Source organism: Oncorhynchus mykiss, chromosome 10 (assembly GCF_057628025.1).
Source record: "Oncorhynchus mykiss isolate SJ-2025 chromosome 10, ASM5762802v1, whole genome shotgun sequence".
NCBI classification, from domain to species: domain Eukaryota; kingdom Metazoa; phylum Chordata; class Actinopteri; order Salmoniformes; family Salmonidae; genus Oncorhynchus; species Oncorhynchus mykiss.
In genome coordinates, this window is record NC_143031.1 from 46,817,919 (window position 1) to 46,888,971 (window position 71,053).

Genomic DNA, 71,053 nt, shown 5'->3' on the forward strand with positions numbered 1-71,053 from the left:
GATGATAATGCTGAGGTGTTAAAAAGACCAACAAACAGCCCTGATAATCTACACTGTTGAGTGGGGGTTAGTGGGGGAGCCAGACAGATGATATGCAGTCACCCAAGAGGAGGGAGTGGGAAGATCTGTGGTACAGCCCCACCCTTCGGCATCATATTTCCTTCAGCCAGCAATATGACCTCCCCCCCTCCACTCACAGAGAAGACTCTAGAAGAGTCAAGCGGTTGCCTGATGGGAAGCAGGAGTCCAACTCTATGTTTATCTATGCCCTGTGCATGTTTGTATAGGTAGAGTAATAAAGCAGTGCTTTCTAATATAAATGGTCTGATACAGAGAGGGTGTGTGAGCTGAACGTTATACTCAAACTAAATAAAATGATAGTTGACTTTTGACAAATAAAAATGTGCATATTCAGAGGTGACTAATTATAACTCAAACCTAAATGGGGTGTCTGGGTGAACCAAGCCCCAGGCGTGTGTATCGCAACAATCAGCAGCCAACAACCAAAACAGTCATTGTATACCGACAGACAATTGTGAGTGCAACTATGTAATTTGTACCAGTTTACATGGATTTTGATTATAGGGTTATGAAAAAACATTATAATCATTGACGTGAAATAAAATGTTGGAAGTGTGCTTATTTAGATTTCACTATTATAGGCTGCTATAGATTTCATTTGTGAAAGAAATTCCCAATTATCACACAATATCCATGCACACACACACACACACACACACACACACACACACACACACACACACACACACATTACAGGTTAATTTGGATATTGGGAGACAGCTGAATCTTGTCTTTACAGTAATGTCCACTCTGATGATGCTGTGTAGACGGACTGAATCAATACACAGGATGGAGCTCCCTCTGCCCTATGCGGTATGCTCCCATTAGTCAAGCTGTAGTCCAGAACCAAGCAGCAGTTCAAATGCCTGGACCATCAGCTCAATCAGATACAGACTCTCTAATCTATTTTGTTAGGGTTAATGCAGTCAGTCGCAGACAATAACAAAGGCAACGTCTGACTATTGTTTACAACTGTTGTCAGCAAAAGTAGAATGAACTAGTGTCGGCCTATGTGTAGAGTCATAATAGAGTTACGGAGGGTATTGTATGGCGTCTGCCTTTGTGTGAGGACTTAAAGCTACCACTGGAGGGCCCCAGATCCATGTGACATTTGAAATGTCATCAAAACATCTTCTTCTTCGTACAAACACGGGACAATACACGTTTTAAAAATCTGTATATGTGTGTGCTTGTGTCTTTCGGTGGGTTGGGTTAAACGCGGAAGACACATTTCGGTTGGACCTTGCGTGCAATTGACCAATAAAGTCATCATCTTAATGCAGTTCTTCCATTCCGTTTCAGTAAAGCAGCTTGATGTTAACCTTTCCTTTGATATCCCATCAAAATGTGAAGATAGATAAGGTATTGCTTATGCAAATCATTTCGATATGCAGCACACACTGTGGATCTGTTGTAAGTCCAGGTTTTATTTTTATTTTGACACTGTTAGATTGGCTGTGACGTCTCTAGGCTGTCTATTCTCAGATTATTTCGGTGTAAATCCTTAGTGTCCATGTTGTCTTTACTAGCAGAGTTGCATGCCAAGTGAAAGTGAACTGTTGGAAGGGCAATATCTGTGTAGAGGGTGTGTGTGTATGAGGGTATGTTAGTGGGTGAGGGTGTTAGGTTCTATGTGAGTGTGTTGGGTTGTCAGAGGGTCACCAGAGGGCGGGGGTCTGATTTAGAGGCACTCCTCTTCAACATATCTGTCAGTGCTGCTGAGATCTGAGAGGATTACGGGCCTCTTGTCTTTCTCCCGACCCCCGCTCATCCTCGCTCACCTTCTGGTCGCCACACTTGCAGGTAAGAACTTCTGCTCACCCGTCATCTCACTCACACACATCATCACACGTATGTCCACACACTCAGACATGCACAAACATGTACACATAAGTATACATACCAACCAGTGGAGGCTGGTGAGGGGAGGACGGCTCATAATAATGGCTGGAACGGAGCAAATGGAATGGCATCAAACACATGGAAACCATGTGTTTGATGTATTTAATACTATTCCACCTTTTCCGCTCCAGCCATTACCACGAGCCCGTCCTCCCCAATTCAGGTGCCACCAACCTCCTGTGATACAAATACACATACACATACATACACATGCACACAGGTGGACATACTAGTACCAACACAAACCGCAATCTCAACACATACTGTAGCAATGCAGGCCCACAGATGAGAGACAGAGGCACTACCATAAAACCCACACCACGCCATACACACATGCTTTATTCTTACACTGATGGCATTGTTAATAATCAGTTATATCACTGTTATAGGCTACTCTATTAAATGTTCACTGTATGTTCACAATATGTTCACTGTATAGTATACTGTAGAATATACTGCAGGCCTAAGCAGCCTTAACAAACACTAGCAACCTTACATCAAATCAATAGAGTATGTTTGATGATTCAGGTGTTTTGTGTTTATCTGATGTGTTTGTCTAATGCCCCACAAACTTCTCTGAATTAATTTTGAATTTGCTTGGTTTCTGCCTGAATCACTCGTGTTGTGATGGAAAGTTTGTGCTGGGCCCTGTACCTCAGCACAGCAGCACAGTGATACTTTAATCCATGTGATTTTTGGATCTCTAATTTTAGAGAAGATTTAGTGTCACTACTCTACTCAGAATATTTTGAGCTGCCAGACTGGAGCTGTGTGTGTGTGTTTGTGTGTGTGTGTGTCTAAATTGTGCCTCTCTGTTTGACAGGGGGGGTTCTCTCTCTCTGTTTAGTCTGCGATGGTGCTACTCTGCCTAACCCCACTCAAGATGCTGCCCATACCAAAGGCCCTATAACAGACACAGTGACAGTGTCAGCACTATCAGAGCCTGGCTCTGAGACAGAAAACACCTCACTGTCTACTGATGTCCCGGTGGAGGAAGAGGGCCTTGTGGTGGAGGAGGGAGTTGTGGAGGAAGGGGGCCTTGTGGTGCAACAGCAGCCCGAGAAATAGAAGGCAATGTCGGGAGACGATGTGGTCTTCTCCTGTCTGCCGTCTGGATGTGACCCAGAGGGGATGGGGGTGCAGTGGGTGGTCCATGGGCACAAGGAGAGGCACACCATACTGGAGGGCAACCAGACTGGACAGGCACACCATACTGGAGGGCAACCAGACTGGAAAGGCACACCATACTGGAGGGAAACCAGACTGGAAAGGCACATGATACTGGAGGGCAACCAGACGTCTGACGATGCGTTTGCAGGCCGGGCATTCCTCTCCGGGAACCCCACTGCTGGGGACTCATCCATGATGCTGAGGAACGTATCGAGAGTGGACTGCGGCTTTTACCACCGTCTCCTCATTCCCCATATATGGCACCACTGTGGATGGGAATGGGACCAAGCTCGGCATCCATGAGGTCCTGGGACAGTACTGAATGCTAGTGTGCTGCTTGAGGATACAAACTCAGCAGTGTAAAAACACATGTAGCCAGACGAAACAGAGTAACTGGGTCAGTTCTGTAAACTATCTGGATATGTATAAATAAAACTGTCTTGACACAAACCAGTTCAAAGCACATTGATATGAGTACCATATATGGCATTTGGCACAATTCTAGAGTAGTCTTTGTTGTTGTTCAGTTTGATTCTCACCAGGTCTCCCTCCATAGGTCAGAATGGTGGGCGTCATCACGGCAGTAGTTGGTGTGGTGGAGGGGCTTTGCTCTGGGACATTGACGCATTTCAAAGAGAAGCTGCCATGCCTGAAGAAGTGAGAAGGTGCTCTTGTCAGGTGAGAGAGTGAACTGTGGGTATGTATCCATGTGAGGGGAGGAAACCCCCCAAAAGAACGCGTCAAGTAGAATGAGATAATATACTGTATGATATTTAGCAGACACTTTTATCCAAAGCAACAAACAGTCATATATGTTTTACTTATGGGTGGCCCCAGCAGGAATCGGACCCCCGGCCCTTGGCATTGCTAGCACCGTGCGCTACTGGCAGCATACCACCCTGCATACCACTGCTGGCTTGCTTCTGAAGCTAAGCAGGGTTGGTCCTGGTCAGTCCCTGGATGGGAGACCAGATGCTGCTGGAAGTGGTGTTGGAGGGCCAGTAGGACGCACTCTTTCCTCTGGTCTAAAAAAATAAATATCCCAATGCCCCAGGGCAGTGATTGGGGACACTACCCTGTGTAGGGTGCCATCTTTCGGATGGGAAGTTAAATGGGTGTCCTGACTCTCTGAGGTCATTTATTGTAAGAGTAGGGGTGTTAACCCCGGTGTCCTGGCTAAATTCCCAATCTGGCCCTCAAACCATCAAGGTCAACCAATAATCCCCAGTTTACAATTGGCTCATTCATCCCCCTCCTCTCCCCTGTAACTATTCCCCAGGTCGTTGCTGTAAATGAGAACGTGTTCTCAGTCAACTTACCTGGTAATAAATAAAATAAACTGACTAAACCACACAGATAGCGCTGCCACTGGGACAGTTTGTTCATTTGGCAGCTTAGATGGAGAGGAACCGTAATTTATACACACAGCGTCAGACTAATATTGGCACACAGAACCAAATCTCTATGCTACTCAGTCTGTCACGAGAAAGACTATTGCCAGATAGACTCCAGGACCATGGACATGAACAGGCAACAGAAATAAAGAGAGAGTGATTGGGAATTATGTTTGATTCATTGGTTTAATCTGTCCTGTGCACTTCTCTTCACAGGTGGAGACAAAGATAAAATCGCGCCTCATCAGCTCATTGTTATAGATGTTTCCAAATAAATGTCACTAGAAAACAGCTTATGCAAATGAAGCTACTTTGCTGTTTTTCTGGCTGCACTTTTTGACGTGATTAAGTTAGCCATAGTTGGCTAGCTAGCAAGTAAGGGATAAGAACGTTGCAAGCAATATGGCAATGAAACATTTAGAACGAACGACTGGGTCGCGTCTATAGATACAGGTCAAAAAGACTGAACGACTGGGTCGAGTCTCTTGCAACCAAACCAATAGAACCCTAGATTTGTGACGGGACTATATATTGTGGAAGGATGAAATTGTATGAATAAATTCATAAAAAATGCTTTTACTTAAAATATGTCAATCATTATTTGAACATGATGGTAACCCGTTGTATAAAAGTGATAATCCTCTCGAAACTGGTGTTTGGAGAATATATTGGCAGTTTGCCGGACCTTGACTTCGTCTCGGGCCTAACAACACCGGTTTCTCGGGCATTATCACTTAAATTGGACCAACATCTAAAACCAAGTCAGCGGGTGGATGGTCTCTAGGTATGAGCATCAACCCCAATATAACTAATAGGACCCCTTGTCTTGAATTTGGTGAAACAGTTCCCCTTTATTTCCCGGCTTGTTCACGTATCAAAATAATTCACCTTCTCAGTGGTAGAAGACAGATTTACTAACTTGCTACGGTTTCTGCCTGACTGCTTCTGGGCATATTTCTTCCAATCAAAAGTCAACCTCATCTTTGAGTGACCAACTCCATATCAGGACAATTATTTATGATGTCCTGTGTGTTCCTTTTCAAAACAACATCTTAAACCGTGGGAAACTGATGCCTAATATAATTACATTGCACGTTTGTTTAGGATTTATATAAACTGATTGATACAATTTCGAAAATACTTATTCTTGTTTTCCAACTATTTTCAATTATTTACGTATTTTGGCTTCGCTGTAAAGAAACAATGCATTCTTTCAATATAGGATTCTTTTTTGGGGAAACAGCTATGATGATTGACTGCCCTCTAGTGGTTCAAATGGTTGCACTAGAAACAGTAACAGTATGAATAAGGAGCTTCTATGCCCATAACTTCTTTCCATTTTGGATTCATGCAAGAAATGGTAATGAAAGAATAAAAACACAAGTACATGAGAAAGATAAATATGGTTTGGGAAATGATTGTCCTTGGTGACATCAAGGTTGCTAGCTGTAATTATATCTTAGACGCATGTCACCAATACATTTAAGTCAATATTATTTCACTATCTCCATCCAGAATAAAACACCAGGCATATTGTTCCCAATTCATTTATTTTCTTTAGACTCCATACAATACATGTGACATAAATATACCTTTGTGGAGACAACCGATTCTAACATACACACCATCTCCGTCACACACATCCACACAACACAAAAACAACATTAACGTCAACAACATCAATATACCCAGAGAGATGGAATAGCAAAAATCACATCTGTGAGGCGGGGAGAGGAAGAGGGCCTCAACCTGAAATAAACAAGGTGCCTCTGTCCCTTTAACCATGTGTACATTCCCATTTTTGTTAACAATCTATTGTTGGTGGTCACACCTGGGAGATGAAAGTGACACTCCACTTGAGAGGCCATGTGTTGCAGCTAGTAGTTAAGTGCAAGTGTAGCACCTGATTGGGGCCCAATGTATATTGGCCTGCAATAACGGCTGTAGTCGTGTGCTCATCATGGATGACGAGGGGGCTGAAGGGAGAGGAGCAGCACATCCATGCGATGTGGTCAGGGATGACGGTATTGTAATGTTAATAGACTAATGATGAGATTTGGTATCAATGAATTCAAGTTACATTTTTTAACCTTTATTTAACTAGGCAAGTCAGTTAAGAACAGATTCTTATTTACAATGACAGCCTACCCCGGACGACGCTGGGCCACAATTGTGCGCCGCCCTATGGGACTCCCAATCACGGCCGGATGTGATTCAGCCTGGATACGAAACAGGGACTGTAGTGACGCCTCTTGCACTGAGATGCAGTGTCTTAGACCGTAGCGCCACTCGGGAGAAAATATTCCAGTAGCCTCGTACAAGACAATATGGTGAAATAAAAAGAGCAAGGGTTGTAAACGGGGTGCTTGAACATAGTGTTGGAATGTAGAGGAATGAACACTTAGGAATGACTGAGGTGTGACGGTCACTGCAGCAAGGTTTCACAAAACAGGGGCCACTGAGATACTGCACGGCACAGCACAGGGACTGGGGGGCCTCAGAGGGGAGGTGAGAGCTCAGTCCTCCAGGGTACGGAAGGCGTTCTGCATGTCCTCCAGTAGCTGGGCGTAGTCTGCTTTGATTTTGACCTCGCCCTCCTTCACTGGGTCCTGAAACAACAGAGGTATACAGAGACACTGGGTTTAGGAGACACAGCGAAATGCAATAACACTCAAAGACAAAGTCCAACATTGGATGTGCAAAGAAGACCAGAGGTGGTAGAGGGATTGGGGAAGTTGGTTAAAGCAAGGGGCGGAACAAGCATGTACCTTGAACTTCATGGAGCTGAGCCTGTAGAGGACCTCTCCCATGTGCTCCCTGATCATGGACCAGGTGATCTTGTTGTCACTCTGAGCCGTGGTCTCGACTGCATGTCGCGCCAAGTCGTAGAACGCAATCGTATTGGAGAGGATGCCCACCGTTTTGTAGAAAGGGCAGAACCTTCAGGAAGGGGCGAAAAAGTCAATCAATTAATCAATACGCGCATAATAACTGACGATTAAGCCAATTTACTATGTCTATGACACACAGATGTGTGTGTATTTACCTGTCGTATGGAGTATAGCCATTCTGCTGCAGGAAGTCATCCTTGAGTAGTTTAGCAACCTCCAATGTGATCTTGTCGGTCTCAGCGAGAGATGCCTGTTGACATGGCAGGGGGCACAGAAATGAGTGCATAGTGCGTGCATACACATGCTCACCATCAACCTAGGCCGTATGTATAAAATCGACCCATAACCTTTATTCACATTGGCCCCTGCCTCACCTTTCCCACAAGCTGCACAATCTCAGCCAGATCCTCCTCCTCCTGCAGGATCTCCTTGGCCTTGGTGCGAAGCGGCACAAACTCAGGGAAGTGCTTGTCGTAGTACTCGTCCAGCGCCCGCGTGTACTTGCTGTAGCTGATCAGCCAGTTCACTGAGGGGAAATGCTTTCTCTGCGCCAGCTTCTTATCCAGACCCCAGAACACCTGTCAGATGGAGATAAAAACAGGAATGAGGAGTAGGAAGGGTACAAGTTTAAATTGTCCAAATTTTAATATATACAATTGAGGCATTACCTGTACAATACCCAGCGTAGCTGAAGTAACAGGATCCGAGAAGTCTCCACCAGGGGGAGACACACTAGGGGAAAATAACAAGGCCAAGTTATTCAGACACTACAGTCTGCCATCACTGTATCATACTGTACGTTCCAATGAGGATTACACTACATGGTCCAGGTATCTGGTGTTGCAGGACTGGTACAGGTCAGAACCCGTCTGACTCTTAGAGTCAGGAGGGAGGGTAATAGAGGTTCTCCCTGCTGGTAGAATGATGAGGTACTCACGCTCCAACAATGCTGACGCTGCCCTCTCTCTCTGGGTTGCCCAGGCACTTCACCCTGCCAGCACGCTCATAGAAGGAGGCCAGTCTGGCTCCCAGGTAGGCAGGGTACCCGCTGTCTGTGGACAAGCAGCACACAGAGCTCTGACAGGCTCAAAATGGCAGACATGTTGCTGTGATAGGTTTAGACAACCATCCTCCATTGCTATTTGCTCAGTGTACTCACCAGCAGGCATCTCAGCTAATCGTCCTGAGATCTCCCTAAGAGCCTCTGCCCATCGGGAGGTGGAGTCGGCCATCATACTGACATTGTAGCCCATGTCTCTGAAGTACTCGGACAGAGTGATTCCTGCAGTGGCACACACAAGTAAGACTCAAAAGCACAGAATCAGAGTCAATACAAGGTTATGAGTGAGTGGTGACTCATCCCCCAACCGTCTAGAACAAAGGAGAGAAATTAGCACAACTACCAACAAAAATGATTTACAACTATAAACTCCAGCAATACTGAACAAAAATATAAACGCAACAAGTGTTGGTCCCATGTTTCATGAGCAGAAATAAAATCACAAAAAGCAAATCTCTCTCATTTTGTGCACACATTTTTTAATATCCCTGTTAGTGAGCATTGTAGGATTTTTTATTAATTTATTTGCAAATTATGGTGGAAAATAAGTATTTGGTCAATAACAAAAGTTTCTCAATAGTTTGTTATATACCCTTTGTTGGCAATGACAGAGGTCAAACGTTTTCTGTAAGTCTTCACAAGGTTTTCACACACTGTTGCTGGTATTTTGGCCCATTCCTCCATGCAGATCTCCTCTAGAGCAGGGATGTTTTGGAGCTGTTGCTGGGCAACACAGACTTTCAACTCCCTCCAAAGATTTTCTATGGGGTTGAGATCTGGATACTGGCTAGGCCACTCCAGGACCTTGAAATGCTTCTTACGAAGCCACTCCTTCGTTGCCCGGGCGGTGTATTTGGGATCATTGTCATGCTGAAAGACCCAGCCACGTTTCATCTTCAATGCCCTTGCTGACGGAAGGAGGTTTTCACTCAAAATCTCACGATACATGGCCCCATTCATTCTTTCCTTTACACGGATCAGTCCTGGTCCCTTTGCAGAAAACAGCCCCAAACCATGATGTTTCCACCCCCATGCTTCACAGTAGGTATGGTGTTATTTGGATGCAACTCAGCATTCTTTGTCCTCCAAACACGACGAGTTGAGTTTTTACCAAAAAGTTATATTTTGGTTTCATCTGACCATATGACATTCTCCCAATCTTCTTCTGGATCATCCAAATGTTCTCTAGCAAACTTCAGACGGGCCTGGACATGTACTGGCTTAAGCAGGGGGATACATCTGGCACTGCAGGATTTGAGTCCCTGGCGGTGTAGTGTGTTACTGATGGTAGGCTTTGTTACTTTGGTCCCAGCTCTCTGCAGGTCATTCACTAGGTCCCACCGTGTGGTTCTGGGATTTTTGCTCACCGTTTTTGTGATCATTTTGACCCCACAGGGTGAGATCTTGTATGGAGCCCCAGATCGAGGGAGATTATCAGTAGTCTTGTATGTCTTTCATTTCCTAATAATTGCTCCCACACTTGATTTCTTCAAACCAAACTGCTTACCTATTGCAAATTCAGTCTTCTCAGCCTGGTGCAGGTCCAAGATTTTGTTTCTGGTGTCCTTTGACAGCTCTTTGGTCTTGGCCATAGTGGAGTTTGGAGTGTGACTGTTTGAGGTTGTGGACAGGTGTCTTTTATACTGATAACAAGTTCAAACAGGTGCCATTAATACAGGTAACGAGTGGAGGACAGAGGAGCCTCTTAAAGAAGAAGTTACAGGTCTGTGAGAGCCAGAAATCTTTCTTGTTTGTAGGTGACCAAATACTTATTTTCCACCATAATTTGCAAATAAATTCATTAAAAATCTTACAATGTGATTTTCTGGATTTTTTTTCATCACCTCTCATCTTTTTAAGTGGGAGAACTTTCACAATTGGTGGCTGACTAAATACTTTTTTGCCCCACTGTGTGTGTGTGTGTGTGTGTGTGTGTGTGTGTGTGTGTGTATGTATGTATGTATATAGTCATATATATGACCGATTTCCTTACATGAACTGTAACTCATATATATATATATATATATAAAACCAAAAGATGCATATCTGTATTCCCAGTCATATGAAATCCATAGATCAGGGCCTAATGAATTTATTTCCATTGACTGATTTCCTTACATGAACTGTAACTCAGAAAAATCTTTGAAATTCTTGCATGTTGCGTGTATATTTTCGTTCAGTGTTGTAATGTGATTGCCTGGTACCTGTGTAAATGGAGGCCTCTCTAGCAGCGACAGGCATGTTGGAAGTGTTGGCCACTAGCGCTGTTCTCTTCATGATACTTTCCACCTTTCCATCCACTTCCATTGTAAGCTATGGAGCAGGGAAGAACACCATTAATCAGACTGAGTACACATCAAACTGGTGATCGGCTATACCAGACATCCTAGTAGTGAAATTCCCTGTAATCTCATGAACCACGTCGTCAATTATTACAATTTGACACGCGTACGGCCACTAACCTCAGGGAAATCTCTCAGCACTTCAGACATCTCATTTCCACGCTCTCCGCAGCCCACATAGATGATGACATCACTGTTGGAATACTTGGACAGGGACTGTGAGATCACAGTCTTGCCACAACCAAAGGCTCCTGGGATAGCGGTGGTGCCTCCCTGGACACACCTGTGAGAACAAGCACAGAGCCAGAAGCAGATGGCTTGTTAGAGGGTTCACTCCAAGGAAGTGTCAGGAGGAAAGGACATAAAATGGAGTGAGTAGAAAAAAAGGAAAATAAAGTAGAGATAGGTATAACTCACGGGAAGAGAGCATCCAACACTCTCTGGCCAGTAAGCAGGGGGTGATTGGCAGGCAGCTTCTCTGTGACCGGGCGAATCTGTCGCACTGGCCAGACCTGGATCATGGTAAACTTCTCCTTCAAACCCTCAAACTCCAGTTCCAGCACCACATCCTGCCGATACACAAACACAATTGACCAAAACAGAGACAAGAGAATGGGATTTAAGCCGTTCACATCCATGTTCCATTATTCAACTGCAAAGACATTTAGTAGGCGGAGGGTGACTCACATTGACATCATAGTTTCCAGGAGGGGCCACGTAGGTGACAGTGCCTCTGCTCCGGGGTGGGAGCATCAACTTGTGCTTGATCAGGGAGTTCTCAAACACCGTGCCATAGATATCCCCACCTGTTATGTGACTGCCAGTCTGAGGTAGAGATGGACAGGGGGAGGAAGAGGACATAATATGTAGATTTAGGAGTTGGATCATATTTCAGTGGGGACACACCTTACACACACACTCACAATGAAAATACATTGTTTTCTTACTCGAAGACTCTGGCCAGGTGTAAACTCCCACTTGAGGTCACGGTTGAGGGCCCCAATGTTGACTCCTCTAGGGATATATATGCTTTGAGTGAGGTCATTGATGTCTTTGAGGGGACGCTGGATACCATCAAAGATGGACCCCATGATACCCGGCCCCAACTCTACAGACAGGGGCTTTCCTGTCCGAAGGACAGGGTCTCCGACAGACACACCAGCTGTGGCGTACATTCAGGAAACCTAACCACATAGCCTATATGCCCAATAAGAGGAACACATCGGAATAGAAGTACACAAGAGTAAGTGAACCATCAACATTAAGTGAAGGTGGATGTAACTCTGTTTAGCAGTGAGCAGGTATGACTGAAAAGGATACAGGTCTCTTCGTAGACCTGAATGGTTGCCATGTCTCCCTCCAGCCTGATGATCTCTCCCACCAGCTCACTGTGGCCCACACGCACAAGCTCGTACATGGCCGCTCCTGCCATGGCGGTAGCTGTCACCACTGTTGGTTAAAACATGTTAGACAAAGAACAGAGGACAGAAAACATGTTATTTGCATGTAGCACTGAGTTTGGATACATGATCATGTGTAAATAGATCATATTTTTGCCATATTGGAACAGAGCAGGCCTAATTGACCAGGGGGAATAATCATGTGCTTAAAACTTTGTTAGCCCACTGAACTAACTCTTAGGTTAGGCATTGGCCTGGGATCCTTGATTGGAAATTTAGACACTGACCTGGACCTAGCCTCTACTCACCCGAGAGTGGAAGACTCCTCGCTCATCTCTAACATGTAGGCTCACTTTTTGTGAACGGTCTCATCACAAGTCAGACTGTTGAATAAATGTCATTTGTATGTACTTTACCTGTTGTCAGCCGACTTTGTCCTTATGTAGGAGGTAATCTGATAATAAATATCCAGAATAGTGTTATTAACCCGGCTTTAAGTACACTGGTGTGTATGTCAGTTTGTATTTTCAATGCCGACGCAATTCACACACGACTTGTACAATATGTAAACAATGGCTGAGTTTAGCCGAAGCACAGACCAAACGTTGTCCCACGCAATCAGCTGGCAAATTTCACAAGCACTTCCAGCTGATTACGAGGGAACGCCGTTCGGTAGAAAACGGTCAGTTACATTCGGTTAATGTTTACATATTGTGCACCGCGTGAAATGCGACAGGAGATGGAAAATACAAGCAACAGAACATTCCAGCGCCGCAAAATGTCAGGGTAACCACGGGAAAGTGTTGTTTACCCATCTCCACTTCCTACCACCAAAAGGACCAACAGCATGGACAACCGTTAAAGTAAGTTTACATATCATTGTATTCAACATTCTGGCTTGTAGAGACTATCACGTATTTTTACGGGACACTTATTTCAGACTGATATCCATGGAGTAACCATAGTAAAAGTCTAATGTTTAGACAAACCTGGCCCAGAAACTCCATGTACATATCCAAACTCGCTTTCCCTCTCCTCATCACGGATTTTAGGAAGCTTGGAAGTGTCCATCTGCAAAGTGTACAGAGGAAAATCAGAGAGATCAATCATGTGACACTTCACTATAATCATGGTGCATGACACTTAGCTATATTACTTAACTTTTTCAACAAACCAAATTACTTAATGGATTTAAAATAATTCACCATGAACACACAGAATCAAAACACATTTCATTCATTGGTAGAGACATGCATGTAGCTAGGTAAACTAGCTTGCTCAGGTCCTAATACCTGACCCGAGAGCTTTTCTACCATCTGCTTCGCAAAAGCAGGAAACAAACCAGCTAGGATTCAGGAAGCTAGTTAATTAACTAGCCTCTACATACCATATTACAAAGCACCAAAAAAAAAAAGTATGAAACGCAGTTTGTTGTTTATCACAAACAAGCAAACCATATAACGTTAGTTACTAGCTAGCTAACCTAGTCGTAGAGTCAGTCAGGTGACACTGACAGACCAGAAAGGTAACAGCTAACGTTAGCTAGCTAAGGTTAGCTAATCTGCGTGGTCTATCATCATTTACTAGCCAGTTGCAATGAATTGACATTCATGTTAGCAAAATAAGTTCGGATAATACGATTCGGTTTGATTACCTTTTCTTACTGTGCAATGTTCCAGGACCCTTAAGAAAATGTATTTTCGAAGGGGATGAGCCGTGATCAGCTGACCAACGCAAGACTATCTTGGGAAACAATTACCATTTTGGCTCAAAGCCCTGTTTTACATTAGGATAGACGGGCTATGGGAGTCAAAATGGCGTAACAGCGCCACAGTTTCAATCCCTTAGCTCGAACGCGGCTGTGGCTGCGTTCTAATATCCTTGAGATTATTTCCTCAATGACATGGTTTACAAGGATACAGTCAGAGTCTAACTATTTCTTTGCATAGCATCTTAGTCAAATTAGATACTCTATTTTTACCCGGTAAATTGACTGAGAACACATTCTCATTTACACCAACAACCTGGGGGATGAATGAGCCAATTGTAAATTATTAGGTAGCCATGATGTTATGAAGGCCAGGACACCGGGGTAAACACCCCTACTCTTACGATACATGCTCATTATCACTGCCCTGGGCAGTGTTGCCAACTCCTCAGTAAGGAAAGTAGCTATTGGCTGTCCTAAAAGTCGCTAAATGACGATATTGCCTAATTTGCATAATTGGCCATGTGCATGTAATTGTGATGGACGCTGTAGGACAGAGGAGTAACATCGTGGGAGAGACAGAAAGTGAGTAACAAAACACCCTAAATATGTTTAGAACTACAAATGAAAACTTGAAAATAAGAGAGCCGCACACTCTTTGAGCTCAGATGCAAAAATGTAATACCAACGTTTCGACAGCCAAGCTGTCTCCATCAGGGTATAATCACAAACACTGCGGGATGACTCGTTTATATAGTGTCAAAAGACACAGGTGTCTGTAATCATGGCCAGGAGTGGCCTAATATCATTGGTTAATAATCAAATATTAAAATGTCATACAAAGAACAGCATACAAACAAATGGATAGCATACGATCATAGATTAATTTGACTATACAAGTTTACACACAATTACAATGGCAAAGTCACAATAATCACAAGAATGGCTTCAGATCAAAGTCTACGTTGAGACCGAAGGGCGCAAGGGTCTTTAAATTAAAGATCCAGGCAGCCTCTCGTTTTAACAATAAATTATCAAGGTCACTCCCTCTCCTAGGGAGGGTGACATGTTCGATGCCAATATAACGCAGAGACGAAATCGAGTGGCCTGCCTCCAAGAAGTGGGCCGCAACTGGATAAGTAAAGTTTTTACACCTAATGGTGCTACGACGCTCTGAAATACGTACTTTTAATTCGCGCTTTGTTTTACCTACATAATTTTTACCACAAGGACAAGTTATAAGATAAATAACTGCATTAGTGGAGCACGTAATAACACTACAAATGAACCTTCTGTCATTCTTTTTTTTTTTTTTTTTTTTTTTTATGTCACAATTCCAACCCTTTATCCGTGTTTGTTTTTTTAGTTTAGTCTTTTACATTTACATCCCGCCCTGAATGTAAACCAGGGCGGGATCAGCCAGCGGTGGCATTCAGCATGTAGGATTAATCTGCAGTCTGGACAAGGAGGGGCGAACATCTCCTGCTCTGACTGCAGCTGGGAGGGACTGCTGCGCACAACATAAGTACTATGGGACGGTGTGGGGCCCACGGCAGCACAACGCTGCTCGTTGAGAAGAGTAAGAACGATATGTGCTTTTACTTCAGTCTCCAAAAGTCTCCAATAACACCAGGAAAAGGCGCTAGATTTGTTGCTTTAAAATAAAATGTGTGCTAGAGGGGTCTGAATACTCACTAAATATAGCGACAAAGTTGCTAAATTGGCAACACTGGCCCATGGGATATTTTTTTTTTTTAGACCAGAGGAAAGGGTGCCTCCTACTGGCCCTCGAACACCACTTCCAGCCGCACCTGGTTTCCCGTCCAGGGACCGACCAGGACCAACCATGGGGCATATGCTGCTGGCATAGCCTTATTGATATACAATCACTAAGCCTATTTTTACTGTGATAGGCCTACATTGGAAAAATACACTTCGTAGACCTACTAGTCTAAAGTGCCCAGCAAAAATTGTAAGATTCAATTGGCCTAGCAATGACAGGCTATTTGATCAGCAAAATGCATTTCTATAGTCGTGTGTGCTCGTGTAGTACGCTAGCATCTATAAGGATTTCCATTAGTGGTCTAAAATTACTGTGTCCCATGATACAAATTATGGAGAGAACAGATCCACAGAGCAGAACGAACTCATGTTTTGATGCATCACACGGCGTGAATCCAAAGGTAAGCCTATGAGTTCATTTTACATACCTTCCCTGTATGATTATTTTTATTAGTCTATTCTGGATATGTCTACTTTATTTTCTTTCAGAATGAATTTTGTAATAACAACATACGGACACGGGATTCCTATCTCCAGTTGGAATGAGGACCGTGCGTTTTGCTGTTGGGACTTTCATCAGTCTGATTCTCCAAGTGGGTATGACGCACCAGAGGACGAATGGTGAATATTGCCATGGTTGGAAGGACGCGCAATCTACTTGGCGAGAGGGTTTCCACTGTCCCGAGCGCAATGATCAAAGAGAAGCGGTGATCTGCTGCGGAGCTTGTGGGCTGCGCTACTGTTGCGCACTCATGAGAGCAAGACTGGATCAGGGAAACTGCAACAACCACGAGCAAGTTCAACAGCCTGGCACTTCTGATGACAAGAAAGTTGCCAAGAGCACAGGTAAGTTGTAGCCTAGGCTATTGAAATAGGACCAAATACTTCGATGTTGATCCTTGCATGGTTATTATTATGCTGGCTATATAAGGCCTAGGCTTTTTCGGCATGTTCTCGCTGGTCACACACGGGTTGAATCAACGTTGTCCGTTTACGTCTGTGCCCAGTGGTTAGGTTATTCCTTGATAACACACACCGTGAGATTCCTTGTAGCCTAAAATGTATTGGTGAATGAGAAAGCCGAATGCAGTGTGCTTGAATCCATCCAACCCACCAAATTGCCTTGAAGTGTGGCCTCATGTCCAAGCATTTATTAAACTCTTCGATGTGCAGTTAGCCTACTCCTGCACATCCCGAGAATCATGTTACGACTTGATCTGCTGCCAAGGAGCTTTTCAATGAACTGTTTGTTTTTAGTGTTGCATGTTTTGCACAGTTTACTGACTTACCCTATTAGAATGTTCTACTCTTGAGCAAATTGGAATATGGACACATCCCTGGCCTTGTGAGAACTGAAGAGCAGGGGAGTCACATGACTGTGCATAGTCTATACAACTACAACATATGTACACAGGAAGGTAATCCTTAAAATGTCTTTCCTTTTCACTCTATCTTCCCTTCCACTTCTCTCCTGCCCCCTGTCCTCTTAATTTGTGTTTTAATTTCACTCTGTAGTACCTGTCTATGTTCCCTTTGTGATTGTGGGCTCTTTGTTTCTGGCCTTTATCTTTCTGGGCTCCATGGTGGCCATGGGTGTCTGTCTGAGTCGTAAACAGGAGATCTCCCAAAGCCCAGAAGGTGCTGCTGGTCCCCAGGGTGGGAGTGGAGAGCAGCAGCAGCAGCAGCAGGAGGCTGTACCCATGACAGGGACGTCCTGTGGTTCCACCTCATCTCTCTACCCTCCCAATGCCAGCCAAGCCTGTCCAACTGGATCCTCATGTGTCCACCAAACCTTACAGAGGCAGGAAACTCCCACCAGCCCACAACCCTCCATGGCTCAACCTTCTACCATGCACCCCTCCATGGTGTTTTCCACCCTGGTTCACCCCTCCATGCTTCACCATTCCATAATGCATCCTTATATGGCTCAAATGCCTACTTTGTATACCTCACAAGAGGAAAGCCGTCTTCTACCATCTCCCTGCCCGCCATCTGGCTATACTAAACCCAGACACACTGAAGTGATCATATAATTTGTGGCTTTGACTTTTACAGACTCCAGTGGGGAGTATTTGGGTATTCAAATATGAGTTAGCCAAATGAATACAAATATTGAGGAGAATAATTGCAATTGGTCAATGACCAATAATTCAAGCTTTCACATTTTATTTTGACTTAATGAATGGTATTTATTTGTAAACATGCTGTATATGTGCTACTTTAAACAAACATCACAAATTGCTGACCTATTTCGGATGTTTTGTCCACAATAGAGTTATATTACTGTTAAGTATTTCTGATGCAGCTGTCTAACTCTGTACATAACCCCATCACATGATATCATGACTCCCTCATTTACCACTCTTTATCTGACACATTCTTCACTGTGATCTCTATACATGAATAGAATTCACTCTGGGGGTTGAATGTCCACCGTGCTGAATGTTTGCGTGTCTAGCTAGACGTCTTTTACCAACTGCGGCTTTTACAATTGAAGTTACATTGTGTTTTTACCTCCCATTTTTAGACTTAATTCCATACTTCCATGTGTCCATCTGAAGCATGCATCTTCAGCATTAGGCTAGGCTATCTTATTAGGGAGACCGTTATAGGCCTAATCATTCAGAATCATGTTTATTGTCCTACAAGAGGAAAATCTTTGCACCGCTTACAAATAACATACACAAAACATAGAAAACGCAGTTGGAAACAAGCTACAAGTCACACACAACTAGTAGCCCCAAACTACATGGAGTTGGTAATGAATCAGGGAACCCTAGGATAATTGTGGGGTAATGGCGTGGTATAGCAGACCTAGCTATAATCATCCCAGGGGAAAACAAAGAGATAAATGTGATAGTGTCTGGGGGCTCAGTGTCATGGATAATAGAGGTATTAGTGGCTGGGGGTGGAAATGGGTGCAGTGATAGTGATGTGTGAAAACATTGAGGTCAACAGTGGCATTGTCATTGAGGGTAAATACTGTATTAGGGTTAATAAGGTTGAGCTGGCCAAAGATTAGGTCTCTGTTTGAATCACAGAAGCCCCAATATGTTACTCTTCAAAAAGCGAACCCATTATGTCATTGAGTTCATATTGAGGCCCCTCCCTGCCATCAGAACATGCATTAGCGCACCGATGATGTCTTTCGTACTGTGATCTACAGACCTCCATTAAAGCCACAGCAGCCAGAATCACTGTGCCTTTAAGCCCCCAGACCTCCATCCCACTCCCATGGTTCATGTGCCATCTGTCAGGATGGGCTCATCTGAAAGGGTGGTGCTTATGCCCAAACAAACCACAAGGTGGTACCTGGCTGGAACCCACTCCTGTGGTTCTCCTGAGAGACAGTATCCAGCTGGACTGAAGAGAAGGAGAGAAAACAAATGGAGAACGGCATCCGTAGGTAATTACTCACCTGTGTGCAATATGGAATTGCACTGGTTATATCAATTTGGTAGAAGAATAAGAGTTTAGGAGGAGTTTCCATAACAACAACGCCGATCATGCATTGAAAAATAAATCTTATAACAATTTGTCATTCAACTGTAAAATGTCATAATCAATTATTACATCTAAATCACAAAGCTCACTAATCGTGACAATTTGAGATGAACTATTTGGAGAGCTGCCAGACAAAAAACGCTTGAATGTACCAAAAAACGAATTCATAGGCCTACAAGTGAGAAAATAGGTCGTCTGACAATGGGGTGTGACCGTCGTGGGGTTGCGATGCCCGCAGTTGGCTGGGGGGTCATGAGCTGTCACCCCCTGGCTGCATCCATTCTCTTCTGAAACTATTCATTGACGGCCCGAAAGTGGTAATATATTCAGACACATTCTTCAGCGTTTATAATACATTTGAGAATAACTGGGCTAAACCAAAGACGCATACGCCTAATAATGCAATTTATGAAATAATGTAAGCTTGTGTTTGCGTCATTATCCCGATAACTCACTCGTCGTGCTGTCAAACTGCCAATGGTTGTCATGATGGATGTTTTTGGCGAACCTGATTGGACGACACAAATAAATCTACTAATTAAATCTCCGAGCCTGGATGCTGATTTGTGCAGGAGATTGCTCCTCACAGAAAGAATCCGGCTCTGGTGAGATGAGGGGACAGGATGGCAACTCGATCGGTGGACCGCAGTTGAATACTCCTAAAAGGACACTTTTGGTGAGCGGTCCGTCTTTATCATGTTGTTCACCATATCCCTATGTCTTCCCTCCCTTATTATGTCTGTTTAAGTATATTATATATATATATATATATATATATATATATATATATATATATATATATATATATATATATATATATATATATATATATATAATTTATATATATATATATATATATATATACTACAATTAGGATGATGCTATTTAAAAACCCTCAGTCACGGGTCACAGACCACCGCTCTTTGATAATAAACCGGTCCACCTGGAGTTGCAGGCACTTAATTATTACTATGTATCAAGATCTGGCATCGCTCTAAAGTGGTTTGAAACATAGTAGGCCTATCAATAATGCCCTCACTGTTCGCACAGTTTAAACTTATTGTCTCTCCTAATCACCACAGAGCTTTTGGTTGGGACAACCTTGCTATGCTTGCTTGTAATTGCGTGCGGAATCTATTGCTCAAGGCTGTTAGATGCTTTGCCCTTTAAGGTTTGTTAATAAATGTGTGCTCAAGCTTGCCATCGATGTCATTCTGTTTGTTCTATTGTTTAGGGATTTTAACATGGCTAAACTTCATCCCAGTCTTTATGGCATGTGCCACCATTCACAATATTTGCAGAAAGGCACCTAACTTTTAAATTTAGCATAGTCCTTGTGTCAAATAAGACCTAACACATATATCCTTCCCTTAGATAAGCCAAATCATAATTTTATAATAGCATAATTATTAAACAGTTGCATGAGTATTGCTTGCTGTTTTGGGGTTTTAGGCTGGGGTTCTGTACAGCACTTTGAGGTATCAGCTGATGTAAGAAGGGTTATATAAATACATTTGATTTGAGTATGCTTGACTGAATGCTAAAACCTGCGTCTCCCAGAGGTATAGTGGGCTTTAGCCTTGTTGAACAACACAATCTTGAAATGCCCAGAAATGGGTTTTGATTCCTGGTTGTTTACAATAAGCATAGTTTGAGCCTATAGTCACTCAGTGGGACTCTCTTGTGATGGAATGCTATCTGCAACTCTTTTCATGCAGTTATAGGTCTGGAAACAAGTCTTGATTGAAGGGGTGTTGAGTAATACAATGAATTGCCTCTAATGAATTTTCCATGAATGAAATGAAAGGCCAGTGGGGTGAAGTAAAGAGTAGTTTGTGGCCTGATGAAACCTGTATGTGTCCTGATGGCATTACGTAAGACGAGTGGGATTTGGTTAGTAATGTAATCCGGAGAGGTTTGGGTCGATTGTCTCTGCCTCATGATTTAATCTGGTCTGAATTGATTGTTTGTGTCTGTCTGTGCGGAACGTGGCTGTCATTGTCAGCGGCTGTGTGTCCCAGCAGGTGGTGTGTGGCGCGGTGTGAGGGGAGGTCATGCCCCTGGTCAAGAGGAACATAGAGCCCCGGCACCTCTGTCGAGGGGGGCTGCCCGAGGGGATTGGCAGTGAGCTGGAGTGTGTCACCAACAACACCCTCTCTGCCATCATACGCCAGCTCAGCAGTCTAAGTAAGACATACCTTCCACACAGTCACAACCCCTCATCATATGCATTAAGCAGTCACCTATCACTTAACCAGCCTTACGCCAGCATACTCTAGAACAGTGACCTATACAGCCTCATCCATCGGTGTTACACTGGAAAACTGATCAGCTTAGGCAGATGCATTAAGTTGGTACATTTAAGTGTTTTTATTGATTCAATTCTATTTGGTAAAATACATTTTATATTGACAGATGTGTGTGTAAGTCTGTGTGTGCATGCGTGTGTGTTTGAGTGTGGGGAGGGAGTAAGAGAGAGAATTAGAGTAGGAGAATTTACCAGACATCTGTCCTATATACCCACATTACAGTGTGTGTATCTGCATGCTGTTTGTGTGTGTTTGTTTGTGTGGGGTGGGGTTTTATGAAGTCACTGGAGATTAGAGCTTAATGTAGAGCTTAGTGTAACAGATAAAGGAGAGAGTGAGTGAGGGAGGGACGGAGGTAGAGAAAGAGTATGGAGACAGATTTCACAATCACATGCTCTTCACTCAGTGTTTGAAATGTGCAAATCTCAATCATTTGGTTGGTTTCCCGGCCCATCAGACATGTGCAAATCTCCATCACTACGTTACTCCTGTCTGTTCAACTTGACCTCAACAAATCTCTTTGCTCTTTTCTGTGTACTACGACATGTACCTCGCCAATGACTTTGTCTGAGCATTTAGACACAGGTGAATGTCTGTATTAAAGGACATGTTCAAATGTTTTTACCAAATCTAAAAACATTTTTTAATGTAAATTGCATCTTATCAAAGTGTCCAGACATTTTTTTTTGCGATTTCACTTGGTTTTGAGAAACCACCCTCAGTGGTGGAAAAAGTACCCAATTGTCATACTTGAGTAAAAGTAAAGATACATTTAAACAGAAAATGTTAAGTCACCCAGTAAAATACTAAAAGTATTTGGTTTTAAATATACTGCAGTATCAAAAGTAAAAGTATAAATCATTTCAAATTCCTCAAATTTAGCAAATCGGACTGCACAATTTTCTTGTTTTAGTTATTTATGGAGGGCCATGGGTACACTCCAACACTCAGACCTCATTTACAAATGAAACATTTGTGTTTAGTGAGTCCTCCAGATCTGAAGCAGTAGGGGGGATGACCAAGGGCATTCAAAATGTAACGAGTACTTTTGGGTGTCAGGGAGAATGTATGGAGTAAAAAGTACATTATTTCTATAGGAATGTAGTAAAGTAAAAGTTGTCAAAAATATAAATACTAAAGTACAGATACCCCCAAAAGGACTTAAGTAGTACTTATACCACTGCCCAACCTAAAAACCCGGAGGTTAGGCCCCCCAGATAGCATATCAACATGTCATAAGACATTTTTTTTTTTTAATGATTATTACTACTACAGGAAATTAGCTTTAAAACTGCACTATTTTGATGGCAAACTGCGTAAAATAGCATGAGATTAGCTATAAAACAGAAATTTGTGCTCTCTGCCACATGACCAAATGTTAATAAATAATCCTACAAAAAAATATATAGATAGACCTGGCGGGCCCCGCGAAACTGCACTACGCACTGTTGCACATGGAAAAGTATCGCTCGAGTCCAACAAAATTGAAAACAATGTTGCGGATAAAGTTCCAAATTACACATTTTCATGTGTACAACATCTAAAGACTTGCATCACTATACTGAGAGCTTTTCAATTTGTAAAAGGATGTAATTTGGGTGTTTTTGGAGCCTTTGTTAATGTTTATCCGTAGCCCCCAAACTGCAGAAATAGCAATGAGGAAGTCTACTGGTGGTGGGGCAAGTTTCTCAAAACCAAGTGAAATTGTAAAAAAAATAGTGTCTGGACACTTCACTTACATCAAAAATAGAGATTTGGTTAAAAAAAAGTGAATTTGTCCTTGGCTCCTCTCTTTCTTCATAACTCAGGTAAACATGCGGAGGATGTCTTTGGAGAGCTTTTTAGTGAGGCTAACACATTTTATGTGCGTGCCAACGGTCTCCAAGACCGCATCGACCGCTTGGCTGTCAAGGTCACCCAGCTGGATTCCACTGTGGAGGAGGGTCAGTTTGGGGTCAGGGAATAAGAAAAAAAAATAATAATTCTCTCTAATGTTGAAAGACAACTAAGTCATTAGTTCTCCTGCTCGTCTTTGGTTCTGCTTGGCCCATAATCTACTTATTATTTTCTATCTCAGCATCTTCTTATTCCTGTTCATCTTCCTATCAATCTCACATTCACTCTAATGCTTTCCAGTCTCTCTGCAGGACATCAACATGCGCAAGGCATTTAAAAGCTCTACAGTCCAGGACCAGCAGGTGGTGTCCAAGAGCAGCACGTCCAACCCTGTGGAGGACATGTACAACACCAGCGACAAGCCTCCTTCTCTCAGCATTCTCTCTGCTTACAGGTACACTGTACAGATACAACCACCAGACGAGCATTAACCTCCAGTTGTGACCAATAGCTAACTAGTCTCTCTTTTGACACAGAGATGACCACACCGATGGGATGAAGTTCTACACGGACCCATCCTACTTCTTTGACCTGTGGAAGGAGAAGATGCTGCAGGACACGGAGGACAAGAGGAAGGAGAGAAGAAGACAACGCGTGAGAGCCTTTTAATGTCACCCTTTCAGAAAGCCTCAGGCTTTTTGCTTCTTAATAACGACTCATTTCTTTGGGGCAACTTGTGTATACAATATCCTGTATAACTCCACACCTACAGTATCAGCAAAATGACCTCTTTCTCTCTCGCCCCCCTCTCTCTCTCTTTTCCTCTCTCTCTCTCCTCCTCTCTCAGGAGCAGAAGCGATGTGTTGACGGCACACTTCAGCGCGAGGTGAAGAAGGTTCGTAAAGCCAGAAACCGCCGTCAGGAGTGGAACATGATGGCGTTCGACAAAGAGCTCCGCCCAGACCACCGCCACCCTCACTCTCTCCACCGGGGGGTGTCGTCTGAGGGCTCCCTCTCCCCAGAGAGCAGGTCAGTGATTAGGACCATTGTCGTCTGAATCAGCTTCCTTCCCCATTTGTTTTGCAGATGGCATATTAACTTTTTGTGTTAGTGTAAAGAGTTCATCACAATTACTTTTTTGTTGTTTAGATATGGTCATGACCTGCCAGACTACCCAACTGCTCCAGGCCTTCCACATTCTGCATCCAACCATGCCCTGGCTCACCCCTACCCGCCTGCAGACATTCACGAGTCTGTAGAGCATGAGTACCACAGCATCGGAGTCAGTTACAGAGAAGGGACTCTCAACCGCACACACCACTCCCCACCTCTGCATCGCTCCACTGAGAGAATAAATGGCACTATGACGCTTCCACCTGCGGACTACAGGTACTGTTTTTGTAACAACTCTAAGTACAAGAAATCAGGAAAGCAGATTAGTAACTCTCTGATTTGTAAATACCAATGTGTTGTTAGCTCAAATTCTGCGTTCAGAAACTGAAAACCTTCTCTCTGACTTTCTCTCTCTCAGTATAATGGAGTACTATGCCAGTTCCGGACCACCACCCCCTCCCCCAGCCCCTCTTATCCCATCCGCACAGACAGCCTTTGGCTCTCCCATGGTATCCCCCACCCCCCTTACTGGATCTAGGACAGGGGCCACAGGCTATGGTCTCCCACCCCTACCTCCCCCAGGACCTCGTATGATTCCACCTCCCCCAGGTCCCCCTCCACCACCAGTACCCCCTGCCCCACCCCAACTGGCAGGACTCAGTGACGGGAAGAGACAGGACACCCAGCCTCGAAGTGACCTTCTGTCAGCTATTCGCATGGGTGCGTTTTTTTGTATCCAGACGTTTACTCTTCTTCTGGAGATGGCAGAGTTGTTTAAACAGTGCAAATGAGTTTAGACTGTGTGTGTGTTTGTGTTCCTCAGGCATCCAGTTGAAAAAGGTGCAGGAGCAGCAGGAGCAGCAGGCTAAGCGGGAGCCTGTGGGGAACGATGTGGCCACCATCCTGTCCCGTCGCATCGCAGTGGAGTACAGCGACTCGGAGGACGACTCCGAACTGGAAGAGAACGACTGGTCCGACTGACCCTGACCCCGTCCTTTACAGTGACCTCACACCATGGACACATCACTCCTCCAGCCCAGCTATCCCACAATGGTGATGATGCAGTACAGATGAATTATGGGAGTCATATTTTCAGTATGCATTAAGTGGGTATAGGCTGAGAATCCACTTGCATTTTAGTGTAAGTCCTGTAGGTGAGTGGACAGGACATGAATTGAAGGAAAATTTGTGTCCTGATGAACTGAGATTCAGCTGAAATCACTCAAAGGTACACGGACCAAATAACCAAGTAGTGAATTTCCCTTTTCCATACAGAGCTGTCTAATCTCTCTTTATCAGACGCCAACGTTACCATTTCATCTGACATAGATCACCAACACTGTATTCTCAATGTCACTAACCTCATTTATGATTTGATCTGGATTTAGAAACCATTAGAAAGGCTTGAGGTTCTCTCTGTAGCTTAGACTGGCTCTGAACAGACATAGCGGGTACGTTCCAGCCCGACTGTATTTAAGATGCAACCAGTGACAATAATTATGAATTGCTTGTCAATGTAAACATGTCTCTTCACATGTATTCCAGAAATACATTTAATATGATATGCAGATCAGCAAGCTGTCCACTGAGTGGCACTGTGCTCACGTTTAATGCTCACTATTTAAATGATTCATTTTTGAGATTCGAAAATAAAAATAAATTCTAGATTTCTAGCTATCAACAAACTGCAAACGTTTTCATCATGCTGAAATGTTGAATGAAGAGTGACAGGGTGACAATGTGAGTAGATTACCTTAAATAGACCTCAAACAAGTCAAGGACTTCATACTGCATGAGGTCTCTAATATACTGTATGGACAGGCTCCTATTTGACTAGATGTACTGCTGTGACACCTGTGCATGAATTCCATACAAGGCGTCTTTCGTACAAATGGAATAGTGGGGATAAATGTTTGTTTGACAAGGGCAAATGTAGATATTTTATGTTTGCATAATAGCCCAATTTCTGTGCTATTGCAACCCACAAAACCGATAACTCTGAATGGATTCAAATTCAGTAAGAACATCAGAAAGAATTTAATATTTAGTCAAATCTGATATTGAATAACTGAATTTGGCAAAAATTATATGATGGAAAAAGACAACCATTGGGTAACCAATGTTTATTATAGTTTATATTTTCCCAGACCAGTTCAGAGCAAACCAGACCATAGATGGAATAAAATTCCCCAGAGCTTCAACTGCATCAAAAGTTTCACACAGTTCCCCGAGCGCTGTCTTCAAAGAGGGTGACTCCCAGAATGCCTCAGCTTGTTTGTGGTTTAAGGGGTGCACACAACCTTGGAAAGATCATCAAATCACTGTTTTACCACTCTACTTAATCCCTACAACAAATAGAAAGATTACAAAAAGGAGAGAATGGAGAGAAGTGGAGTGTGAGATTAAGTAGAAACTTGATGGATGCAAATTGACTGCTCAGTTTCCCAGTGTTGCTAAGGGGAGTGACGAATCTTGATTTCAAATCTCCCAGGCCGGAGAGTGGCTGGTGATCGGACGTTCCCTGTTACCTCTGCAGTGGCCAGCCCCTCTATTAGTGTCCGTTGTTGTGGCCATCTGCCGGATTACCCAGCAGGTTATATTTTTATAGAGAGCATCCCATTGTTATCCCGCCTGCAAAGGTTTACATTAAGGTTGAACTCGGGTGCGCTTACAATAGCTGATGAAGTAAGCTCTATCCTTCTAACAGCAGCCCTTCTCATCTTCTCACTGTTAGAGAGGCTGGTTACGCTGGGTTTAAAAGGGCTGCTTTACTATGGCATGAAAGAGGATCTCATGCAACGCCACTGTCGCCGATTTCTTTTCATGCATCATCAATAAGTGATGCCCAGGATAAAAAAAAAAACATTTGTATGTGCCAAGTGTAATTGTCTAATTCTAATAGGCATCAAAAGGCCAACTTTTCTGTGTTACCATACAGGTGAACTCATTCCTGGGAAAAACATTTTTTTCTCAGCCTAGTAGGAGCGATGGCGTCCCCCTTTTTCCCTGGTCTAACGAGATTAGTCGTGCCAGTGCTCCCCCGGCTGTCACGCTACTGTCTACTTCCCATCTCTCCCCCGGGCCTCTAAAGTGACTAATCCAGCCCCTGTGGTCCGCACGGTTCTGTAGGGTAATTAAGGGGGGGGGGGGGCACCCCCCTGGCATGTCCCTCCCCAGGCCTTACTCGCTCTCTTTGGCACCTTTGTAAGATGGGATGGGCTGGGGTGTATGAAAGTGAGAAGTACCAGTGACTGAAAGAGAACTTTCTGAAAGTGTATTCAAAGTATTCAATTAATTTTAGTATCCATTTAATGTGATACAGGTCCACATTTAGATGTATCATGTAATCCTTACCCAGCTCGGAGCTTGTGATAACACATTGTGGGAACTGAGTCCTCATTTAAAAATTAGCATGCATTTGGTCCATGCTTAGTCTACGTGATCTTTCCTCTCATATCTATCAAGCCGATTATCAAATCTCAGTAAAAGCTTATAAATACTTGACAATGGCATGCAGATTATTATACTATTGGATGTGTTGACCACTGACAATCTGTTCAAACCATTTGCATCCTGACATTTGTCTTTTAAAAAGAGCAGTACTGAATATTCATCACAGGCTTAAGGGAAAGTAATAATGATTGAGTCTGCCCATCATCTTGTCAGACCTCAGCGTTATGTGGATGCGCCTGTTTAACACATGTCACGCTCATGTTCGACTTGTCTGCCACAAGTTTTCCATCATGGCATCTGTTCCTTAATGATCGGTGGGGAACTAGGTCTCCCAAACCACATGGCCTTTACCACCCCACTGAATAAAAAGCTTATCTGATGAATAAAAGGCCTTCCAAAGGACAAAAGTAATTACTCAAAGCGTCAAACACCTTTCTGTTTAAAGAAAATAGCCTTTGTTTCAGTATTTGCCCCATATTCTCATGACACAAGGCGAGACCCAGACACAGGAGGCAGATGGTTGGATTCTTAATGTTTATTAATCCAAAAGGAGTAGGCAATAGAATGTCGTGGACAGGCAAAAAGGTCAAAACCAGAGCAGAGTCCAGGAGGTACAGAGTGGCAGAAAGGCTCATGGTCAAGGCAGGTGGGTACAGAGTCCAGAACAGGCAGGGGTCAAAACCGGGAGGACTAGAAAAGGGAATAGCATAGCAAAGGCAGGAGTACGGGGGGGGGGAAATAAATCTGGTTGACTTGGAACATACAAGACGAACTGGCACAGAGAGACAGAAAAACAGGGATAAATACACTGGGGAAAACAAGCAACATCTGGAGGGGGTGGAGACAATAACGAGGACAGGTGAAACTGATCAGGGCGTGACAGTACCAGGTGGGCCGAGGGTACGATGACCTCTTGTTCTTGTGCCGGGAAGAGTGGAGGCTGACACCCCATGGAGCACTCTAATGGAGAGAGTCCAGTGGCAGAACTGGGAAAGGTGTTCGGGGCATACGCCACCCAAACCAGTTGTCGGCTCCAGGTAGTGGGATTGGTTGAGACCAGGCATCTCAGGGTGGTTTCCAGGTCTTGGTTGGCTCGCTCCAACTAACCGTTAGTTTGGGGATCGAATCCGGATGACAGGCTGGCCGACGACCCAATAAGGGTGCAGAATGCTTTCCAGAACTGAGACGAGAACCCCGATCGAAGACCATGTCTACTGGGAGTCCATGGATCCGGAAGACATGCTGCATCATAAGCTGGGCCGTCTCCTTGGCAGAAGGTAGTTTGGGGTGGAGGGATGAAACGGGCGGCCTTGGAGAACCGATTGACAACTGTCAGAATGACAGTGTTGCCATCAGACGGAGGGAGCCCAGTGACAAAGTCCAGAGATCTATGAGACCAGGGACCTGTAGAGGCTGAAGGAGCTTGCCGTGGAGTCTTGTTCTGAGCACACGGCGATGAAGGCAGAGACGTCAGGAACCATGGTGGGCCACCAGAAACGTCGGAGGAAGGCTAGTGTACGACGGGACCTTGGATGACAGAGCCCATTCCAGGACCCGGGACCGGAATGGGTTAGGGACAAACAGCCGGTTAGCCGGGCCACCTTCAGATCCAGGCTGGGCGTGTTGTGAACCAGGTTCTCAATACCCCAATCCACAGTGGCAGCAAGGCATGAGGTAGAGAATGGTTTTGGAGGTTGATGGTGTGGCAGAGGAACTGTATAGGCGGGAGAGAGCGTCAAGCTTCACATTTTCTTTTTTACCCTGGGTGGTAAGAAATTGTGAAGTTTAATCTGGTAAACAGGAGGGCCCACCGGGCCTGCCTGGAGTTGAGGCTCTTGGCTGTACGGAGATATTCCAAGTTATGGTCAGTCCAGACCAAGAATGGCTGTTCTGCTCTTTCCAGCTAGTGCCTCCACACTTCCAACGCCATCTTAACTGCCAGGAGTTCTCGGTTGCCTACATCATAGTTCCTCTTTGCAGGATTGAGACGATGGGACAGGAAGGCACAGGGATGAAGCTTCTGGTCCTGGGCAGATCGCTGGGACAGGATGGCCCCCACTCCAACAGCCGAAGCATCAACTTCCATCACAAATTGACGCGAGGGTTCCAGATGGATAAGGATGGGTGCGGTTGTGAACCGATGCTGCAGGTCAAAGGCTTTGTCGACAGCTGGAGACCATTTGAACAGTACCTTGGGAGAGGTGAGTGCCGAGAGGGTGCCCGCCAGGGTGCTGTAGTCCCAAATGAAACAGCAGTAGAAGTTAACAAAACCAAGAAACCGTTGCAACCACACCCTGGATGTTGATTGAGGCCAATCCACCACTGCTTTCACCTGTCCAGGATCCATCTGAACATCGCCCTCAGCAATTGCATATCCCAGAAAGGCGATAGTAGAGCGGTGGAACTCACACTTCTCAGCTTTCACAAACAATTGGTTTTTCAGGAAGTGCTGAAAGACCTGTTTGGCACGAAGAACATGTTCTTGGGCAGATTGGGGGAAAAAAACAACAGGATGTCGTCAAGGTACATGAACACAAAATCGGTTTAGCTTTTCCCGAAGCGCATCATTGACCAAAACCTGGAAAAAAAGGCGGGGGCATTGCTGAGTCAAAATGGCATGACCTGGTACTCATAATGTCCACTGGCTGTGTTGAAGGCTGTCTTCCACTCATCCCCCTCACGTATCCGAGCCAGGTGGTAGGCATTTCGAAGGTCCAACTTCAAAATATGGAGCCCCCCTGAAGAGGTTCAAACGCTGAGGAGAGGTAGGGGGTAATGATTCTTGACAGTAAGGTTGTTAAGTCCCCGGTAGTAAATGCACGGACGCAGGGTCTTGTCCGTCTCCACAAAGAAAACCTTGCGTCAGCAGGAGATGCAAACCGATGGACGGCCCCAGTGGCTAGAGACTCCTCCATAGCTTTGGTCTCAGGTCCGGACAGAGAATACAACCTACCCCAAGGTGGTGTAGTGCCTGGGAGAAGATCAGTGGCACAGTCATAAGGACGGTGCGGGGGAAGGGAAGTTGCACGTGCCTTACTGAAGACCTCCAGGGGGTCATGGTACTACGTGGGAATGGCAGAGACATCCACAGTATTGCTAACATCCTGAGGAAGACTACTTGGGGAAAGCTGTGCAGCTTGAAGGCAGTGGGAATGGCAAAAATGGGCTCCAACCCAGGATGTAGCTTGTGGTCCAGTCAATCACAGGATTGTGTTTGTAGCCAGGAAAATCCCAAAACGACTGGAACATGGGGAGATGCAATGAGGAGGAACTGTATGGTCTCACTGTGGTTATCAGAAATCCATAATTGAACGGGCACAGTATTATGGGTGACTTACCCTATAGAGCGGCCGTCCAGTGCACTATCAGCCATGGGCACAGAGAGGCTGAGTGGGAATACCAAGCTCGGGGAAAAATCCTCTGAAAAGCTGCCTTCGAAAACTTCTGGATTCCCTCGAAGGTGAACGAGCCATAGCAGGTCCACGAGTGTGCCCAAGACCAGACCTCCTCACGCCTACGTTCCCTTAAGCGGCCATTGATTTTGATCGTTAGGGAGTCGAGGTCCACCGGTAATTCCCGAGCACCTAGCTCATCCTTCACATCCTCAGATAATCCGTACAGAAAAGTATCGAAAAGACACTCTGGATTCCAGGCACTCTTGGCAGCCAACGTGCGAACAGCAACCGCGTAGTCTGCCACACTACAGGAGTTGACGTAATACAAGCAGTTTACTGTCCGCCTTTCTCCAGGATACCGGAGACTCATACCTTTCTCACCTCTGCCATAAATTCCTCCAAATTGCAGATTGTTGTTCCCAAACTGCCGTAGCCCAGGAGTACACCCTTCCCGACATTAGCGTAATGATATGCCATCTTCGATCGGTCTGAAGGAAACGAAGATGGCTGTAGCTCACAAATAAGCAAGCACTGAGAAAGAAAACCCCGGCAGGCACCAGTATTCCCTGAATATCGCAGAGGTGGTGGTAAGCAGGGTTGTTGGGGAGCCGGGATAGGCTGTACAAACTCACCACAGATAGGGGGGGGGGGAATTCATGGGTGATTGTTTTTTTCCAGAGGCAGCCTCTGAGCTAACTCCCTGATTTGCTCCAGAATAGCCTTCAACCCATGGTTGTGGCGTTCCATTAAGGAACTGAGCCCTTCCAAAAGGCCCTGCAACAACTCCTCATGTCTTCCAATGGTGGCTCCCTGCAGGGAGACAACGTGGAGGAGCTGATCCTAGTCTGCTGGGTCGGTCATGGCCAGTTCGTACTATCATGACAAGGCGAGACCCAGATGCAGATGGTTGGAGTCTTGATGTTTAATAATCCAAAAGGAGTAGGCAAGAGAATGGTCGTGGACAGGTAAAAGGTCAAAACCAGATCGGAGTCCAGGAGGTATAGAGTGGCAGAAAGGCTCGTGGTCAAGGCAGGCAGGTACAGAGTCCAGAATAGGCAAGGGTCAAAACCGGGTGGACTAGGAAAAAAAGAAAATAACAAAGGCAGGAGTATGGGAAAAACCATTGGTTGACTTGGAACTGGCACAGAGAGACAGGAAACACAGGGATAAATACACTGGGGAAAACAAGCAATACCTGGAGGGGGTGGGGACAATAGCGAGGACAGGTGAAACAGATCAGAGTGTTACACATATCCTGGTTTGAAAGTTACCTCACTGGTGGACAGAAGTCTGTTGTGTCAGTGGTCAATACTCAGAACCCATAGCAGTAGCAGTTGATTGTGGAGTACCACAAGGTCGTCCCCTAAACCCATATCACACTTGAAATCAAATGTTTGCTGATATCTCTAAGATGTCTGCCCAATTTGTAAAGTCTACTTATGCAGTCCTACAAAAGTATATCACAACCTATCTCTATATGAATGCATTTCAAACCAAAGGTGTATGCTTGTCTGTACCAGCCAAAAATAATGCTTCATGGACAGTGACTAACTTTGATAACTAAAAAAAGTTGAGCAATTGACTGAGGATGTCCCTGGGTGGGCATTTTCAGTCAAGACCCTTGTTTCGCCTACAGCATACAAACATATGTGTGTGGCAAGCTGTCAAGAAGCCTGACACAAGTAAGGAGATATTCACTGGTGTACTGTCAGATATTTTACAGAATGTGTCACAGGTTCTGAGTGTTGCAGAACCTGTGTCCACATTTTCATCCCTGCATTATAAAATGTTGTTCTGGCACTAAACTAAACCAACTGTAAAGGTTTTGGACTGATCTAGAATGTGGCAATGCTGTAACAGTAACACATTTCTACTGGACCTAGCCTGTTGAATTGTATTTGTGTTTTTGAAGACTAGTCTGGACAAAAGACACCCTCCACCCACCTACCCAACTGAATGCCAATGCAGAAGAGGACAGCCATGTTCGACACCCACTCCCTCATGCTGGGTTTTGCAGTATTTCACGTGAGTGCACAACATTGGCCAGGCGACAGCACGGAGGATTAAGAGCCTTAATTAAGATTTTGTAACAACTCAGCGTGTGCTGTCTATATACGAGACAACCCAACGGACGCAGAGTGGGGTAGGGAGGTTCCTTAAACAGCTGCCTGTCCCGAACCAACCGCTGATGGTCCTCTGCATGTCTCTGCATGTCTATGTCATGTCTATGTCTCTGCATGTTCATGTCATGATGGAACCTTGGGGGGTTGTGTTCAAATTGCAGTCTGTGAATGTATGCAGTCTGTGATTCTTGCTTGTGGAGTTGAGGGAGAGAGAGAGCAAAACAGACAGAGAGAGAGAGAGAGAGAGAGTGTGTATGTGAGTGTAAATGTCAGTGTGCGTATGTCAGTGTGAGACAAAGGCAACAGTGAGAGAAAATCCATATATTGTGTCTGTGTGAGAAGCAGTGCTGTGTGGGAAGAGTGTAGCACCCCATGTATAGAGTTAGGGGGTGTCCCAATCCCAAAATCCACGACAACACTGTGTAATCAGAGCTGACACTTATTGTATTAATATGGGCTAATGAGTGTCTAAAAGCCTGTGACCGCGTGCTTCGAGGAATCTCATCGTGTGCGTAAGTGTGGGGGTTGGAGAAGACAAATAGCTATATTAACACAGTATACACCGAGTGTACAAAACATTAAGGACACCTTCCTAATACTGTGTTGCCCCCCCCCCCCCCCCCCCCTCACAATTTTTGCCTTCAGAAAAGCAGCAATTTGTCGGGGCATGGACTCTACAAGGTGTCGAAAGCATTCCACTTGGGTTGCTGGCCCACGTTTATTCCAATGCTTCCCACAGTTGTGTCAAGTTGGCGGCTGAATGTCCTTTGGGTGGTGAACCATTCTTGATACACACTGAAAACTATTGAGCTTGAAAGACCCAGCATCGTTGCAGTTCTTGCCCATTCACCCACTGAATGGCACACATACACAATCCATGTCTCAATTGTCTCAAGGCTTCAAAAAATCATTCTTTAACCTGTCTCCTCCCCTTTATCTACTCTGATTGAAGTGGATTTAACAAGTGACATCAATAAGGGATCATAGCTTTTACCTGGATTTACCTGGTCAGTCTATGTCATGGAAAGAGCAGGTGTTTATAATGGTTTGAACACTCAGTGTACACTGTATATTGGTGTACACTGTATATTGGTGTACACTGTATATAATGGGATCCAGGCATAATTAAAAAAATATTACTCAAAAAGTGTTCCGTTACTCATTTCAAAGAGGAAAATTAGCTTTCATAGCCATGGAATTTGGCAAAGCAAAATTACAGTAATACACATTTGCATATGGGAGACTGACTAGTGGTTGCTATGCAAAACAACTCAATCATTCTGTATTTTTTTTATATTAACATAATGGTGTGATACAGTTTTTATTTAACTAGGCAAGTCGGTTAAGAACAAATCCTTATTTACAATGATGGCCTACGCCAGCCAAACGACACTGGGCCAATTGTGCACTGCCATATGGGACTACCAATCACAGCTGGTTGTGATACAGCCTGGATTTGAAACAGGGTGTGTGTAGTCAAACCTCAAGTACTGAGATGCAGTGCCTTTGACTGCTGTGCCACTCGGGAGCCATTACACAATAGAGTTATAATATGGAGATCATCAATCTGATATACTCACACACTTTCAATAGAATGAACAAGTGTGATAGAGATTGAAAAATACATAGGCCTGCAGTTCTGGTTTTATTTATTAACTATTAACCAATTCATATTTGATGTACATGACTTTACATGTTGCGTTTATATTTTTGTTCAGTATAGCTATCTAGCGTGCCCCGAACTCCTGTGTGTAAGGGTAACTGGGAGGAAGTGCAGTTCATCAACTGGAGGCACACACAGTTTGTATGGATCTGTGCAAAACTGCTACACTAGTGTATCTATTTTATTTGAAAGATTATTTCTTGCTGACATGAAAGATAAGGGGCATACGTTTCAAGAGCGGGAATTATTGACGTTTTTAAACGTTAAAACACAGCGTCGGAATTGTAGTTCACAGGGAACCAAGCGTTGGCGAATGTAACCACTGAAAACCCTACCTATACGGAGAAGAAAAGTTTTCGAGTGCTGAAGTAGATGTCTGTATGAGTAGGCTGTCTCTAGTCTACTAATAAATAATTTACACAAAAAGCATAATGTGTTTACATTTTGTCTAGACTGTATTATGAATGATCAGCAACAATGTGACTTTTTTGAGCAACAACATATGTTTGTCTCAACGATTCATTCTGCCTTTTTACTTGGGTTAAAATAAATACTGAGTAAGTCACTCCATGTAGCCACAGGCGCCGAGAATGCCGGGGTCAAAAACAGGGCACTCCGTCTGTCTAAACGAGCGCACTGGCGTGGGCTGCACAGGCTACGTTTCTGCTGGATCAATAGAAAAAAATGACCCACGTGTCAAAACACAGAAACAACGTGTCAATTTCGACATAGTATTACAATTTCAAAAACATACATTTTACAGACGGGATTGGTGAATGGAATGGTATTTGGTTTTCTTATTTTTCACACAGTGTCCGGTTCTTTTGATTGACAAACATTCACTAATGGCTGTGGTGCATCCATGACCATATCTTCAACACTAGCATCATTTTCTTTCTAAATTCTCTTGATTGCCTCTGCAAAGGAGATCCAATGGACTGCCCTGACTTTTGCCACTTCAATCTCCTTCACCCCCCTCCTTCACCCCCTGCTGGTGACCAAGCCTTAATTGTGTTTTCGCTTGTGACCAGCCTTCGTTGTGTTTTTGTTGTTGACCAGCCTTCGTTGTAGCAGAGTATTCTCAGTCTCGAGTCCGGTCTCGAGACCACATATTGCGTGTCTCGGTGTCGGATACATTTTTACTTGGTCATGACTCGGGCTCGGACAATGAGACATTTCTTCCCGAGACCAGCGGAGTAATAGCCTCATAATTATCAGCTCCCATTTCAGTCAGTGCATAAAACTGCCTTGCCAGGACAAATATCCACACTCCTTTCACGACACATTAATAAGTAATCGCCTATCGAAACCTGGGCTTCCTACTTTACTCGTAACATCAATGTCCTTTACTTTAGGTTTCAAATATCCTCAAACTTTGTCGCCCTTGTCAGAACTTCCTAGGAGTGGGGGAAATTGCTTGAAAGTTGAGCGCTCACTATTAGTAAGTGGAGACCGGGGAAAGTTGTAACATATTTAGTATTTTTTATCTATTGTAGATCTGTTTGAGTTAAGTGATCAGTTGTAGAGTGGCTCTCTAATAATAGCCCTCAGTATGCATTTTATCACCATTCTGGAATGTCTAACGCAGCCTTTCTTAAAGTATGGGTCGCAGACATTTAAAAATATAACTAACAGTTGGGGTCTCAAATGACTGCTGAGAGTTAGAATATATACCATTTATCCAAAGCAACTTACAGTCATGTGTACATACGGGTGGTCCCGGGAATCAAACCCATTACCATGATACTACAAGCACCATGCTCTACCAACTGAGGTACAAAGGACCACACATTTCACGTAGAACAGTAGGGTAGAATATGGTTGTGCTTGTGCCGCAGTAGTTTTTCTCTTATGTCAGTCACTGACAGCCACTCAATTAACCATGTCAGCTAACAATTTTTAGATTGGTAAGTTGGCCTAAGCTTGTAGTTATCATGGACAAACACCGAACCGACTGGGTAAGCACGGCACGTGCACAGGGGCTGTGACCTCCAGGGGTCCCACATTGATTTTGTTAGTCACTCTAACTCAGATATCATATTAACATAGCATAGGACCCCCAAAAGGGGGTGTGTGTTCATGAGCTTGGGTCCCAGGAAAACACTGAATTTCTCATTTGGGTCCCATACTGAAAATGTTTACAAACACCTGGTCTAAAGAATCCATATGTTCTTCTGAAATATGAACACAGAAATACTGGACATCTTGAACACTTATTAGGGTGGAAATTTGACAATTACAATCATGGTCTTGAATAGGACTTTTTTCCCAAAGTGCATTCATGTTTCAGCAGTGCCACCTGGTACATCTTTATTACCAATCTCCCATAAGTGTTCAATTGGGTTGAGATCTGGTGACTGAGACACACACACACACACCCTTTAAACCCACTCTGCTGCTTTGACATCCCTCTTTCAAAGTCACTGAGACCTCCTCTTCTAGCCATGGTAGCCAAAATAATGGGCAACTGGCCATTTTTATACATGACTGTAAGAAAGATGGGATGTTAATTGCTTAAATAACTCAGGAACCACACGTGTGTGGAAGCATCTGCTTTCAATACACTTTGTATCCCTCATTTACTCAACACCTGTATTGTTACTCCAAATGAATAGCTTGTAACACAGCGAAGGCTGGTCACCAGCAAAAACACAATAGCTGGTTGTGAATTCACGTGGAAATGTATACATTTTTCATATAGTTTTAAAAGGAAACCGATTTAAAAAAATGGACGTTTAAACGTTAACAAATACTGTCCATTTGTCACATCCCTATTTTAGGCCATTACTCAACACACTCTCAAAATGTGGGTGTATGGTTAGGGTACACTGCTGTTCACTGGGGTAAAAAAATATAAAATGTACACATAAGGTACCTTCAGAGTGTGGTGGTTAATTTATTTTCTATCAAATGAGGAGAGACAAACTTATCACACAGTCAGAGTTATATTTAAACTAAATCTTTATTCACTCATTAGTAAGGGAGCAGGTCAATACAACACACAAACAATACAACACACAAATAAGTGAATCGTTTGAGTGCTCTACGATAACGATGGCTGGTCGACAAATCACCCTCAGATGATTCGTTGAGAGCCCCGAGACAAAAGTACAAAGGTCTTCTATAGCCAAGATACACCCCTGTCAGTTTACATGACAAACAACAGATGTATGGAATGGGTCACAAGGTTAAGATTTGTATGAAAGATACTTATAATTCACAGCAGACAGTATCTGCTGTAAAAACAGTTTTCTTTGTATAGAGACCAAGGTTTAGCCCTGGGGTCATCTCCCTGGTACCATATAAAACAGAAACATTCACTCATGCTCTGGAATGCGGTGTCCCCAAAGACATTGTACATCTTCCGGAGGCCCATCCTCAGTAGAACACCCACAGATGAACCTTCTAACAACGCCTCATTCTGTTGCATAAATCAACCATTTGATGCAATAAAAGTATTATAACCTAATTTTGCAATTTTGCTCTTACCAGAGATAAACATAGTAACTCACATGGTACTGGCCGGTTCCTGAAAGGGTACATGTGCGGATAATCTAGTATAATGCTAAATGTTTCTCCCCAATATTTTAAATATAAGGTACAATCATCACTGAACTTTGAAATGTAGAGGGGGGCAATGTACCAGTGGGGCTCATTAGGAATTTGGGGAGTGATGTAATATATGTGTATTTGTGCCAACCGTCAGTGGAAGTGTTGTACCAGTTTAAGTGATATCCGGTTATGACTGTTAAAAGAGGTGTTCCTCTTTTAACAGTCAGTTCTGCAATCTTTGTAACAACATTTGACATTAAAGAGCTGCACTCTTAAGAGATTACTGTGTATTTCACAGTAACTTAATGACACTTAGTTGCCTGGATTTTGCTGTGAATTTTGCTTTACCTAATTTGCAACCAGCTATCAGTAAGCCATTTTAATATTCACAGTAACTTAATAGCCAGTAACTTACTGGCAACCTAACTGGCAACCAGATGTCAGGAAGCAATTGTAAAATGCACAGTAACGTACTTGCAACTAGCTGCCAGTAGCTCACTGTACCTCCACTGAACTTGTCTGATTACAAGAAAGCTTATAACATTAGGTGACCACTATTAAGCATTCTTTGTGGTGAGCACACTTGGGGCCCAGCATCACCAGGGGCCTCACTTATAATTGTTGCGTCAATTTAACACAAAATATCTGTGTGCACCCTTTCTGAAAAGGCTACGCACGCACAAAATTATTGAGATTTATAATGCCATACATACCGTTATAAATCAGACCTGAATGTAAAACTGCGTGGAAGAACGAGCATTTTAACTCTGTCTGAAAAACTCCCATCATTCACCTTTTATGGTGACAATTACGCCCTTATTTGCGTTATACTTTGGAATTATTGGAATTAAGCCAAGACATTATCAAAAGGAAAAGGCAATGGCGAATTTGATCAAATGTCTATGGAGGTGTTGACATGTTTTCTTTTGCAGTGACATTTGCTGTATCTGACCGCTTCTGAAAGACAAAAACAATTGCAAATTGTTTAAGACCTGTAAACAGATCGTTTGAAATGCAATATGTTTGGCATTCACTTTTCCTGAATCTTAATAGGCTATGCTGCACTGCCTGCGAATTCTGAAACATTGTCTACTCGGAAGGAAATGAAAGCTACAGCAGGCCTACTTACTCTTACAGTGGTAGCCTACACACTGTCCACCTGTTAAATTCTACTGTATGTTATAAACCATGATCCCTGTCAGATGAATAGAGCAGAAACTTGAAATCATAATAGCTTATCTAATAGGCCAAATTAACTAAGAGGTGTGCATGGTAATTTGCTGTATGGCTATTGGCTACTTCGAGAATATGAACTCAACATGGTCAGAAAAGGTAAGGAATTTATTTTGCAATGGTTATGATATACAGTGCCCTCAGAATGTCTTCACACCTCTTGACTTTTTCCACATTTTGTTGTGTTACAGCCTGAATTTAAAATGGATTCAATTTAGATTTTTTTGTCACTGACCTACACACAATGCCCCATCATGTTAAAGTGGAATTATGCTTTTGAAATCTTTACAAATTAATAAAAAATGAACAGATGTCTTGAGTCAATAAGTATTCAACCCATTGTTATGGCAAGCCTAAATATGTTCAGGAGTAAACATTTGCTTAACAAGTCACATAAGTTGCATGGACTCACTCTGTGTGCAATAAGTGTTTAACATTACTGTTGAATGACTACCTCATCTCTGTATCCCACACATCTGTATGGTCCCTCAGTCGAGCAGTGAATTCTAAACACAGATTGAACCACAAATACCAGGGAGGTTTTCCACTGCCTCACAAAGAAGGGCACCTATTGGTAGATGGGTAAAAAAAACATACATTGAATATCCCTTTGAGGATGGTAAAGTTATTAATTACACTTTGGATAGTGTAGCAATACACCAGTCACTACAAAGATACAGGCATCTTTCCTAACTCAGTTGCCGGAGAGGAAGGAATCCGCTCAGGGATTTCACCATGAGGGCAATGGTGACTTTAAAACAAATACAGAGTTGAAAGGCTGAGATAGGACAAAACTGAGGATGGATCAACAACATTGTGGATACTCCAAAATGCTAACCTAATTGACAGAGTGAAAAAAAGGAAGCCTGTACAGAATAAAAATATTCCAAAACATGCATCCTGTTTGCAACACGGCACTAAAGTAATACTGCAAAACATTTGGCAAAGCAATTCACATTTTGTCTTGAATACAAAGTGTTACGTTTGGGGCAAATCCACTACAACACATTACTAAGTACCACTGGTGACTGCATCATGTTATGGGTATGCTTGTAATTGTTAAGGACTGGGGAGTTTTTCAGGATAAAAAATAAACGGAATGGAGCTAAGCACCGGCAAATTACTTGAGGAAAATCTGGTTCAGTCTGCTTTCCACCAGACACTGGGAGATGAATTCACCTTTCAGCAAGACAATAACCTAAAACATAAGGCCAAATCTGCACTGAAGTTGCTTACCAAGAAGACAGTGAATGTTCCTGAGTGGCAAAGTTACAGTTTTAACTCAAATCTGCTTGAAAATATATGTCAAGACCTGAAAATGGTTGTCTAGCAATGATCAACCATCAATTTAATTGAAGAATTTTGAAAAGAGTAATGGACAAATGTTGCACAATCCAGGTTTGGAAAGCTCTTAGAGACTTACCCAGAAAGTCTAATAGCTGTAATCGCTGACAAAGGTGATTATAATATGTATTGACTCAGGGGGTTGAATACTTATCTAATAAAGATATGTTTTATTTTTCATTTATTGATTTACAAATATTAGAATTTGTCTTCCACTTTACAGAGTATTTTCTGTAGAACATGGACAAAAAAATACAATTAAATCCATTTGAATCCCACTTTGTAACACGACAAAGAGTGGAAAAGTTCAAGGGGTGTGAATACAGTACACTGTTAAGGCACTGGCATGTATTGTGTTTCTAAATTAAATATAATCTACTAAAGACATTACAGTATTCAGACGTAGCCTACAAATATTAATGGAAAAGGTGAACTGTCTGTTCTACTGTTAAACTGTGCTTCAGATCGGATCGCAGAGAGCAAAATACTTGAAATAGCATCTATTTCCTACTGTGAAGTGGGTCTAATTAAATGAGATGGGATGAATGGTAGCCTATCCTAACTTGTCGTAGGTCTATAGGCTATTTCGAGTGTAGCCTATGAAACCATCAGTCAGAAAAGGAAATTATTAAAAAAATATATATATATCATTATTTTAATAAACTGAACACTAAATACAACAAGGAACAAAAGAAACAACCGAAACAGCTCCGTCTGGTGCAAAACACACTAAACAGAAAATAACTACCCACAAAACCCATGTGGGCAAGAGCTACCTAAGTATGGTTCTCAACCAGAGACAACGACAGACAGCTGTCCCTGATTGAGAACCATACCCGGCCAAAAACAAAGAAATACAAAAACATAGAAAAAATAACATAGAACGCCCACCCTAGTCACACCCTGGCCTAACCAAAATAGAGAATAAAAAGCCTCTCTATGGCCAGGGAGTGACAACAGTGCCACTCTTGATTGTCACAAGCTCTTACAAAGATTGTAGAACTGGGAGTGTACAAATTAAACCTTCATCAACATAACAAATTAAAACACCTAAACTAGTACAACACTTCCACTAATGGTTGGCACAAATACAACATATTTTAGACTAGAGGTGTGAACGTTTAAACGTTAAAATGTTTAAACGAAATTGGGATCCCTAATGTTAAGAAAACCCCCCCAACCAAAAAAACATTTTTTTATTTTTTCCCCTCACAAAATTAAAACCCCAGTGCAGTTATCACAAAACATTATTTTCCGTCTTATAGCCTAACTAGACGATAGGCTATAAAGACCTGGGGAAAGTTGCGTAATTTGAAAGTAGACAGCAATATGACCAAGACGCAGAAATTAAACAGTATAAGCGGGTCAATTTCCACAACAACTAAGAGCATTGAAGTGCGAGGCTCAACTTCTTTGCTGTTTTGAAGGGACCAATGAATCGAGGACAGAACTTTTTGCAGGGAAGGCGGATGTCTGGTAGAGAGCCACACGTGTCCGGGGTGAAAGAGTGCCGTAGGTCAGGGGCGTCTGTCAGCAAAGCGTTTCTATATATTAGAGGCTTCCTGCAGATGCCGGTGAGCGGTCTCCCATACCCGCTCACTACGCCGAAACCAGTCATCGACGGCTGGGACAGTACCAGGCTCCGCCTCTCAGGGAAATATGGGGGGTTGGAAACCAAGTATACACTGAAACGGAGTAAGGCGGAGGGATGAATGCATGAGTGAGTTCTGAGCGTATTCGGCCCAGGCCATATACTGACTCCAGTTGTGTGGAGAGGCAGAACATTGTACTTCCCTATTTCTTGGACCCCCAGTTGGTCACAGAAGGCTCGCCACACCCGGTAGACAAACTGGGGCCCCCGGTCAGAGATGATGTCCTACTAAATCTCATACAGACGGAACACCTGCTGGAACATACGCTAAATGAGGTACAGTTGAAGTTGGAAGTTTACATACACTTAGGTTGGAGTCATTAAAACTATAGTTTTGGAAAGTTGGTTAGGAGATCTACTTTGTGCATGACAAGTACATTTTCCAACAATTATTTAACTTATAATTAAATGTATCACAATTCCAGTGGGTCGGAGGTTTACATACACTAAGTTGACTGTGCCTTTAAACAGCTTGGAAAATTCCAGAAAATGATGTCATGGCTTTAGAAGCTTCTGATAGGCTTATTGACATCATTTGAGTCAATTGGAGGTGGACCTGTGGATGTATTTCAAGGCCTACCTTCAAACTCAGTGCCTCTTTGCTTGACATCATAGGAAAATCTTAAGAAATCAGCCAAGACCTCAGAAAAACATTGTAGACCTTCACAAGTCTGGTTCTTCCTTGGCAGCAATTTCGAAACGCCTGAAGGTATTACGTTCACCTGTACAAACAATAGTATGCAAGTATAAACACAATGGGACCACGCAGCCGTTATACCGCTCAGGAAGGAGATGCGTTCTGTCTCCTAGAGATGAACGTACTATGGTGCGGAAAGTGCAAATCAATCCCAGAACAACAGCAAAGGACCTTGTAAAGATGCTGGAAGAAGCGGGTACAAAAGTATCTATATCCACAGTAAAACAAGTCCTATATCAAGATAACCTGAAAGGCCGCTCTGCAAGGAAGAAGCCACTGCTCCAAAAACCCCATAGAAAAGCCAGAATATGGTTTGCTACTGCAGATGAGGACAAAGATCATGCTTTTTGGAGAAATGTCCTCTGGTCTGATGAAACAAAAATATAACTGTTTGTCCGTAATGACCATTGTTATGTTGGGAGGAAAGGGGGGGGGGGGGGGGGGACTTGCAAGCCGAAGAACACCATCCCAACCGTGAAGCACGGGGGTGGCAGCATCATGTTGTGGGGGTGCTTTGCTGCAGTAGGGACTGGTGCACTTCACAAAATAGATGGCATTAAGAGGATGGACAATTGTGGATATATTGAAGCATCATCTTAAGACATCAGTCAGGAAGTTAAAGCTTGGTTGCAAATGGGTCTTCCCATTTGGACATTGACCCCAAGCATACTTTTAAAGTTGTAGCAAAATGACTTAAGGACAAAGTCAAGGTATTGGAGTGGCCATCACAAAGCCCCGACCTCAGACCTATAGAGAATTTGTGGGCAGAACTGAAAAAGTGTGTGCGAGCAAGGAGGCCTACAAACCTGACTCAGTTACACCAGCTCTGTCAGGGGGAATGTACCAAAATTCACCCAACTTATTGTGGGAAGCTTGTGGAAGGCTACCCGAAACGTTTGACCCAAAGTTAAACAATTTAAAGGCAATGCTACCAAAATCTAATTGAGTGTATGTAAACTTCTGACCCACTGAATGTGATGAACGAAATAAAAGCTGAAATAAATTATTCTTTCTACTATTATTCTGACATTTCACATTCTTAAAATATAGTGGTGATCCTAACTGACCTAAGACAGGGAATATTTACTAGGATTAAATGTCAGGAATTGTGAAAAACTGAGTTTAAATGTATTTGGCTAAGGTATATGTAAACTCCCGACTTCAACTGTAGGTAAATGAAGAAGAGGAACCTAATGACACATTTTTGAAAAACAGTCTACTATGACAAGGATGGTGGTGTTACCAGAGGATTCAGAAAGGTCTGTGATGAAGTCAACAGCTATGTGGGACTAGGGTCTGTGAGATGGCGAGGAGTTCTGTTCCCCACATCGTAATTTCTCTCAGTGGAGGATAACTTCCTGGAGAAGAATGCACAGGGATGTGATTTTGGAGGTGTTCCCACCTGCTGAGAGAGTATGGCTCCTACTTAAGGTATCCACCTCCAGGGTAAAAGGAATGGTCGGATCAGGTTGGCGAAGGACAGGAGCTGAGGTGAAGAGGCATTTCAAGTTGTTGAACGCAGTCAGGGCGGTATCAGTCCATTGAAGGGTCCGGGTCTTTTGGCTGGTAAGGGCAGTGAGGGGAGCGGCAGTAGAACTGAAGTTCTGAATGAACCGGCGATAGTAGTTGGAGAACCCAATGAAACATTGGAGTTCCTTAACGGTGGTGGGTTTGGGCCAGTTACGACGGCGGTGACTGTGTTCTCATCCATGCTGACCCCTCCAGGTGTCAGTATGAAACCGAGGAAGTTAACCGAGGTTACATGGAAGGTGCTCTTTTCAGTCTCAACATAAAGGTTATGGTCAAGGAGCCGTTGAAGAACCTTTTGCACATGCTGTATGTGTTCCTTCAGGGAGTTGGAGTAAATCAGGATGTCATCAATGTAGACAATGAGAAAGCGGTTGATCATACCCTGGAAAACCTCGTTCATAAAGGATTGGAAGACGGCGGGGGCGTTAGTAAAGCCGTAGGGCATGACCAGGTATTTGTAGTGCCCTCGTGCGGTGATAAAGGCTGTCTTCCATTCGTCAACTTCACGTATACGGACAAGGTTATATTCACTTCACAGGTCGAGTTTAGTATAGACTTTGCCGTGGCCCACTTGTTCAAGGGTCGCTGGGATCAGAGGAAAACAGTTCTTGACCGTGACGTCATTCAGGGAAGGGTAATCAATACATGGACGGAGACCATCGGGGAAGAAGGACAAATGAAACCGTTTGAGTGTTTCATCAATGTAGTTCTCCATTGCCTCATGTTCTGGGATAGAGAGGGGGTAAACACGGCCCTTCGGTGGGGACACTCCAGGGAGTAAGTCATTAGCACAGTCCCCTGGGCGAGTGGAGGCCTTGATTTTGCTGAAGACATTGCTGTACTGGGCGTATTCAGATGGTATGGTGGGTGGCACTGGGGAGTCAGAGTCCTCAATGGTGGTAGCTCTGCAGGGTAGGCTGAGACAACTGGTGAAGCAGGTAGAAGACCAGGACAGTAGTTTACCTTGTCGCCACGAGATGGCATGGTCGTGACGACAAAGCCAGGGATGTCCGAGGATGAGAGTTCCATGAGTTGAATGGTTTCGGTGTGGAAGACTCCAATCTGGAGGGTGACGCTCTGTGTCAGGTGCGTAATGAAGCCTGTGTCCAAAGGTTGCCCATCCATGGTGTTAATCCTTAAAAGGAGGGGTGAGAGGTTTTAGATCAATGTCAAGCTCTTGTACTAGCTGGTGATCGATACAATTACCTGCTGCTCCCGAATCTATCAAACCCTCTACGTACTTAGTAACCCCTTTCACGGTTATCAATAATGGGATGGAGAATTGCTTCTGGGAGATATTTAGAAATAAGGAAATGCCTACCTGCATGGCAGCGGAGGGACCCTTCTCATCTCTCCGTGGGGGGGGGGGGGCGAACAGGGCAGTGGCTGAGTAGATTATCTTTCTCTCCACAATATAGGCAGATCCCTTCTTGGATCTGCCTTTGACATTCAATACACGGGAGAGGAGCACGGCCCAACTGCATGGGCTCTGGAAGACTTGGACGAGATGACGGAATCATGGAATGAGCGTTTCGGGATCCTGGGTGGCAGAGTTCTTCAGCGGTCAGCTATGAGGCGGTCGATGGAGATGGACATACGAATGTATTGAAGGTCACTTCTACAGACCAGCTCTGCCTGAAGTTCTCTGTTGAGCCCTCTTCAGTAGACAGTAAGTAAAGCAGCCTCACTCCATCCACTCCCTGCAGCCATGGTGCGGAACTCGAGGGCATACTCGACAGCTAAATTGCGTCCTTGTTGAAGTTCCAAGAGGAGGTCTCCTATAGGACGATCGGAAGGAGAGTGATCGAATACCTCTTTGAAGAGGGTGTGGAAATGGGTCTCAGGTCCAAGTTCTGTGCTGTTGGCAGTCCATATGGCAGTGGCCCAATCGAGGGCTTTGCCTGTGAGTAGAGACACAACAAAATCCACCCTGCTCTTGTCGGTGGCGAAGTTAGTGGGGTTGTGCTCAATGTATTTGCTAGATTGCATCAGAAATCTCTGACATTTCCCGTCATATTTTGCAGGCATGGATATGAATGAAGAAGGGCTATGGGTTACGATACCTGGCATCAGAGGAGTACGGATAGGCTGGTGGAGAAGAGGGCAGATTTCCGCCATACGCTCCTCTTGCTGGGTTAGGCGCCACTGTAGCTCTGCTGAATCCATTCTGTTTTTGAGGAGAGGTATTCTGTAATGAATACTCAGGGAGAAAAAGGTGTAGATTCACGCACAGGGCGCGGCAGGTGTTTATTTCACCTTAGCAGAAGGTAGGAATCGTGGTCACAGGCAGGCAATGGTCATACACAGGTATGCAAACAGGCAGGTGAATCAAAATTAGGACTGAAGGCTATAATTGGTTCTCACAAACGAGCTAGGAAAAGGCCTAGTAGAGTCAAAACTAACAATACCTCACAAAGGCACAAACAAAATGAACTAAACTAAATAAGGAGCTGATGAGACCAGGTGAGTAACTAACACAGGTGAAATCATTGAACAAAAATGAAAGACAGGACTACGTTCAAGAACACAAAGAAACAGAATGCAAGGTTGACTTAGAAAATTAACGCAGAACCTTACAATATCTGCAATTTGGCAGTACACCCAGAACCTTGTTTAGAGAAAGGGATATCTCAGTTTCAAGGTCTCCGCTTAGAGAGAAAAGCATTTTGAGGTATTAGTCTGTCACATGGATGTCACATGGATGACAATGGATTTCCACAACAGTAGTAAATGCCAGACGCACCTATTTGTGTCAAGAACTGCAATGCTGCTGGGTTTTTCATGCTCAACAGTTTCCGTGTGTATCAAAAATGGTCCACCACCCAAAGGACATCCAGCCAACTTGACACAACTGTGGGAAGCATTCAAGTCAACATGGGCCAACATTGCTGTGGAACACTTTCAACACCTTGCAGAATCCACATGGTGGGGGGGGGGGGGGGGTGTCCTAAATGTTTTGTACAGTCAATGTATGCGTTTTTTTTCAGCAGGGCCCTTACAGGATACACCAGGGACTCTGGGTCATGATCCCCATCCCCATCCCCATCACAATTACAACACTGACCTTCTTCACTCCGATCTTCATCATACTCCATCCGTCTGCAAACATTTGAAACATGGCCAAATCATTTATAGTTTACATTGTAGTAGTTTGGGGACCAATTCTCTTACATAATGCCTTACATAGCCTGGCTTTACACACGTAGGGAGGTTCTCTTAATCTAAAAACAGACCCGACAAACTTTCCTCCCTTTCTCCATTCACCATGCGGGTAAAGTGACAGGCACCAACCACATCTGGGACATGATTCTTGATGTATTCAGCCTTAACTTCTACGACAACCCGGAAATTACTCCTTTAACAGGCGCCCTACTCCGAAGTTCAAAGCACATTACTTGGGATGTCAAGATTTTTGTGATGCCCAATGCACTCTTCTTCTGTTCTTCAGAAACACAATTAATCAGAACAAGCCCACTCCTGATCACTCTGACTCCACTTTTCCCAGCACCTGATTCACCTTCCTCGATACCTCAAACAGATCTCCCAGATAAACATTCTTATCCAAAAATCGCATCCCAATAACAAACAAATCCTTTCCCGACATACACTTGTCATCCACTTCAATTTTAGACTATTTCCTTTTTGTTCCATTCTTTGACACAACTGTGTTCTATTCATCATCCCAAACTTTACTCAACGCTCTTCTCTCTTCAGACTCGAACTCCACATCTGCAATTGTTGCCTCAAGTCTCCAACTCTGGAGCCCCTCTCTCTGCAGTCAGAATAATACTTTTTTTAAAAACTGACTTCACAATATGGAAAGGCTGTTTTGATGTTGTAGTTGGTTCTTCTCCATGTCTTTCTCGCTCAAACACCCACACAGAACCAATCAATGCGTCGGCTCAATGTCTGAGTGAATACTGCATTTACAACAGCCTCCTGTCCAGACCAGTGCGTCACAGCTCTCCCTGCACTGTGAGTTGTGTCATCCAGGCGGAGGCTGTGGGAATGAAACCAGTTTCAAAATTCATAGTGGATGCAAGGACTGACACTACATGAGATCACCATTTTTGTGTATACACAGAACATGAACACTAAGAGTGTTGTAGGCTAAAAAAGTAATGGCTAGCTAGCTATGTTATTGTTCTTCAAGAATCAATAAAAAATGATATTAATTGGAATGACTATTGAATGGAGGAAATATCCCACATTGACATTGTGCATTTAATGCCACCATACCAACAATTATTTCCTATACCAATGTGCTTCAAGTTTGCAGAAACCATTTGTGTATGAACATGACAGCTGTGACAAGTCATTCTGCACCAAGTACCACCTAGCTTGGCACCAGCGAAGTCACAGTGGTGAGACTCTTCAGCTGAGTATTTGTGTTTTTTAGCCCCCGAGTGCAGACATTTGAGACATATTGAGTACGAGGAGTTCTGGCTGCAATTGTGTGGTTCTATTTGTTGACATACAGTGCCTTGCGAAAGTATTCGGCCCCCTTGAACTTTGTGACCTTTTGCCACATTTCAGGCTTCAAACATAAAGATATAAAACTGTATTTTTTTGTGAAGAATCAACAACAAGTGGGACACAATCATAAAGTGGAACGACATTTATTGGATATTTCAAACGTTTTTAACAAATCAAAAACTGAAAAATTGGGCGTGCTAAATTATTCAGCCCCCTTAAGTTAATACTTTGTAGCGCCACCTTTTGCTGCGATTACAGCTGTAAGTCGCTTGGGGTATGTCTCTATCAGTTTTGCACATCGAGAGACTGAAATTTTTTCCCATTCCTCCTTGCAAAACAGCTCGAGCTCAGTGAGGTTGGATGGAGAGCATTTGTGAACAGCAGTTTTCAGTTCTTTCCACAGATTCTCGATTGGATTCAGGTCTGGACTTTGACTTGGCCATTCTAACACCTGGATATGTTTATTTTTGAACCATTCCATTGTAGATTTTGCTTTATGTTTTGGATCATTGTCTTGTTGGAAGACAAATCTCCGTCCCAGTCTCAGGTCTTTTGCAGACTCCATCAGGTTTTCTTCCAGAATGGTCCTGTATTTGGCTCCATCCATCTTCCCATCAATTTTAACCATCTTCCCTGTCCCTGCTGAAGAAAAGCAGGCCCAAACCATGATGTTGCCACCACCATGTTTGACAGTGGGGATGGTGTGTTCAGATGTGTTGCTTTTACGCCAAACATAACGTTTTGCATTGTTGCCAAAAAGTTCAATTTTGGTTTCATCTGACCAGAGCACCTTCTTCCACATGTTTGGTGTGTCTCCCAGGTGGCTTTTTATGGATATCTCTAAGAAATGGCTTTATTCTTGCCACTCTTCCATAAAGGCCAGATTTGTGGAATATACAACTGATTGTTGTCCTATGGACAGAGTCTCCCACCTCAGCTGTAGATCTCTGCAGTTCATCCAGAGTGATCATGGGCCTCTTGGCTGCAACTCTGATCAGTCTTCTCCTTGTATGAGCTGAAAGTTTAGAGGGACGGCCAGGTCTTGGTAGATTTGCAGTGGTCTGATACTCCTTCCATTTCAATATTATCTCTTGCACAGTGCTCCTTGGGATGTTTAAAGATGGGGAAATATCTTTGTATCCAAATCCGGCTTTAAACTTCTTCACAACAGTATCTCGGACCTGCCTGGTGTGTTCCTTGTTCTTCATGATGCTCTATGCGCTTTTAACGGACCTCTGAGACTATCACAGTGCAGGTGCATTTATACGGAGACTTGATTACACACAGGTGGATTGTATTTATCATCATTAGTCATTTAGGTCAACATTGGATCATTCAGAGATCCTCACTGAACTTCTGGAGAGAGTTTGCTGCACTGAAAGTAAAGGGGCTGAATAATTTTGCACTCCCAATTTTTCAGTTTTTTTATTTGTTAAAAAAGTTTGAAATATCCAATAAATGTCGTTCCACTTCATGATTGTGTCCCACTTGTTGTTGATTCTTCACAAAAAAATACAGTTTTATATCTTTATGTTTGAAGCCTGAAATGTGGCAAAAGGTTGCAAAGTTCAAGGGGGCCGAATACTTTCGCAAGGCACTGCATGTACAGTATATGGATGCGCAGAGGCCTTCACCACAAATTACAATTTGAAGAAACATCTTAATCGTAAACACAACCATGACGAAAAACCGCATGAATGTTGCGAGTTCATCTTATCACTACATTTTCAGTAAGTCTTTGTCAGTTTTCTGGTTGAACACAGCACAGGTATTATGAAATGCAGTACTTTGGTTGCGGGTGTGTCATTTGCTTTGAGGGATGTGGAAAAGCATTCAGGAAAAACATTCAGCTCAAGTGACGAGTGCCAGCAACACACCAAACGACCTTCTTTTCAGTGAGTAAATGAGGGAGATTGGTATACTAATTTTATTATCCCATGTTGTTGGTTAAACCGGGATGTCCTGGAGTGAATAAATATTCATTTGAAATATAACAGATTTGAGCCCTGTGAACTGAATATCGATGCATATTTTAACCCAGTACAGAACATGCCGGGTACTCCTAGCTTTGTGGTCTAGAGAAGAACATTTTCAGAGGGATCAGTGCAAGATTTTGATACTAATATCTGCCTTTTCGTCTTTCTCACTCATTGGCTTTATAAATGTACCTTTGAAGGCTGTGAGAAACAATTCACTTCCCCAATAAACTCTGGCTTCATGAGAAAGTGCAGAGGTAATATGTATCTCCTGATCCTGCAGCTGGCTTGTCTGGGATTGACACTGAGCCCTGTCGGAGACAAACTGCTAAAATGTTATTTTATCTCACACAGGCTACCCCTGTGAAGAAGATGGCTGTTCTTTCATTGGAAAGACCTGGACGGAGTATACTAAACATAGGAGAGAACTACAGAGATGTATGCCGTCTCATACCTTATGATTGGAAGATTGCTTTTAGAATAGTATGTGTATAAGTATATGGATAACCATAATGGCGCCGGAGGGGATGGCTGCCTTTTTACGGGCTTCTAACCAACTGTGTTATTTTGTGTTTTTCACATTGGTAACTTATTTGTACATAATGTTGCTGCTACCATCTCTTATGACCGAAAAGAGGTTCTGAATATCAGAACAGTGATTACTCACCTAAAACTGGATGAAGTTTATTTCTTTAATGAGTCCGATGCGAAAGTTATACTGTGTCTCAGAGACCAGGCCCAAATCCCTGTCATTCGCGTGAAGAAAATACAGAGGTACAGGGGGTGGAGATCAGGGAGCCTTGTGAGAATTTGTCGGAATAACCCGCCTCCACCATCCGTTCTATTGGCCAACGTGCAATCACTGGAGAATAAACTGGATGAGCTCTGTTCAAAACTATCCTACCAAAGGGACATTAAAAACAGTAATATATTATGTTTCACCGAGTTGTGGCTGAACGACGACACGGATAATATACAGTTGGCTGGGTTTTCTGTGCATCGGCAGGACATAACTGCCACGTCCGGTAAGACGAGACTTGGTGGTGTGTGTCAATTTGTCAATAACGGCTGGTGCGCAATATCCAATATTAAGAAAGTCTTGGGTACTGGACTTCCTGACGGGCTACCCCAGGTGGTAAGGGTAGGTAACAACACATCTGCCACGCTGATCCTCAACACAGGCCCCCTCAGGGGGCCAAGCACAACTCCAACACCCCTATTAAATTTGCTGACAACACAATGGTGGTAGGACTGATCACCGACAATGATGAGACAGCCTATAGGGAGGTCGTCAAAGACCTGGCAGTATGGTGCCAGGACAAAAACATCTCCCTCAACGTGAGCAAGACAAAGGAGATGATCGTGGACTACAGGAAAAGGAGGGCAGAACAGGCCCCCATTCACATCAACGGGGCTGTAGTGGAGCGGGTTGAGAGTTAAATTCCTTGGAGCCCACATCACCAACATACGATCGTGGTTCAAACACACCAAGAAAGTCGTGAAGAGGACACGACAACACCTTTTTGCCCTCAGGAGACAGAAAAGATTTGGCATGAGTCCCCAGATCCTCAAAAGGTTCTACAACTGCACCATCGAGAGCATTCTGACCGTTTGCGTCACTGCCTGGTATGGTGACTACTCTGCACCCGACCGTAAGGCGCTACCAAGGGTAGTGAATACAGCCCAATACATCATTGGGGCCAAGCTTCATGCTATCCAGGACCTATATACTAGGCGGTGTCAGAGGAATGCCCAAAATAATGTCAAAGACTCCTGTCACCCAAGTCATAGACTGTTCTCTCTGCTGAACAATGAATCAAAATTGACAAATTACATTGACACCACCCCTTTGTTTTTACACTGCTGCTACTCGCTGTGTATTATCTATGCATAGTCACTTTACTCCTTCCTACATGTACAAATGACCTTGACTACATGTACCCCTGCACATTGACTCGGTACCGGTACCTCCTGTATATAGCCTTGTCATTGTTATTTTATTGTGTTACTTTTTATTTGAAACTTTATTTAGTCATTATTTTATTCACTCTATTTCTTGAACTGCATTATTGGTTAAGGGCTTGTAAGTAAGCATTTCACGGTATTGTCTACACCGGTTGTATTCGGCGCATGTGACAAATAAAATGTGATTTGTTTGTTTACCTGCACAATTACAACAAAGTTCCTCCGTGAAGGTTGCTTTAAAGTGATTGTCTCCAGCCCTTTTGCAGTGTAATGAGTGCAGCAAGGTGTTTCCCACCTGGTTCCTGAAGCAGCGCTAGTGTGTCCACGCAGGGGAGCGCCCGGTGTTTATCTGTCCCAGGGAGGGGTGCGCCTTTCAACCTGCAGGGCAACATCAGCTCTTTCCATGAAGAGCAGCGCCCTTACACCTGCCCCCATGAAGGCTGTGGAAAGACATTTGCCATCAAGGTATGAATACCTGACCATAGTCCTGTTGTGTTGCTACCAGATTTCCCTCTCTATTTAGTCCAAATCAGCTCCTGTATCTCTGGAGGTGCATTTGAATGAGAGTGGTCCCCACACATTTTAATTACAGTAGTGATAACATGGATATACTTAATAGAAAACGTTGTAGTTCACAGCAAGGCTTACTTCGCCACAGTGTTGCCCACCATCCAGAATGGAAAAAAAAAAAGGAAAGAATAGACATTCCATGTATGCTAGAATATGTTCATTTATTTGAACATAAACTTTGAGTAGCCAGTACATAAACCTTACATGTCGTGCTGTTCCTCATCCCATCCTATGTTTATTGCATATATCGCTGTTTATGTGTACAACGGCCCTCCTCATAAAAAAAACTGGATATGACATGGCCTTCACTAGTTAAGTTTCCACACACACAACTGTTAAGTTAGATTGTATTTAAGTTCAGTGCTGTGAGTCTGGTGTGAGGTCTGTATGGGGAACAGCAGGTGATGTGGTGGGCTCGGAGCTGGTATCAGTGGCCGGCGCTGCTGCACCTTTGTTCATTTCTCTGAGTTCCTTCACTGAGGGTGGACGCAGGATGCACATGGCAGCTCTACCGTCTCGGATTACTTTGGGTTTGGAAACAAATCCTACCAGCCCCTCTATCTGTTGCACCATCTGCTCCAGAGTTGTGTCCTGTCGTCAAAACCATAAAAGCACAACATTAACATTTGAGCTGCCCATACTTTCACATCTCAGGAAAGATGGAGTTCTTGTACACACTCCTTACACACTCCTTTTCCCATCCGCAATCAGAAGAGACAAATATACAGTGTCCTCCATAATTATTGGGACAGTGACACATTTTTTAAATAGTTTTGGCTCTGTAATCCAGCACTTTATATTGGGTGAACCGTTTATAAATTACAGCACTTCTTGTACATGGTCTCCCCATTTCAGGGGACCAAAAGTATTGGGACAAATTCTCTTGCAGTACTAGTCAAAAGGTTGGACACACCCAGTCAAGGGTTTTTCTTTATTGTTACTATTTTCTACATTGTAGAATAATAGTGAAGACATCAAAACTATGAAATAACACATATGGAATCATGTAGTAACCAAAACAGTGTTAAACAAATCTAAATATATTTTACATCTTCAAAGTAGCCACCATTTGCCTTTGACAGCTTTGCACACACTTGGCATTCTCTCAACCAGCTTCATGAGGTAGTCACCTGGAATGCATTTCAATTAACAGGTGTGCCTTGTTAAAAGTGAATTTGTGGAATTGATTTCCTTCTTAATGTGTTTGAGCCAATCAGTTGTGTTGTGACAAGGTAGGGGTGGTATACAGAAGATAGTCCTATTTGGTAAAAGACCAAGTCCATATTATGGCAAGAACAGCTCAAATAAGCAAAGAGAAATGACAGTCCATCATTACTTTAAGACATGAAAGTCAGTCAATCCGGAACATTTCAAGAACTTTGAAAGTTTCCTCAAGTGCAGTCGCAAAAACCATCAAGCGCTATGATGAATCTGGCTCTCATGAGGACCGCCACAGGAAAGGAAGACCCAGAGTTTCCTCTGCTGCAGAGGATAAGTTCATTAGAGTTAACTGCACCTCAGATGCACCCCAAATAAATGCTTCACAGAGTTCAAGTAACAGGCACATCTCAACATCAACCGTTCAGAGGAGACTGCTTGAATCAGGCCTTCATGGTCGAATCGAATTGCTGCAAAGAAACCACTACTGAAGGACACCAATAATAATAAGAGACTTGCTAGGGCCAAGAAACACAAGCAATGGACATTAGACCAGTGGAAATCTGTCCTTTGGTCTGATGAGTCCAAATTTGACATTTTTGGTTCCAACCGCAGTGTCTTTGTGAGACGCAGAGTAGGTGAACGGGTGATCTCTGCATGTGTGGTTCCCACCGTAAAGCATGGAGGAGGAGGTGTGATGATTTGCTGGTAACACTATCTGTGATATATTTAGAATTCAAAGCACACTTCACCAGCATGGCTACCACAGCATTCTGCAGCGATACACCATCCCATCTGGTTTGCGCTTAATGGGACTATCATTTGTTTTTCAACAGGACAATGACCCAACACACCTCCAGGCTGTTTATTTGACCAAGACGAAGAGTGATGGAGTGCTGTATCAGATGACCTGGCCTCCACAATCACCCGTCCTCAACCCAATTGAGATGGTTTGGGATGAGTTGGACCACAGCGTGAAGGAAAAGCAGCCAACAAGTGCTCAGCATATGTGGGAACTCCTTCAAGACTGTTGGGAAAGCATTCCAGGTGAAGCTGGTTGAGAGAATGCTAAGAGTGTGCAAAGCTGTCATCAAGGCAAATGGTGGCTATTTGAAGAATCTCAACTATAAAATCTATTTTGATTTTGAACACTTTTTTGGTTACTACATGATTCCATGTGTTATTTCGTAGTTTTGATGTCTTCACTATTATTCTACAATGTAGAAAATAGTAAAAATAAAGAAAACCCTTGAATGACTAGGTGTGTCAAAACTTTTGACTGGTACTGTAGATGTGTATTAAAGTAATCAAAAGTGTTGTATTTGGTCCCATATTCCTAGCACGCAATGATTACATCAACCTTGTGATTCTACAAACTTGTTGGATGCATTTGCGGTTTGTTTCGGTTGCAATTCAGATTATTTTGTGCCCAATATAAATGAATGGTAAATGATGTACTTTAGCATTTTGGAGTCAGAATATGTTTTAAACACTTCTACATGAATGTGGATACTCCCATGATTATGGATAGTCCTGAATTAATTGTGAATAATTATGAGTGAGAAAGTTACAGGCCTCCAAATATCATTCCCTCTCAAAAACTCAAACCTCCCCTGTTATTCTAATGGTGAGAGGTTAGCTTGTCTTGGGGGTATAGTACTCGTGCGTCTGTAACTTTCTCACTCATCATTATTCACCTTTCATTCGGGACTAGCTGTAATGCATCCAACACGTTTGTAGAGTCACAAGCTTGATGTAGTCATTGCGTCCTAGGAATATGGGACCAAATACTAAACGTTTGCATACTTTAATACACAAATAAGTGAATTTGTCCGAATATTTTAGGGGTCTATGTAAAAAAAAAAGTACTGCAATTTCCGATTCGGATGAAAATACCCTCAAATTAAAGCTGACAGTCTACTACTTAACCTCATTGTCATAGTATCATTTCAAATCCAAAGTGCTGAAGTACAGAGCCAAAACAACAAAACATATGTCACTGTCCCAATAATTATGGAGGGCACTGTATAATTCACCATATCTGAGCCTGGTTTATATTTGTTGCTAATGAATCTCTGCTCTGCCAAAGGAAGGTTTTTGTGTACATATACAGAATTGAGTGTATATTTTTGCGTAAAAAAATAGAGTTCTTAATTAAAAACCAACTGTCTACTATTTTCCTGGTTTCAACTACAGAATAGTGAAGAGGTATCTGGTGTGTTCAGGCTGACACATTTAGGTTTAATATAGGTTTACTGGTTGCAATACTAATGGATATATTTATTTATTATATTTACAGTTGAAGTCGGAAGTTTACATACACCTTAGCCAAATACATTTAAACTCAGGTTTTAACAATTCCTGACATTTAATCCTAGTAAAAATTCCTTTCAATTGCCTTTAAATTCTTTAACTTGTGCCAAACATTTGGAGTAGCCTTCCACAAGCTTCCCACAATAATTTGGGTGAATTTTGACCCATTCCTCCTGACAGAGCTGGTGTAACTGAGTCAGGTTTGTAGGCCTCCTTGCTTGCATATGCTTTTTCAGTTCTGCCCACACATTTTCTATAGGATTGAGGTCAGGGCTTTGTGATGGCCACTCCAGTACCTTGACTTTGTTGTTCTTAAGCCACTTTGCCACAACTTTAGAAGTATGCTTGGGCTCATTGTCCATTTGGAAGACCTATTTGCGACCAAGCTTTAACTTCCTGACTGATGTCTTGAGATGTTGCTTCAATATATCCACATAATTTTTCTCCTCATGACGCCATCTAATTTGTGAAGTGCACCAGTCCCTCCTGCAGCAAAGCACCCCCACAACATGATGCCGCCACCCCTGTGCTTCACGGCTGAGATGGTGTTCTTCGGCTTGCAAGCCTCCCTCTTTTTCCTCCAAACATAACGATGGTCATTATGACCAGTTCTATTTTTGTTTCATCAGACCAGAGGACATCTTTGTCCCCATCTGCAGTTGCAAACCGTAGTCTGGCTTTTTTATGGCGGTTTTGGAGCAGTAGCTTCTTCTTTGCTGAGCGGCCTTTCAGGTTATATCAATATAGGACTTGATTTACTGTGGATATAGATACTTTTGTACCTGTTTCCTCCAGCATCTTCACAAGGTCCTTTGCTGTTGTTCTGGGATTGATTTGCACTTTTTGCACCAAAGTACGTTCATCTCTAGGAGACAGAACGTGTCTCCTTCCTAGGAGGTATTTTATATTTATATGATATTGGTATTATGGTATTATATATGGTATTATATATCCCATGATGTCAAGCAAAGAGGCATTGAGTTTGAAGGTAGGCCTTGAAATACATTCAGGTACACCCCCAATTGACTCAAATTATGTCAATTAGCCTCTCAGAAGTTTCTAAAGCCATAACATCATTTTCTGGAATTTTCCAAGCTGTTTAAAGGCACAGTCAACTTAGTGTATGTAAACTTCTGACCTTACTCGAATTGTGATACAGTGAATTATAAGTGAAATAATATGTCTGTAAACAATTGTTGGAAAAATTATTTGTGTGATGCAAACAGTAGATATCCTAAACGACTTGCCAAAACTATAGTTTGTTAACAAGAAATTTGTGGAGGGGTTGAAAAACGAGTTTTAATGACTCCAACCTAAGTGTATGTAAACTTCCGACTTCAACTGTACAGTATCTGTTCTGTCTAGTTCCATGAGCTTGTTAGGGAGATGAAATACATGAATACGGTAGTAGTCATTATACATACCCAAGAAAATAATCTCTAAAGCATCTTTGAAACTACAGAAGGGTGAATAGAACCAGTATAAAGGCCGTGGTTTTAGGTGATGTGCATCAGACAGGTCAAAATAAAAAAATAGAGAGAGATATTTCTCACCAGTGGCTGTGTATGTTCCACACGCCCTGTTCTCAGAGTGATTCTGACATGGTGATTCTTGTCCAGCCAGCTCTGGACCTGCCTCAGCTTGGTTAGAAGATCATGGTTACCGATGTCAGAGGAAACGGTAAGCTCCTTTACCTGCACAGGGCCTGTGGAGAGACCGAAGGTATGGTTTTGGCTTTCAGAGATCAGACAGGAGGGGATTCCTTTTAGAGAATTCTGATATAACGACTGTATGCAATGCAGAGATGTGCATGTGTGTGACGTAAAGGCAGTAGTTGTGTATGTGCTAAATATTACACACCTGTCTTGGCTTTCTGTTTCTCACGCAGTTTGAGCTGCTCCTCGTGGATCTGTTTGCCAGTCATTAGACGGTAGACGGGTGGATCTTTGTTTTCGTTGAGAGGGACCAGTTTAAGCCCATTCTCGTCCATCAGTCTGAGGACATCAGCTCGATGCATGGTGCCCATGTTCTCGCCATTCTCATTGATCACCTGCAGGTGGCGCTGGTGGATCTTCCGGCCAATACTGCCAATGGTGGCACGAGCTCGGGGATCCTGCTTCTTCTTAGGCACCTGCCCCTCTTCAGTTTCATCCACTGTGGTGGACAGTGGACACCATCCCCAAGACAACGATGCACTCACACATCTCCCATTGTATGATATTAGCCCAGCCCCAGAGGCTGTTCTCCAGGAGTTGAGAGTTCCACCACAGACACCTCTAGATGCATGGCTCAGGGCCCACCTCAGACAAGCACTAGACATTCTGAGCAGAACACAGAGAGAGCAGGAGAGAGTGAGAGAGGTAAACAAACGTGAAACTAGGCATTATTATTCCCAAAAGTAAGTCACTTTTGTCTAGCAATTACGTTTAAAAGTCAGAAAATGCAAGTGAAAGACCATCAAAAACACACTGTTGACAAGCATGGAAACATGGTTAGCTAAGAAAACAATAATTGACAGGGAGAAGTAGCAGCCTCTACATAACGTATTGTACAGGGCTAGGAATACGTACAGATCAGTCAGCTTGCAGGCCGAAACACAGGAACAAAGAATAAGTAAGGTCGCACGAAGAATTGTAAACTTAGCTTTATATTGTACAATAATTCAACGCATACGTATCGCCCTAAAACGGGAGGTGTTTGTTTCCATACAACATGAAAACGGGGTCCTGTCTCCTTAACAGTTCTTAGCGCAGCATGATGACGTAGTCGCAGAATAATGATCTGAATTTGTAGTTTTAGATGTCGTTCGAACTAGTACCTTTCTTATTATATAACTTAGGCTATAATTAATCATGTGTAGGCCCCTGCGCTACTAATAGTAAGCTAGGCTACAGGCTGCTGTTGATTATAATAGCCTGATCATGGTCTAGATTAATTGTTATCAAACTATGTTCTTAGCAAACCTTGTGATTGCACATCTAAGTTAGATTTCGAAAAATAGTCAAGAGGCAATTGGTCTTTCAAACGAAAAAACAAATCTCATAGACATGGCATACATTTAAAATAATTGTAATTCATTTGGCTGACAATCGGAGATATTGACATAAGGGACACCCCCCCACACCCAGATCTTAGACCAGTGCAGGCGTATTGCGCGCGCGGGTCAGCTTCTGAGCGCTCATCTGAGCGTAACTCGGGTTGACACAGTTTGACTCGTCAATACTCTACTCTGCTCGTCTTTGTTTTGCACCTTCTTCTCTGGGCACTGCATTTTGCTTATATATTAAGCCAATTCGATGTATTTGTTCATATTATCAATACCCTATGTTCCATCTATATTAGGTCACATCCTGCATGTGTTCTTGATTGGGAAAAAACAATTATAGGAACTTGCTATATGTTCAAAGGTAGTGCGGCCTTTATTTAGTGTCCCTTTATGTGTTTAGTGTACTTTGAGAGATCTTAGTGAGGGAAAAATCGGATTGGTAGACAAAGGTGCTTTTCTATAGCTCTCAGAGGAGAGCTCTTTCAAAGGAGTAGGCAGGAATGTTTTTTTGTTGTTGCTTTGGATGTTTGCAAACATTGTAGGCCTATATGCTAAATTATATTATCTTCATTATTAAAATCCCACTAGGTAGCCCTAATGATCTGGATTGTAATTTCTGACACATAGGCTACTTGAAGAAGTCTGCAGTGATAGCCTAATTGTCAAGAAAGTTTCAGTGGGCTCTGCGGTGTGGGGTTATCCCCTGCCCAGGCCTTAGTCTATAGAAACAGTAAATAGATAGATTGTATAATCAGATGAGCAGCAGTTAATTTAATGAACAGCAAGATAATTTCCTTGTGTGCCCTGTGTGTGTGTGTGTGTGTGTGTGTGTGTGTGTGTGTGTGTGTGTGTGTGTGTGTGTGTGTGTGTGTGTGTGTGTGTGTGTGTGTGTGTGTGTGTGTGTGTGTGTGTGTGTGTGTGTGTGTGTGTGTGTGTGTGTGTGTGTGTGTGTGTGTGTGTGTGTGTCAACTCTGGACCTCGAAGCCAGTTCCACGCTTTTTTTCATTGTTCACCTCTAATCGAGGACTGATTTAGACATGAGGTGCTATTAGTTATCAGGTAGAACAGAAAACCAGCAGGCTCAGGACCTCATAGGGTCAGAGTTGAATACCCCTGGCTAGGGCAAGGGGTGTTGAAAATAAGCTGCATTGCACTTTTTGTATAGTTAGGGGGTTTTAGTCTTGAAGGCATGTATCTGTATGTGGATAAAAACTAAACTTAAACACAGGATATAGTGAGGATTCTCAGTTTTGAATGATCTGTTTTACAATGACAATTTGAGGCCTCAATTAATCTGAAGTTTTATATCCGTTCAGTTTCTACAAACCAAACCATTCGTTTTTATAGGTTTCATAGGCTGCGTTTACACAGGCATCCCAATTCGGACGATTTGCTGGCAAAAGATCAGGGCCCAGTTTCCCAAAAGCATCTTAAGGCTAAATTCATTTTAGAACCATCGGTTTATAAAATTAATTTGACTTTAATCTGATTGGTCAAAAGACCAACAACTGCCTGTGTTATTGCAGCCTAAGTCTAGTAAAGGTAAGCATTTTATGATGTGGAACATAATAGGAGGCAAATTGCATAGGCTGTTTGCAGTGATGTGGTGTCCGGACACCTAAACGACATAATGATTAAACTCAAACATTCAGCAAGCCGGGCAATTGTCAAAATGTAGAGAGATGTGAGGGTAGGCCAACTAACTGCCAAAGTTAAACAGAAGTATATTTAAATAATCTGAACAAAAAAAAGTGCATCGTTTGCGAGTAGCAGATGGATAGTTGTACACGGTCGACTGATAGGAAAGAAAGATGTGCTCGCGGAAAGAGCATTCATGGTGGAGAATGTGAGCTTATTTATTAATTAGCGCAGAAATTCTGCTTCCTCGTGCTGGCAGCCCGCTTTGAAGCGAAACCCCAACAAAAAGGTAAGTTACCACACGAAAACGTTCCTGTATGCTCTCAAACTGTAACATAGTTTACAGTGTGAGGCTGGTTTTCCCAAGGATAACAAACATGTTTCGGCAAATACACATATGCAGGTTATGTGGCGCTGACTAACACCTGAATGAGCTGATGATTAACTGAAACGTAGTTTAACGCCCTCCTCCCTCTCTCTCTTGCAATTCATGTCTCAATTAATTAATACATTGCCAAACCATTTTAGGCCTATAGCTTAGAGCCAATGGTAATAATTGTTATGTCCTTCTTGATTGAAAACGTGAATAAAAAAATGCCAATTTGCTCATTTTCTGTCGCCGTATTAATCCCCCATTCAACTGATTCGTTTAGTAGTCTTAGAATTAGACTATTCTCACTTGCATCTGTCAATCATTTCCATTGTTTTGTAAGTTTGGTGATCTGACGTTGAGAAAGTTTGAAGCCACATGAAACATGTTAACAACGACTTAAAAAACATTTTTAAGAATACATTTCAGTATAAAACATATAATAGCCTATTCTTATTACTGTGGGATTATAATTCTTAATAATATAATTATTTAATGATGATAATATAATGATGCTTGATATTATTCTACATAGTCACTCTTGTCCGACAGTGCTGCTCTTCTGTAAACTATGGTATCTACAGGTACATCACACTGAAAGGAAACTCCAAATAACATTTAAGGTTTACAATGTTGTTATTAGGCTACTCCTGTAAGTACATTGTAACAATCATTGTCATTATATGCGTAGTTACATTGTACTTAACCAACATTACATTGTACTTAACCAACCATTGTACTTAACCCTCATTAAGACAATCCACTTGTAGGCTACTTGGTTGGGTTAAATGCGGAAGACACATTACAGTTGAATACATTCAGTTGGACAACTGACTAAGTATCCCCCTTTCCCTTTCCCTTTCAAAAATAATAATTACAGTAACACTTTAAGTGTGTTCTAAATGTTGTCCAAATTCTGTATCTACTGTGTATTATTTATACAGGTAGTTTAGTTACGCAAGAAACTTACATTCCAACTATGATGCATCCTATGTTCAGAAATTATTTGTATTATTTTCATGTTCACAGTTGGTACAACTATTTTAATCCACTAGCCTGTCCTATGTATTAATGTAAAACAGTCAACTCTGACAAACTGTCATAGAAAATGTCCTCATATACCACTTGATTAAATGTGTATGATGATTTACAGCATATCTCAACATATTCAGATGATTGCGTATTGTGACCTACTTGAGCTATCAATTACAAATTAAAGTGACAGTCACTTTGTAACAAAATATATATAAGCTAGAAACAATTTTTGTTGAGACAAATTGTCATTACATTTTTTTTAAATCATCAAACACGCCTCTCTCTTGAAATAGTACAAATTAATTGAGCACCTCAATGTTTTGTAGAGAACTGGCAAAACAATTGTCCAGAAGAGATTTTAAAAGCCATAAAATGAACCAATTTTGGAATCTATCATTTTTTTATAATCAAATTATCAATGATGTTTTTGCCTTTAAGGTGACTGAAATAGTCATTTTAAAATAGCACGACGGCAAAATAGAAAGATATCTGAATTTGTATTTACAGTTTATCAAAAAATATTGTATAAAATAAATAGTACAAATACTGAACTATATTGTATGCCCACAAAAATCTGACCATAGCACCGCCTGGAGTTTGGTAAAAGGCAATGGCACTTGGATTGGAACTGGTGCTATAGTCAGAGGACATGAAAATAGAGCTGTTTGGTCGCACACACCAGTGGTGGATTTGGTGTTGAAAAACAGAAGCATATGCAGAAAAGTACCTCATAAAATATAGTGGAGGATCTTTGATGTTATGGGGCTATTTTGCTTCCACTGGTCCTGGAGCCCTTGTTAAGGTCAACGGCAGGATATCAAGCATTTTCTCCAATCTCACAAAATATTTTAGAAAAAGGCTCATTGTCGTTATCCTCACAAGGGGAGAGTGCTGGAGTATTGAAAACAGGAGTGTTAATAATTTAGACCCCCATCTTCGTTTCTTTTACTTTTGAAACTAAATCTATTTTTTTCTCTGGGCAATTGTATTAAAAAATATATACATTTTTGTTGTTGTTATTGCATGCAGTATAGCTCAGTATTTTTAGTATTTATTTTATAGTATTGTTTGCTCATCTTTAGCAAGGGTGCCAATAATTATGGACCTCGCTGTATATATCGGTACCACTAGTTTAAGAGGATGACATTTGTCTCAGCAAAACTCCTCGACTGTTTAAAACCCTTAGTTGTTTTGTTTTTTTTGAAAACTTTATTCTCCTGACATTGTCTCTGCGCACTCTCACTTCTCTGTGTTTCTAGCGATTTTTAATCCAGATAAAATCAAGGCTAATGCTTCATTAGCAGGTATTTTTACATAATGATCCTCATGATGCGCTGTTAATTTTTTTTGTTAACGCAATTACCAGGCTCTCAGTGGACGGGGTCTGAAAGGTCTAATTACCCTGTGGCATGCTGGGAAATAGTTGGTGGTGTCTTTGGGCAGGTGGCCCGGGAGGTGGGAGTCAGGAACAGGGCATGCCGAGGCGGGCAATTACTGGATGAATTTCACTTTAATAAATGTTGAGCTACATTTGGAAATGCAGATAACAGAGCTTTCTGCCTAATGGGTGCCGCACTGAAGCCACTTGAGCAAGGGAATGATCTGAAAGAGGGTTTAATTAACACAAGCTACATGATCCAGAGAGAGACAGACTGAATGTTAGAGTGAGGGGGAGAACGCTACAGGGATAATGTGGAAATTAGAGGAGGAGAGGAAGGGAGCGAGCGATATGGAGGGGGTGCCACCTGTGTTTTCACTCGTTTATAATCTCAGACACTCACATATTGACATAGACTGACACATCAATGACACACACACACACACACACGCGCACACACGCACACACACACATACATATACACACACACACATTTCTATGTACTAGCTAATATGTGTGTGTGTCTGTGTGTGTTTGCACGCACATTTTATTGTGTATATAGAATGTCTAGAGGGATGTATGTATGACCTCTGAATATACAATCATAGTATATAGTCTTCTCATACAAAGTTGTGTGTAGACAAGTTGTATTTATTTTCTCGTAGTGTACCATGTGTCTTTGTGTGTATACCATGTGTTCTTGCATGTGGGTACTGTAGATCCTACAATGTAGGGTGTGTGTGGATGGTGCGTGTGTTTGTGTCAGTAGTGTAAATGTGTGGTTTTGTGTGTGTAGGGTGCTCCTGGCTGTGAGCGGCCTGGTCTCCCTCCACTCTGCTGGAGCTAAAAGCCCTGAAACGGGACGGTAATTGCCCAATTAGGCCCCTCGCTCTGTGGGCCGCAGAGCACTACGCGCCTCCACACGCTCACAGAGTCACATAATTGAGCTGAAAGCAAACGAACGGACGGCAGACAAACAAGCTACTAGAAAATAATTACTTGGAGTGTTTCTTTTCAGTACCTGTACAGCGGATTTCATTATCGTCAATAGCCTCTAAAGCTGCTCGAAACGCTGGTAGTTGTCATTTTCATAGAGACTTGATAATGACATTAATTTGTCTTAATGGGTAGTTCTATTGTTATAAATAGTGAAATGAGCTGAAATTGTCTTGCCATGGCGGGCAGAGAGGACTTCATCGCGCTCCCGGCAGACATGAGGAGATAATTTAGTGTGCTTGTCAAATTTCCAATAATTTGTTATATGGAACATGAGTAATGCTAGTGCCATTAATGTTCATTTTCCTGTAAATTCATTACTAGCCTTTTCCCTTTTATGTTTTTAATGCCTCTGCCCATTTTTCTCTGCCTCAAGTGGTTACACAAGGACTTACTAAAAACACGGACCCAGACCCCTACCACACACACACACACACACACACACACATGCACACTGAAGACTTGTATACACAAACACGTAAATACTTCTGCACAGTGAACTCAAACACATATATGTAAACACAGAATACTCACACTTGGCTACATGCAAACTTTATAGATTCATTTAAATGACAAAAATACACGTTTGTTAGATGTTTTCAGACCTTAAAGGATGACTGGACTTCCTGATTTGTCCTTGTTTTTCATTCTGGCTCATCAAGAAATGCTTGCTGCCATGACTGAAGGAAAACGACAGTTGTCTTGGGGGTGTGGTTTGATGTGGGTGTTTCTTTGCCATTCAATCACAACAAACAAGGGCACTAGTGAGTACAGTTAGGTCAGTTAGGTCAGCTAGCTAGCTTTGCTATGGAGAGAACAACGCCATCTCAAGATGGTGATAGGATAGCCAGCTGCAGCTATCTAGCTGATGTTTCTCTGTCAAATCCGTTTTGGACTAGACTGACTTTATGACCAAAAGTATTCTATTTACACTTTGTAGTCCATTTGTACTCTAGGTGTAATGTTTTTGACTCATATCGATGCGACATAGGCCATTTAAAACCAGAGAAGTTGGTTCTAAGGGGAAGTTGACCTTTAAAAGTTGTCTATTGGGAGAGGCCAGTTTATTTTCCATCTACCATCATCAGTTTTAACCATGAAGCTGTGTAAGCACCCTAGCGGGAACAAACCTTGAAGAATGGAAAGCCAGGAAGATAAGATACCATTAATGTCCTTCCGACTAAGTTTGCATACTCATTGACATTTAAAAAAAGTGAAATGGATAGAGCTACTTTCAATTTCATATTCACATTTTCATTGTGTCACGACATAAGGTGTAGTGAGTGTCCTTCTGGACTGACAGGTACAGGGTCGTAAGTTCAGGTCAACATCAGGCTAACTCCTGAATTTCCTACATTGGTGTCAGAAATGAAATGGGACTACTAAGGCACCAGCAGTGGTGTATAAAGATGCAGGTTTGTGTCCCGGGCAGATTACCCCCCCAAATTTGCTACAATCACACTGCTACTTATAGTAACATCATATCACTGAATCTACCTTTAAGGTAGTATTTTATACCTTTAATTTAACTAGGCAGGTCAGTTAAGAACACATTCTAATTTTCAATGACGTCCTAGGATCAGTGGGTTAACTGCCTTGCTCAGGGGCAGAACGACAGATTTTTACCTTGTCAACTCTGGGATTCGATTTTGCAACCTTTCGGTCACTAGTCCAATGCTCTAACCACTAGGCTACCTTCGCCCCCCACTGGCTGTATAATGTACAGCATATCTAACATCTAAGCGTTCAAACGTTACCAACCTCCCATTGTATTACATTGTGTTTTTGACCCTGTCTTGTGTCTTTTTTGAAGTAATGAGGGGATCTTTGTAGAGTTGATGATTGGTCTCATTCCACCGAGATGAACAGTATCTAACTGTCATCTTCAAGTTCCCAATGAACAATGAGCTTTGGGATGCTTTTTCCTCCATTGCTGCTGTTGACAAACCCTAATATCAAGTTCATTATTTGAAATACCAAAATGATTCATCGTTAAAGACTGTCATTCATTTGGCTATAACTTTGTGCTTCCTTACATTGATTGATAGATGCATTTTCTATTATCTAGGTGTGCCTGTGTGGGTGTGTGGTTACATGTATTTACCTGTGTCTCACTGCAAATGTCCGTATGTGTGGGTGTGTCTGAGTCCTTTGAGAGTGCGTATAATATAATTTCGAAGTGAGATGAGAGGGTCCATAGAGGAAGGGCGCAGTGACTCAGGAGCCGATTGGTGACTCAGGAGCTGATTGGTGACTCGGGGATGAAGCCGTACTCCTGATGGTGACTTCTTGTGTAATGCTGTCTAATAATAGTTTTTAAACAGCCCTTTTTTACCTTTTCATCAAGCCAGTGGGAAATACAGTATCAAAGAGTAATTCTTTAAATACTATCTCATTAGTATTAGTAGCTCATAGGCCTGTGTGCCTCACTCCCTCGCCACAGAAATAGCACAACACCACATAATGGAGCTGGAAACGGCGCAAAACTGGAGGTGCAACGTGGGGATGGAGCAAGACAGGAACTTCGACTATCGATACATTTAGTGTTTTGTGTGTGTTTTTGTTGTGTTTTGTCTTTGTTTATTTGAGCGAATGTGGTTCTTCTATACATTACTGTGCTTGCGTTTTGTATGCAGTTGTGTGCATTCGTTTGCGTGTGGGTTACTTTGTGTGATGATGTGTGACACACTCCAGATGAAAAGTCTCAGAGCCTCTCAGATCCACACAACAGCCAATGAAGAATCGGTGACTTTTATTGGGGTAGAATAAAAGGAGGTGGTGAAAGAGTCAAAGCCTAAAAGAGAGAAAAGGGGATTCAGAGGGAGGGGCGAAAGAGTGCAGAACAAGGCCCCATCCATCACGGGTGTGGAGGAGAGGAGACGCATTCCAACGCTCAGAGCAGGAGGATACACTCACTCAACGTCACAATGGAGGGGGAGGCAGGGAGGGGAGTCCATCAATACACATCCTCTCCCATGGACTTTCTGTCCACACAGTCTTCATTTGGCTCCCTGTCCAATTCACTGCCCTCTGTGGACATGACAATTATACATTTTTCTGATGCCAAAAGCATTCATACCCACCACAATGTACCAAAAACAAAATCCCACACATCTCAACTGCACAGATAGCTGATAGTTTAGACCTTAGGTTGTTGGTTTCAGTGTCACTTATGTCTTCTCCGGGTTTTGCATTTTGTTGTCTCTGCTACTCAGTCTGTTCCTGTGTTGGTTTCATTATTTTGAAGCACTCTCTCTCTCTCGCTCTGTCTCTTTCTCTCTCATACACACTCTCTCTTTCTCCCCACCCCAGTCTGTCAAAGTAGGCAGTGAGGAGCAAGGGGTGGTAGGAGGTTTCGGGGTGGGAGGGTTAGTGGGGATTGGAGGGCGGAGGGAGCAGGTGATGGCTTTCTGGAGTGCACCCTTTCACACCCCTCTCTTTCTCTGTCTGCGCAGCGTGAAGAGGTGGGAGAGATGAGGGGCCTCCGCCTCACACCCCCAGGGGCTGCACCTGCCATGGGTGAGGGCGGCGGGTGTGAACTCTGACCTTGTACCCTCCGGGCCTGCTCACTTGACGGCCATTTACGGCTAATGTACATATACAAATGCACAGTTACACACACATGTTGAGACCCTATCATTCAAACATATTTTGTATTCACAAGCACACAAGCACACACACACTTCACACACAGCTCAGCATGCTTATTGATTGACTCCCATTTGAAATGTTTGAAAATTGAATTCTTTCAGCATTGTATTTGGCGTTTAGGAATTAGGACTTGTTCGGCTTTTGTTTGTTTTCGAGCACTGTCGATTACTTTTAGTTCTGTGTTGTGACGTTTGGATATTTTCTATAGAAATTACCTGTCTCGTGGCTATGTATAGTTCTGAATGTAATGCTGAGAAGTCCTACACCAGAGGGTTCTGCTCCATGATGTGGGGTTTGGGTCTGTACTGGTCTGTGTCATCTTGGAGTGGTTTTGTTTGGATCTTTTCCAATTCATCTTATTCGCCTGTGGTCCATCATGGGAGTGGCAGCCCAAAGAGTAGGTCTCATTTATAAAAGTAATCTGTGCAGACAGGCTGTCATAGCGATGCTGGCAGCTCTTGTTATGTTTGACAAACTGGCTACAAATGGGTATTATTCAGTTTGCGGAGGTCCATTTGGGTTCTGTCAGGACTCAGAGCAGTGCGAGGGCCGGTGTCAGTGGACCCCTGGCCCGGGCCAGCTGAAAGTCAGTGTATTGGTTTCTATGGTAATGGGGAGTAGTAACCCCCCACCCAGGAGCGCCCTGCCGCGTGTCGCCTCCTCAATAGAGCGCATCTGCAGAAAACTGGGGACCCTCTGAAATGGGCAGTGACCCGTCCCCAGCAGCCACAAAAAAAAACCACAAATGTTATACCCCAGAACTGGCTTTTTCTCAGCGCTTACGTCATAACTCAGAGACAAAAAGCTGGGACAGAGCCCTGCACTGTCAAATGCAGAGAGAGGGAGAGAGAGGAGTGGTCGCCCCGGTCATTAGGGTGGGGGTAAAAGTCAGAGGCAGGAATGAATGAGAGAGAAAAAAAATCTAACAAAATCTTGAACAAAAGCTGACTCCAAAACACAATGCCTGCCATAGAGATTTGGGAAGAAAGGGGGATATTGGGTTATGAAAATGATTCAGGGGGCTATTCTTACTCATGCAAATGTCCCCAAATTTCTCATTCATTACCCTGAAAGTGTCGCTCTCGCCTTGGCAACGGCTCACTCATTTTCAGGACTGGGTACAGTTTTACATTTCCATCAGAATTTATACACTGAATTGAGCGAGTCGACCTTCACAACAGCATTTCCACACCATGTCTTTCCTGCTGTAGCACCACTTCAGAAATAAAATTGCCTACAAAAAATAGGCTACTGCCTTAATATAATACTGTTTTACCAATTATACTGCAAAGTAACCAATGCCGGAATTCACGAAACACAGCTTCTCTTCTATTCTTAAGCGCTGCTT

At 43.0% G+C, this 71,053-nt stretch overlaps 4 protein-coding genes and 1 long non-coding RNA gene across 14 annotated transcripts; 2 read left to right on the top strand and 3 right to left on the bottom strand.

The window, feature by feature from the left end:
* Positions 1–6,080: 6,080 nt before the first annotated feature.
* On the bottom strand, positions 6,081–14,369 carry LOC110534093 (V-type proton ATPase catalytic subunit A). Of its 2 annotated transcripts, none has more exons than XM_021618761.3 (15): positions 13,895–14,369; positions 13,230–13,311; positions 12,161–12,289; positions 11,788–12,002; positions 11,528–11,665; positions 11,258–11,409; positions 10,961–11,123; positions 10,703–10,811; positions 8,598–8,720; positions 8,376–8,490; positions 8,107–8,170; positions 7,813–8,016; positions 7,594–7,688; positions 7,316–7,487; positions 6,081–7,156 (listed from the first exon to the last, which is right to left on the bottom strand). In XM_021618761.3, exons 2-15 carry the CDS (start codon positions 13,309–13,311, stop codon positions 7,064–7,066), a joined length of 1,854 nt encoding a protein of 617 aa, XP_021474436.1. In that variant the 5' UTR covers positions 13,895–14,369; the 3' UTR covers positions 6,081–7,063. The 2 variants fall into 2 exon arrangements, with proteins under 2 accessions (XP_021474436.1, XP_021474435.1); XM_021618760.3 differs by lacking the exon at positions 13,895–14,369 and adding an exon at positions 13,628–13,788.
* Positions 14,370–14,471: 102 nt separating this feature from the next.
* On the top strand, positions 14,472–17,968 carry LOC118966790 (uncharacterized). 2 transcript variants are annotated; one of them, XM_036990505.2, is made up of 3 exons: positions 14,472–14,533; positions 16,220–16,576; positions 17,246–17,968. In XM_036990505.2, exons 2-3 carry the CDS (start codon positions 16,273–16,275, stop codon positions 17,761–17,763), a joined length of 822 nt encoding a protein of 273 aa, XP_036846400.1. In that variant the 5' UTR covers positions 14,472–14,533; positions 16,220–16,272; the 3' UTR covers positions 17,764–17,968. The 2 variants fall into 2 exon arrangements, with proteins under 2 accessions (XP_036846400.1, XP_036846399.1); XM_036990504.2 differs by lacking the exon at positions 14,472–14,533 and adding an exon at positions 16,038–16,131.
* A 1,476-nt stretch (positions 17,969–19,444) lies between these two features.
* LOC110534094 (actin-binding protein WASF3-like) lies at positions 19,445–26,177 on the top strand. Of its 8 annotated transcripts, none has more exons than XM_036990498.2 (9): positions 19,801–19,910; positions 21,256–21,421; positions 23,352–23,486; positions 23,680–23,833; positions 23,916–24,033; positions 24,227–24,408; positions 24,529–24,768; positions 24,911–25,212; positions 25,316–26,177. In XM_036990498.2, the coding sequence occupies exons 2-9, from the start codon at positions 21,289–21,291 to the stop codon at positions 25,471–25,473; spliced, it is 1,422 nt and encodes a 473-aa protein (XP_036846393.1). In that variant the 5' UTR covers positions 19,801–19,910; positions 21,256–21,288; the 3' UTR covers positions 25,474–26,177. The 8 variants fall into 8 exon arrangements, with proteins under 8 accessions (XP_090042997.1, XP_036846393.1, XP_036846392.1 ...); XM_036990497.2 differs by having other exon boundaries at positions 19,805–19,910; positions 21,259–21,421; XM_036990499.2 differs by having other exon boundaries at positions 19,820–19,910; positions 21,240–21,421.
* Positions 26,178–47,349: 21,172 nt separating this feature from the next.
* LOC149980038 (uncharacterized) lies at positions 47,350–53,990 on the bottom strand. Its single transcript, XR_016483763.1, has 2 exons — positions 53,846–53,990; positions 47,350–49,133 (listed from the first exon to the last, which is right to left on the bottom strand). It is a non-coding gene; the product is annotated as an uncharacterized LOC149980038 (long non-coding RNA).
* Positions 53,991–54,262: 272 nt separating this feature from the next.
* Positions 54,263–60,353, bottom strand: mtif3 (mitochondrial translational initiation factor 3). Its single transcript, XM_021618766.3, has 4 exons — positions 60,162–60,353; positions 59,452–59,912; positions 59,145–59,296; positions 54,263–54,711 (listed from the first exon to the last, which is right to left on the bottom strand). The coding sequence occupies exons 2-4, from the start codon at positions 59,909–59,911 to the stop codon at positions 54,478–54,480; spliced, it is 846 nt and encodes a 281-aa protein (XP_021474441.2). The 5' UTR covers position 59,912; positions 60,162–60,353; the 3' UTR covers positions 54,263–54,477.
* Positions 60,354–71,053: the final 10,700 nt, after the last annotated feature.

Excerpts from the sequence above, each read along its gene's own strand:
- LOC118966790 (XM_036990505.2), top strand. The coding sequence starts at position 16,273 with ATGAGGACCGTGCGTTTTGCTGTTGGGACTTTCATCAGTCTGATTCTC. Across the intron at positions 16,577-17,245 it reads GAAAGTTGCCAAGAGCACAG|TACCTGTCTATGTTCCCTTT; the intron begins GTAAGTTGTAGC and ends TTCACTCTGTAG.
- LOC110534094 (XM_036990498.2), top strand. The coding sequence starts at position 21,289 with ATGCCCCTGGTCAAGAGGAACATAGAGCCCCGGCACCTCTGTCGAGGG. Across the intron at positions 21,422-23,351 it reads ACGCCAGCTCAGCAGTCTAA|GTAAACATGCGGAGGATGTC; the intron begins GTAAGACATACC and ends TTCATAACTCAG. Across the intron at positions 25,213-25,315 it reads TCTGTCAGCTATTCGCATGG|GCATCCAGTTGAAAAAGGTG; the intron begins GTGCGTTTTTTT and ends TGTGTTCCTCAG.
- LOC110534093 (XM_021618760.3), bottom strand. Across the intron at positions 11,124-11,257 it reads GTGTTGGATGCTCTCTTCCC|GTGTGTCCAGGGAGGCACCA; the intron begins GTGAGTTATACC and ends TTGTTCTCACAG. Across the intron at positions 7,157-7,315 it reads TCAGCTCCATGAAGTTCAAG|GACCCAGTGAAGGAGGGCGA; the intron begins GTACATGCTTGT and ends CTGTTGTTTCAG.
- mtif3 (XM_021618766.3), bottom strand. The coding sequence starts at position 59,911 with ATGTCTAGTGCTTGTCTGAGGTGGGCCCTGAGCCATGCATCTAGAGGT. Across the intron at positions 59,297-59,451 it reads GAAACAGAAAGCCAAGACAG|GCCCTGTGCAGGTAAAGGAG; the intron begins GTGTGTAATATT and ends GTCTCTCCACAG. Across the intron at positions 54,712-59,144 it reads TGGAACATACACAGCCACTG|GACACAACTCTGGAGCAGAT; the intron begins GTGAGAAATATC and ends TTTTGACGACAG.